This window comes from Dipodomys merriami, unplaced genomic scaffold (assembly GCF_024711535.1).
Source record: "Dipodomys merriami isolate MVZ:Mamm:240054 unplaced genomic scaffold, mDipMer1.0.p SCAF_68, whole genome shotgun sequence".
Lineage (NCBI taxonomy): Eukaryota > Metazoa > Chordata > Mammalia > Rodentia > Heteromyidae > Dipodomys > Dipodomys merriami.
The window spans coordinates 6,141,851-6,213,939 of record NW_027206268.1 but is presented as its reverse complement, the minus strand read 5'-3'; the positions used below and the strand labels follow the sequence as shown (position 1 = coordinate 6,213,939).

The 72,089-nt window shown below is 46.5% G+C and overlaps 1 protein-coding gene and 1 long non-coding RNA gene across 2 annotated transcripts; one reads left to right on the top strand and one right to left on the bottom strand.

The window, feature by feature from the left end:
• Positions 1 to 23,072: 23,072 nt before the first annotated feature.
• Positions 23,073 to 42,740, bottom strand: Dipk2a (divergent protein kinase domain 2A). The gene is made up of 3 exons (XM_070005582.1): positions 42,081 to 42,740; positions 27,362 to 27,665; positions 23,073 to 23,884 (listed from the first exon to the last, which is right to left on the bottom strand). Exons 1-3 carry the CDS (start codon positions 42,735 to 42,737, stop codon positions 23,553 to 23,555), a joined length of 1,293 nt encoding a protein of 430 aa, XP_069861683.1. The 5' UTR covers positions 42,738 to 42,740; the 3' UTR covers positions 23,073 to 23,552.
• Positions 42,741 to 44,962: 2,222 nt separating this feature from the next.
• On the top strand, positions 44,963 to 62,103 carry LOC138815905 (uncharacterized). Its single transcript, XR_011368524.1, has 4 exons — positions 44,963 to 45,049; positions 47,549 to 47,780; positions 53,415 to 53,532; positions 61,996 to 62,103. It is a non-coding gene; the product is annotated as an uncharacterized lncRNA (long non-coding RNA).
• Positions 62,104 to 72,089: the final 9,986 nt, after the last annotated feature.

Genomic DNA, 72,089 nt, shown 5'->3' with positions numbered 1-72,089 from the left:
CCGTGAGATGTGTTTCACACTGCGATTTTCTCCAGGCGGTCCCTGACCCTTCCCGTTTAAGAGACTTTTCTGCACAAATATGAAAAATGGCAACTTTTGTTATAATGAGATTTGAAATTCTTCACAGGACTCCCATGATTGATTTCCAATCACATAAACTATCTTCTGTAATAATATTTTACTTTACCAATGCCACCCTGACATCCAAGCTGAATCACTGAAGTTTTATTGGTTAAAAAAGAAGAAGAAAAAAAAATCGTAAAAATATTAAACACAGACCTGGATTTTCAGACATGCCAGCTGTCTGGCCTGCCAGCAGAACCTAATCCATGACCCCCAGGTCAGAGTCCATTAGGGGCCTAAACTTCACATTTACTGAGAGATCAAAACAGCTCAGTATTAATGCACTTCAAGAATAAACAGTGTGTTGCGTGCATGTGAATGAACTTTAATCTTTATCTCAAGAGTAGCTTAGTTAGTGATTTGAAAATTGCAATACAAAAATCAGAGGTGTCTAATAAACACTTCAAATGTACTTGAAATCAGCACCAGAATCTTTGTTAATGAATGTGGATGAGGTCTGGGAAATAGTTGGCATTGATGAAGGAAACGAGAGTTGGAGCTATGTGCCCAGGGCTCACATCTGTCATCTAACTCAGGAGGCTGAGATCAGAGGATAGAGGTTCAAAGCCAGCTCAGGCAACCAAATCCATGAGACTCTTTTTTTTTTTTTTTTTTTTTTGGGTCCGGTGGTGGGGCCTGAACTCTGGGCCTGGGTGCTGTCCCTCAGCTCTTCAGCTCAAGGCGCTTAGCACTCTACCATTTGAGCCACAGCGCCACTTCTGGCTTTTTTCTTATGTGGTGCTGAGGAATCAAACCCAGGGCCTCGAGCATGCAAGGCGAGTGCTCTACCACTGAGCCACCTTCCCAGCCCCATCCATGAGACTCTTATCACTGATTGAGCAGCAAAAAAAAAAAAAAAAGTCAGAACTGGAGATGTGGCACAAGTGGTTGAGCATCAGCTCTGAGTGAAAAAGCCAAGGGAGAGAATGAGGTTCTGAGTTCATGCTCCAGTTCTGGCTAAGCATGGAAATTTACCCAGACTACAATCAATTTTACTGTCTCTACCACCCACTGACTGATTTAGAAGTGAAAATCCAGCATGCAAGCTAGATGGCGGAACATCATTTCAAAAGTAACACTTCACAGTGAGTTGTGGTGGTGCACGCTTGTAATCCCAGCTCTTGGGAAACGAAGGCAGAAGAGGCTTTTGAGTTGAAGGCCAACCGTGGTTCACTAGACCTTATCCAAAACCACCACCACGAAAGAGTACACACGCTGTTACGATCTAACGCTTGGGGGTGATTACCACTTCCTTGGCTTGATATGTTTATCTCGCTTTTATTCTGCAAGCATGTTTTGCAAGCTGGGGGACGGGTTGTTCCACGTCATTTTTAGGTAAACGCCGTCAGCGCCACCGAACCACGCCTGGATGCTCTGCAGAGAGAATTTTGCTTCCTTCCCAGGAGCGTGACTGAGTCAAAATCCATCTACTTTTGGGGGATGACAAGCAAGCAACACTGCCTCTAGCTTTGAGGCTTTTCTTCCAGGAGAGCCCGAGAACCCCATTTTCCGCAGCTACCGCATTTCCTGTAGGCTGGGATGACAGGGGTGTGCCACCGTACCCAGCTACAGCGTGACAAGGGGGTCTCACACACGTTCCTGACCCCGCTGATCTCAACCTGTGATCCTCCCATGCTCAGTCTCCCGAGCGGCTTGGATTACAGCCATGAGCCACCTCACCCAGTTAAAACCATCATGTCTGGAATCCTTTTAACCCAGTTTTCTGTCTTCCTATGCCCCTCAGTAATGAGTTAAATAAACCCTCAACCCATTAAGGCTGGTTTGTCTTCCATTCTGATGACACCCTTCCGTTCCAAGTGATAAAAAAACATCCTCGAAACAAACAAAAAAAATGCATTTCGCTTTTAGTTGAGAAGTCCAAGAGATACAGTGTGATCTCATCATATCTAACCAGAACGCTCACCGTATCCCTCAAATGTTTGTTACTTATCATATCCCTGTAAGAAGAACACTCAGTATCCTTACTTCTAGTTGCTCTATGAGTTTACACCGTGTTCTACAATTACAAGTGTAATTGCTATGAGTTACGAAACCTGACCCCTAGTTGGCACAGTCTATTTATTTCCTTCCAGTCAGGAATTTGAATTTCCAAGCTAAAACCAGAGAGAGCGCGAACACTATGTAAATGTCACGTAAAACATGACATTTCCTCTCGCCCGGCAATGAATTGCAATTGAAACGCGTGATAATTGTTCAGTCTAGGTGTCTTTCACGAATACCATTCCCACACGGCCCAGATAATCTGAAAATGACGTGAATCCGTGTCACGGGGGCCCTCACCGGCAGGGGTCCAGGGGTGAGATCTTAATCGGCTTCACTCTTCAGTGGACCCGGCCTGTGAGCAGAGGGAGACTGAGGGAGGCGGGCACCAAGGATGAAAGGTGGACGGCTCCTTTCAAAGACACTTAGCTCGTGAGCTGGGGACAGGGGTCCGCAGCCAGACAGGTAACTGATTGGCTCACGTCAGGTTGATGTCGGTTCATTTTTGTCAGTGCTTAACTATTTGGTAGTTAACTGGAGATAAGAGTCTCACGGATTTTTCTATCCAGAACGACTTTGAACCACAATCCTCAAATCTCTTCCAGTGTCCTGAGTAACTAGGATCACACTGAACTCCCACTGAAGAGGCTGGGTGGGCACTGGTGGCTCAAGCCTATAAATCCCAACTGCTCAGGAGGCTGAGATCGGAGGATCACAGTTCAAAGCCAGCCCGGGTAGGAAACTCTGTGAGACTCTTAACTCCAATCAATCACCAGAAAACTGGAAATGGAGCTGTGGCTCAAAGTGGTAGAGCACTCGCCTTGAGCAAAAAAACCTCAGGGAGGATATCCAGGCCCTGAGTTCAAGTCCCACAGCTGACCAAAAAAAAAAACATGACTCTGAAGAAAATCTACATGATACTGATGGTGATTATCCAAGTATCAAGAGAGAATGGCTGTGATTTCTTTCCCCTTCTTTTGAATCACAGACCACTAGCTTTTCAGAAACAAAACCAAAGAGACCATTCTTAGCAAGGAACGGTGCCAGCAGGAGCTACCTGTGGGGTGTGTGGTGGAATTTAATAACAGCTCAGCTGCCGCTGGCAGCAAGGTAATCATTCCGGAACCGTGTGCCTCGGCCAGCACTAAGCTCTGCAGCCAGTGCACAGCCAGCGCACAGCTAACCCTCCACCCGGCGTGGCCGCGATGCTGAGCGGGTACCAGGCCCTGTGATCAACGCGGGCTGCATCCCAAACGGGGCGGAAGAGATCGCCCGGGGAGTAAATAAGGACAGCACAAGGACACAGGGACCCTGCGGGAACGTCGCAGGTGACCACCCGCCATCCCGAGAGCCACTAATGAGGTGACCTTTACCTCTGCCTTCCCAAAGGCAGCAGGATTGTAACGGGGGGAGGAAGGGATGAGCGGCAGCCGTCTGTGGGAGGGGTTGGGAGACTGGAAAAGAGAGGCCCAGGAGAAGAGGCTGGGAAGGGAAGGATGGAGACCCGCGTGGAGACCCCACTCAGGCACGGAGGACAGGTAGAGTTTAACCCCCCCAGGAGAAAAACCCAGCGTCCACCCAAACAGAAACAGGAGAATGGAGCACTGGGCTCCCTCCACACATCGATGTATGTGCATGGCGGAAAGCACTTCTAACCACAGCTGCTCAGAAGGGCCAGGTGGTGGAGGCCTGGAGCCCTGACTGGGGGCGGGGGGTGCAGGATGGCTTTGGATCAGAGGCGCGGGACAAGGACCTCATTTCTGGCAGCAGAGGAGGCCGGGCCTATAAACCGAGAAGGTTCAGGATGCACCGAGACCCTGTGGAGCAGGTATCTCAGAAGTCTGACGCGTAGCCAAGTGCCTGCGGAGATCTGAGCAGGTGAGATCAAAAGACTCCCTGCCCCCCTCCGGTGGGGCGCTCGGTGGGTGGCCTGGAGGGGCAGCGACCCTTCCCCGCATGCTGGTTTTATCCGTACACGCACGCGCGCGCACACTCACACACACACACACCTGATTGGGAAAATCCCATGATCACAAACCACGGCGGAGACAGCACGGGCCACACACAAAGATGCTGAGGAAGCGAGCCTGCCGGCCGACGCCCACCGCTCAGCCGCAGCCCCTGCCGGCCCGCCAGACACGCCCTTTTCCAAAAGCAGCCTTCCACAGAGGCACAGACAACAGCGTGCGAACACCACGGGCCAGCATCCCCTATAAAGCCTCAATGTCAGGCCGGAGAAAGGCATCCTTCTTACTTTTCTCCGGAAGAAGGCACCAGGGAGACATTCAGCAAATAAAAGCGGCGGAAAATATGAGTATTCCTGCAGGCCTGGCTCCAGAGGGACATTAAGCCCGGCTTCCTGTAATCCCTCTATTAATGAAGAGCGCGCGCTCGCGCCCCTGACACATTGACGCGCCAGCTCGTTCACCAGCAAGACGGGGGAAAGTGCAAGGATCTCGCCCTGAGCCTAAGAACTTCCCATGGAGGTGGGGGGGGTGGTGGACAGGGCACAGGATGTCACACCAGGACAAAACACCCAGGAACACAGCGTCAGATCTCTGGGAGGAGGTAATAGAGGCCTCTTGGCTCTCGAGAGCTGTGTGTGTGTGTGTGTGTAAGAGAAGGAAACAAAGCACAGCAAACGCGATCAGAGAAGATGCACAGTGTCGCCCATCACCGAGAGAGGCGCGAATGTGGAGGAAAAGGAGTGGAGGCCGGGAGGCCTGCCGGATGAGGCCACGCATCTCCTTAGGATGTGCAAATGATAAATGTAGGATCCAGGAGCCCCGGCTGCCCGCAGCGGCTTCTGGACAACCAGGAAGGTGGCAGGGGGAAGGGGGTTAGGTTGAGCTGACCTGGGAGGGAAACTGAGGCACGGGTCTCCTCCTTCCCAGCTTTCCCCAGCCCAGTGTCGGGGAAGAGGTCTCGGCACTGACAGCCCGCGGCTTGAATCCCTGCCGCTCACTTCCCGGGGCTCGGTGCGCTCTGACAGGGAGACCCCAATCTTTCCCTTCACCGCAAAGGAGCACAAGCCAAACCTCGCACACAGGTGGGCCCCGCAGGCTGGTACAGAGGTTAAACACACTCAGGAGTCTAGATCGTAATCAGGGGTCCCTCACCCCAGTACCTCGGGGACCAGCAGGTGATGCGGGGAGGGGCGAAGGGCGGGATCAAGCTTGGGAACTAAGCGGACAGCCTGAGTTGTCTGGCGACGGACAGACCGATGACTGCCCGGCCTCGGCGGAGGGGCGGACAAGATGGAGTGATCTTGATGTCTAGGGTAAATGCTTGTGTCTTCCGACTTCCGTCAATCAGGTGCCACACGGTAAGAGAGCACGGAGCTACGGAGAGACCAGCTGCAACCTCATCACCAAAACAGGAGGCTCGCTCCTCCTCCATCCCGGCAGAGTGGAGCGGGAAAGACCGCAAAGCTAACACGAAGGTGGGGAGGCACCATTACAAGTCCAAACGGTTTTGCTTGCCGCAGCCCTGTCTCCTTGTATCTAGACAAGACCGGGGGACGCCCCGGGGAGACACCCGCCCAGCCCGACCACCTACCAAGCCTTGCGGCTCGCGGCTTTCACACTGACCAGCTGAGGCTCGAAGACGCTTTCTCCGAGACGCCCGCCCATCCACGTCACACACCGCAGTGCACGCGCCGCTTCGTGAATCCCATGAAGTTCCAGCTAGAGCGATGATTCTTCCAAGATGTGGCAGACGGAGCGGGGTTTTTGGATGCCAAGGCCCCCAAACCTCAAGAACTTGAGAACACCGGTGTGTCTGAAGGAATGAAACTGTAATCTGCAGTGCAGCAGTAATTGACTGCAGGGCCTCGGGCAAAGAAGCCTGAAATGTTCCAGACACATCAGCTAGCAAGGGCACCAAAGACACTACCGAAGTCTCTTCTACTGTTCTGAGACAGTTATATATATATAATTTATATACATCAAATTATTTACACTATCTATGAAATATAATGTGAGATTATAGATTACATATACATTATATATTATGTAATTTCATATAGATAAACTCTTAACTGGTGCATAAAACCTTCTCTAAGCAAAACACACACACACAAAAAACCAGCTTCAACATTTGCTCTCAACCGACTCTAGTAAAAGCAGTAATGCATTGTTTGAGAGATAGCGAGAATCCTACGGCTTTAATTAGATGTCAGGAAACAGTCACCGTGTTATCGCAAAGGAAGCGCGTACCTATGAGTAAAGTGAACGCAGATCTGCTCATAGGAGCATGTGTGGAGAATCGTCAGTGCGTGCACGGGTGTGTGTGCACACATGGGTGGGTGTGTGCACAGGGGTGTGTATTCTGGTTGCACGCTGAATGTTGTCTCAAAGCTGGGAATGCTTGCTTACATGCTCTTTGCACTCTGTTGTAAATTTATTTTCCACATAAATAAATATTATCTCATTACCAGCCATCTCCATTAGAATCTAGCAGACCATGAAATGGGCTTTGGGAGATCAGGCAATGCAGTTAGGCTGGGGGCAGGGGAAGGGGGGAAAGAACCCCAAACATTGTTTGGGCTGCTAGCTTAAAGACTCATGGGAAAAAAAAATTAAATTTTACCTAACGGTGTGGAGAAATACAATATATAATGCTTTCCAGTTGAGGGAGATTCTAAAAAGGAAAGCAGATTACTAATCGTGGTGAAAAATAAAACCAGTTTCTATTTCTACCTACTTTAAAAAAAAAAAAAAAAGATCTACCTCCCTGGTATTTCTAACGCTTGCATTTATTTTTTTCTCCAACCATCCATCTTTAAGAACCTATTTTTCCTAATGCAAAAAGAGCCCCGGGACTTGCCCTGAGGTTGAAATCTACCAAGTTAAAAACCGAGTGATCCGTTCACTCCCCTCATTATTCTAACTACAACACCCCTTCAGTACAACGTGTGCCGCACAATCCTCCAGCCTTCGTTTACGAAGCTCCAACCTGCCGCAGGAGAAGGCAGCTAACAATGATCCTCATTGATTAGACTCATGATGCCCCTTAACAACGCGAGCACACACATGCAGGCAGGCAGGCAGGCCGGGCTGAAGCAACACCTTTCAATCTGGTTTTTTTCAGCTCGCATAACTTATGGCCACTTTCATGTCTCCAAAAGTCCACATACCCGCGTCCAAACTCTAAAGGAATATTTAAGCACATTGCCAGAGAAACATCAAAGAATAAAAGATTTGGGGGGGGATGCAGGAATTCAGCATGAGTGGGAAGTGTACACACACACACACACACACACACACACACACACACACACACACACACACACACACACACACACACACACACACACACACACACACACACACACACACACACACACACACACACACACACACACACACACACACACAGTCTTCTTGCCAGGTCTGGGCCCAGAGAGGGACGGAAGCTTCTGGCACGGCGGGAGCGGTCCGTTTTGATGGGCAGAGGGCACCAAGGCGTACAAAAGCCTACTTGTCTCTCACGTCCTGAAGAGGCTCAGAGAAGCGGGGGTGTGGGCCTCCCTCCCGCCCTCCCCACCCCTGCACCCCCGGGAACTTGCTCGGCCAAAGCCGTCTCAGTCCTGCAACATGAATGAAATGTATCAATATTTTTATTTGGCAGAACATGAAAGCTTAATTTAAAAAAAAAAAAAAGAAGAAGAAGAAGAAAAGCTTTCGCGTGTATCCGTAAAGGGAAAATCAGTCACCGCTTAAACTCCGTGGGTCTATGGCCCTTTTGTATGGCTCCCTGCGGGAAGCCGACTTGAAGTAGCCATATTCCCGGAGCCCAGGGCACGGTAGGTGCCATAGGGGATTTCTAACGCCACGTGCGTGTAACTGAACAGAGTTATCCTGCTCGCGGCCAGGGGGCCAAGGCTTCATGTTGGGAAAGGCCGGGCTGGGGACAGCGTCGGCGTGAAGGTGAACTGTGTGACAAAGCACCCAGAAAGCACCAGGGCCATGACCCTGAGCTCCTGACGGACAGAAAAACAAGATAGAATGACACACCCCCGGGGAGTGAACCCAAGTGATAGCCCGGTTTATTTCTAACACAATGGGCCCAGTTATGGGGTTAAGAGGGAAACAGGGCCAGAGGCTCAGGGGTAAAGTTCCCAGCTCACAGGGAGTAGAGAGAATGTTCTAGATTCATTATCCTCGAATGCTACCGTGGATGTGCATCTATCTGTGGTGATTCTGGACAGACATAACACCTCCTAGTACCGTTCACTGCCCTGAACACCATGTCCCTCTTGCCTTCGACCTGGACAACGGGTGATTCTTTCATTTTTCCTGACCTGGAATTAACCACAATCCTTCCTGGTGACGGGACTGCAGGACTGAGGTACCAGGCCTGTTGGCACATGCCCTTTCCAAGGAAATTTCCCTCCCTCAGTAAACATCTAAGGTTCCTCCATGTCTTTTCATGGCTTCATAGTCTGTTATTTTCAGGGCTGAATAGTATTCCACTGCCTGGATTACCACTGTTTATCTGTTCACCACTGAAGGAGATCTGTTACTCCTCACTTCGGGCAGTTACGAGTAAGCACCCTTGTGCCGGTTGGTTCTCCTATACCTAACTTTCCAGAGCTGCCGCGACTCTCAGTGACTTTCAGCGAATCCCGGAGAACACTAACGGGGGACAGAGATTTACAGTTGGCTTTTGCTCTGAATGGAGTTTCCCAGAGATGTATATAAAAAAAAATCCTAAATAAAGTTGCTTAAAAAAAATAAAAAATAGGGGCTGGGAAGGTGGCTCAGTGGTAGAGCGCTTGCCTTGCATGCATGAGGCCCTGGGTTTGATTCCTCAGCACCACATAAGCAAAAAGAAAAAAGCCGGAAGTGGCGCTGTGGCTCAAGTGGTAGAGCGCTAGCCTTGAGCTGAAGAGCTGAGGGACAGCGCCCAGGCCCAGGGTTCAGGCTCCACGACCAAACCAAAAATAAATAAAAATAAAAAATAGTACTACCACGTGATCTAACCTCAGTATCCTGGGTGGATAACAAGGATGTTTAATCTCATAGGTGGAATTTCAATTTTTTTTTTTTTTTAAAAAAAAAGGTCGTGAAAGCAAAACAAAATGGCTACTTGCAGTAGAACGAGAGAGCGATGGGGCGAAACACCGCCTCCTCGCTGTTCTGGCGGTCAGTCAGTCTCCTGGCCCTGCCCCCGCCCCCGTCCCCTGTTTTTGTCACGTGAACTGGGACATCAGACCACTCCTGTCAACAGATTGGTTTGGGGCAAGCCGTCCTCTCACATGCACCTTGATGTCGTGCAAAGTCTCGGTGGGGGCCACCGAGGCACGGTAGCTACGCTTTGTTCTCCACTCTCTACCAATGTGGGCGGATCCCGGCACGTTTCCCTCCAACTCCTTGCTGATGGGGTTCAGTTAGGCTACACCATGCATCCGCTTCAAAACTCCTGTACCCAAAAACTGCACAGCGAAAGGACAACCAGGAGCAGACATTAAAACTGTGTGAGCAAAGTAGTCCATCGTAGGCGTGCACAGAGGGTGAACGTTTGGCCGATGACCACAGGTGCCACCAAAGAAAAGGAGGGAAGGAACGTATTTGCGTGCAGCGAACCTTTGCCCCACACAAGCTCTATGCCCTTTATCAAGTGTGAATACTGTTTTATTTTACAATTTTTGGGTGTGTGTGTGTGTGACTGTCCCAGAACTTGAACCCAAGGCCTGGGTGGTTCCGTCCCTGAGTTTTTGTGCCAAAGGCCAGTGCTAACCCTGGAGATACAGCTCCACTTTGGGCTTTGTGGTGGCTCATTGGAGATGATAAAGAGTCTCGTGGACTTTCTTGCCCAGGCTTCCAACTGTGATCCTCAGCTCTCAGCCTCGCAAGTGGTTAAGATGACAAGTGTGAACCACCCCCCACCCCGGCACCCACCTTTGTTTTACAGATCTTTGAGGGGAATACGGTTGGAGCTCTTAGGAGGTTCAAGTCCAACCGAACATAGAGTTATTTCAAGCATTGCAAGAGTGTAAAGAGCCACATGCCGCGTTATGAATAGCCCCCGTGAACCCAGAACCTTAGCCGATTCTAGGGACTGGTGTTTGTTCTCTGCCAGGTTCACTCCTCCCAACGCCACACCCCACCCCAACAAGCCAAAGACACGCGCACGTGTACACACACGTCCAAGGAAGCAGTCTTTCGTTTAGATCATAAAATGAGAAAATCTGGAAGAGCAGGTCTGCAGAGAGCTTTATCCCTTCGGCTTACATTCCACACCCACATTTTTTTTTTTTAAACCAACCACCTTTGGCCGAGTACAATTTCCACACCACCACAGAACCGCTCACACGCTTCGAACGCAGCTCTGCGAGTTATAGTCTCTTATCACCCCAGCAGGCTGCCAGCTCCCGCAGAGCCAGATACTGAAAAAGACCTTTCTCAGACCCAAACACCATTTTCAGTGACGTGTGCGCTATCACATGCTTCCTCTTCGTTTGGTGGGCTTTTTGGAAGCACTGGGGTTGGAACTCACACAACCAACTCAGGCGATCTACTGCTGAGCCACACCGCCAGTCCCTAGGCTAGTTTGAAGTGTAAAAAAAGATCCGAACACCATGACGCTTAGTTCTATCTCCGAGACCACGATCAATGCAAAGCAGCTGGATGGAAAGGCGTCGCTTCTTCCCGAATGTCTTCAGCTGCGACCACAGCAGCAGCTGCAGACCCTCAGCCGCCCCCGAGTCCTCGCTTTGAAGAGGAGGAAGCGGAACACCGCACAAATGAAGTCATCCCCCCCGCCCCCCGCCCTGTTACAACGCTCGCTCGGCTCAGTAGAAGGTTCTGGTAGAAGACCCAGACGTTAAATTAAATTTAGCATCATGGTCTGGACTATGATTCAGTAGTTTGGGAGCAAAGCAACCTTCGAAGGCGTGTGTTTGCCCTGGGAAGGAAGGGCGTGAGATCCACTCCACAGCCCCTGCCAGCACCCAACGGCAGTCCTTAGTCCTCTGCCCAAGCAGGCCGAGGAGTCAGAGCGAGCGTTCGGCTCGGCCCCGGGTCGGGGGAGACACTGCGGATCCGTGCAGTAGCGCTCACCCCAGGAAAGCGAATTCCGCAAATCCGAAACCATGCTTGTCCAGGTCAGCCATGGCGGAGGGGCGGCGCCGGGGTGAGTCCAGTGAACTTGGCTCTCGAACGCGCATTAAAAGATTGAACAGCCAACAGCTCTTCCAAGGCCCACAGGAGGCCACGGCCTTGTCAGAGAGGAGTTCACTGCGTCTGGGGTGTCACGCGCCCAGGAATGACCTCAGGAAAAGTCCTAACACTCCCTTCCACACTCGCGTAGCTCAGAGAGCCAGGGGGACGGCCATCGCCGCCCCCAAACTTTCCACAGCGTGCCTAAAATACACGCCAAGCCGGAAATAACACACCAAGACCGACAGAGGCCAAGGCCGGGCCAGGCGAGCTGGCTCTGAGCAAGGTTTGGGGTGCAGGCACCCCAGTTCACTCATACTTGACACGTAAACGAGTCAGACTCACCGCTCCACGCGTGTCCTCGAACCCCGGGCCAGCAGCGCACACAGGCTCACGGCTACTCAGGAAGCCGTGACCCGGCCGACTGTGTGTGGCTCTCTCCAGACTGGGAGGAAGAGTTCTCACAGCTGCTTCTGATTAGCCAGCAAACGGCCGGGACGGAGGCGTGGCTCACGTGATAGAGCGCCAGCTGGAACTAAGAAAGCCAAGTAAAAAAACACCAGGTCTCTGAGTTTAAGCCCCAGACACATGCGCACAGACACCACACACACACACACACACACACACACACACACACACACACACACACACACACACACACACACACACACACACACACACACACACACACACACACACACGCACACACTACATTGTATTTAATTGCTCGACAATGCCAGAAAAAAAATATATACGTTATCGTAGTGCAAATATGGGTTTTATATCCGTGCTGTCCACCTGTATGGATACTAACCACTCGACTGCAGCTACCATAGCTTTAGCTGTTGTAAACATTCAGCCTTAAAACTCTAATTAAAACCGAACACAAAGAATACGTCAATTAAAAACTGATGGTGTAAGCCGGGCACAGTGGCTCACGCCTTCGTCCTAGCTACTCAGGAGGCTGAGATCTAAGGATCGTGGTTCAAAGCCAGCCCAGGCAGCAAAGTCTGGTGAGACTCTTATCTCCAATGAACTCAGGAAACCAGAAGTGGCCCTGTGGCTCAAACCGTAGAGCACTGGCCTTGAGCTGAAGAGCTGAGGGACAGCGCCCAGGCCCAGAGTTCAAGCCCCATGACCGACAAAACAAAACAAAAACTGATGGCTTCATCACAAAAAAGGCAGTAAGGTGATGTTTCTTAATTAAAACAGTGCTCGTTTAGTAAAAAAAATATATAATTCAGAGAAAAAATTATGGGGAATTTCAGGTGGGACCCTCATCGCTGAAGTATTTACGTAGAAGCAGAGGAAAAGAGTCCTTTGTTCAAAGGTAGGATGTGAATTACTTTTTCTTCAGGGAACAAATTACCCAGATATGTTTTTGACAGCCTGGACGGCTTGTGAGAAGAACGAAAGCATTTTGCTAAAGAGCTAGAAGGCTCAACGTGTTACCCACGATTGACAAGAGAAATTCAGCTAGATTTTAGAGATGGCAATGTGTACTTACAATTTAGAGCTTAATTCTGTGAATTAAGTCGAAAGGACCTGCCACTTTCTACAAATCAAGAATGAAATTATCAGTACTTGATGCAAGCAGCCCAAGAAAATCAGAATAATATATAATACATCTAAAGATGCATTTTGTAGACAGGGTGCCAGTGGTTCACTCTTGTAATCCTAGCTACTCAAGAGGCTGAGATCTGAGGATTCCAAGTCACCGAGGAAGCAGAGTCCATGAGACTCTTATCTCCGTGTTACTGCCAGAAAGCTGAAACTGGAGCTGTGGCTCAAGCTGGTAGAGCGCTAGCCTTAGAGTTAAAAACCAAAGCTCAGGGACAGGGCCTAGGCCCTGAGTTCAAGCCCCAGGAGTGGCAAAAGAGGTAATTCTGTAGACTTCTTTTTTAAAATTGTGGTTACCAGTAAAAATAAGATAATCCTTTCTTTGAAAACCAAGATGCATTTGATCGAGATGCATTCTACTCATAAATTGATGTGTTGAATTGGAACCCTTTAAATAACTAAAGATAATAAAAAATAATGAAGCAGTATTTCCTAGTTCATTTATTTTGCAAAATGGAACAATTTTACATGGTGTTCAGACACCTATTTTCCTCCTGAAGTGAATCTATGGAGCTTTTCCTTGGTCTCAAAGCTTTTCCTTGGTCTCTTTCCAGTCGGTACTTGCATCCACTTCTTTTTGTTTTTGTCCTAAAAGATAGTCCCCAAACAAAAGAAACTATGGGAGCCCCCCACACCTGGATTCATCTGCATTATTATTTTAAGTGTCAGAGACTACCATAATATTTCGCCACCCAGAGACTATACATTCTTGAAATCCTTAAGACAGATGTCTAGGTTTTCTTATTCTTTGGAATATCCCCCCCAGGATAATATCGGATGGGTATTGTGATCCGTGTGTGTTTTGTGGCCCCCAGCTTCATATCCCGGGAGCTGGGTCCACAATCTAACACAGCTAGATGATGACAGTATCCGGTCGGAGGGGATTAGGCGTGGAGAAGAGCTCCAGGAGTGGTCAATTCTCATCTCAAGAGAACGGGATGAGTCACCACAAGGTCTCTTTGAGCGAGAGGGGTCACCCCAAGAACAGCTTATTTTACAGGAACATTATGGATATGTGTTAGTTGCACAAAATAATAATGAGTTTCAATTAGGGTATTTTCACTCGTGGGTATAATGTACCTCGATTCCATCCACCACCCCACCCCCGGAGCCCCTCCCCGCAAGCGCAGGCTCATGAAGGAAGGCCGCCCCGTTGGAGGTCTTCAGGAGAGCATTCACCCTTCTCAGGGGCTGCTGCCATGTGATGTCATCTAGTATTGGTACAGTATGATGTCATTACATCTGGCTGGCGACCCAGTGGTGGAGATTTCAGCCTTCCAAACCATGAGCCAAAATAAACCTGTTTGGGTTTTTTTTTTCTCCTCCTACATTTTCTAGCCTCTGGTATGGATGGGGGAAAATGAATCAGATTAAGAAAGTATCTTTCCAAGATAGATTGGATGTGTGTGTGTGTGCATGTGTGTGTGTGTGTGTGTGTGTGTGTGTGTGTGTGTGTGTGTGTGTGTGTGTTAGGGGCTCGAACTCAGGGCCCCATACTAGTGAGGTCAATATCCTTCCACCGAATCCTGCATCTATCTTTTCTACGCACTTGATTCCAAAATGAAGTCCCACTCTTTGCCCAGGTGAGACCCCGGAGCATGATCTGCTGCTTTTTTGCTTCTCACAGTAGCCGAGGTGACAGGCGTTGAACCACAGTGTCCATCTCCTTCAGTTTACTAGAATCTTCTGTACTTCTCTGAATTTTTTTTGGAGGGGGATGGGGCTGAAGCCTCAATCCTCCCGATCTTAGCCTCCCATATACACCTGGGATTGTACAAGGCAGGTGTTACTGCACCCAGTGATCTGGCGGAGAGGAGATCTTGTGTATATGTGCAGGCCAGCCTTGAACCACAATCCTTCTGATCTCAGACTCCCCCAGTAGCTAGCATTGCAGGCGGCCCGGCTGCAAGCTGTTGAGGTCACTCCACTGAGGGCCTTCATGACCGCTCTGACCATGTCCGTACTCAGGTCCTCTTGATGGGAAACAGGGAGTGAATTTCTAAGAACTAAGGGCAGGCTCTTGAGGAATCCATGGGAAGAGGCTGGTATTCAAGAATGGCATGTTGAGCGGGGCGCCGGTGGCTCACGCCTGTAATCCTAGCTACTCAGAAGGCTGAGATCTGAGGATCTTGGGTCAAAGCCAGCCCAGGCAGGAACATCTGTGAGACTCTTATCTCCAATAAACCACTAGAAAACCAGAAGTGGTGCTGTGGCTCAAGGGGTAGAGCACTCGCCTTGAGCTGAAGAGCTGAGGGACAGGAGGCCCAGAGCTCAAGCCCCATGACCGACCAAAAAATAAATAAAAGAATGCTATGTTGGAATTCAGTGTCTCAAGGGTCAGTACAGGTGTGCACCTGTGCAAGTGAGCCTCTCAGAGCAAGAGAAAGATGTGCAGCCAGAGGTGCAACTCCAGGGGCAAGGAAAAAGATCCCCGGCTGCGGACCTCAGCAGACAGCACTACTCTGAAACGAAAAAAGAAGTATCCACATGCAAGAGGGACGGGACAGAGCCTGGGGGGGGGGGGGGGGGAGGCGGGCTGGCATGTTGCAGAAAGACATCCTTACATTCCTCATCCTCCCTGGGAGCCCAGGGCTCCTCACCACACAGACAGCTCCAGTCTCCCTGATGAGACACACACACACGGTGCTGAGCGCCGGAGACACAAGTCACAAGACACAGGTATGCAGAGAAGGCCGAGCAATCCGTGAGGCCAGGGCGTCAGAGCGCACCCTGAAGGGGCTGTGCACAACCACGGCTTGTTCTCTGCCATCATGGAAGGAAAGAGGGAGACGGTGTTCTCAGGTAACGGCGGACCATCCTCGCCGGAGACGACAGAGCCAGCCTGGCAAAGGGGAGGCGTCTCGGAGTCAAAGTCCACCTTGGCAGCCTTGGGCAACAGGCTCGGCAGTACACGGCCTTGAGCAAGGATAGGAAACAGCTGGATGCAGTGCCCGCCATCGGGTGTACGTTCACGAATGGCACTGGTAAAAAGGACACGAATCGAGTTCATTGCTCCTTCTTGCCCCAGCCTCGTCCCTTCCCATCGTCCCTGTGGTATCTCAATCTTCCTCCTCCGTCTCACACAGAACCACTTAGCTCTCCCTCTGTCTCCTTTCAGAAGATAGATTGTCTGGCCTATGTCTGGGCACAGGCTCACCCCTTAGATTTATTTACAACAGCTAACTGCGTTGTAACTAACAGCGCGATTAAAGAAGCACCAACTACAAAACAGAAACCTGCAGGAACATGGTTGTTAGACAGGCCACCCCTGGGGCTCAGGGTCCCTGCCGTCCCCTTACTGCTTTCTACTCTTCTTCACACACCACCCACCAGATGTAAGGAGCCCCATCTGACAGCTCCATGGCTCCTTGAAAAGTTACACCCAGCCAGGCCTCGGTGGCTCACACCCGTCAGCCTAGCTTCTCCCGAGGCTGAGATCTGAGGATCATGGTTCAAAGCCAGCCCCGGAAGGAAAGTCCCTGAGACTCTTATCTCCAATAAACCACTAGAAATCCAGAAGTGGTGCTGTGGCTCAAGTGATAGAGCACTTGCCTTGAGCTGAAGAGCTGAGGGACAGCGCCCAGGCCCAGAGTTCAAGCCCCATGACCGACAATAATAACAACAAAAGTTACACCCAGAAAGTGGAAGGAAAAGGAGGGAAGAAGTAACAATGGTCTACAAGAAACGTGCTCACTACCTTACTTATGTAACTATAACCCCTCTGTATATCACCTTGACAATTTTTTTTAAAGTTACACCCAGAATTACCAGGTGACCCAACCATTTTTACTCCTAGATACATAGGCCAAAGCATTTTTAAAAAGGGGGTGTCTCAAGCAAATGTCAGGACCCCAAAGTTCATTGTGGAGTTATTCAAAATAGGCAAAGATAACCAAGTGTGTATCACCAGATGAATGGATAAAGAACCCAAGATGCATGCCTCGGATGGGGTATTGCCCCGTTGTAGCTAGGGACTGGATTCTAAGGTGTAATACAGATCAATCCTGAAAATACTTACCCTACATGTCAGAAGCCACATACAAAGGGACCGATGTTTCACGACCCTGCTGAAATAAAGTGCCTGAACAAAATCCACGGATTAGAAACCAGCAGGGCTGAGGAGAGAGGAGAGGTGTTGCTCCCTGCGCTGAGGGGGGTGTGCCTGGGATGATGGAAGTTTAGCAATGGTGGTGATGGTTGCATGACACTAAATGCCATGAAGGCTACTCTTTTGGACTCGTTTGTTGGTGTGTGGTTGTTTGTTTTTTTGAGACAGGGTTTTACTGTGAAGCCCAGCCTGGCCTCCAACGCATCAAGCTCTGGCCTGACTCCCATGTACAGAGATTGCAGGTGAGTGCCACCACACCCAGCTTTACTGTATTTATAAATGCTTTCAATGACCAATTTTGTTTTAGCTATTCATCACAAGAAAAGAGGAAAAAGGACACGCAACCCCGGAGAACGTAGGACATCATCAATTATAAGCCATCTTTCAAGTTTTAACACGTCTGGAAGCAGCAACACTGAGCCCTTTCCATTCGGTTGCTCCTGTTACCACCGACAGGGTGAAAACCCTTGGATTTGAGTCCATGGAACACTCCAGAACCATTTAGGGAGAAAAATAGGGGCCCAAAGATTGTTTTTGTCTGAAGCCTTGTTACAGCTACTGCGAAGTCCAAGAAAACACTAGCATCAAAACAAAATTGGTGGCTACGGGTTGAAGAAAGTTCTGGAGATGGTACTTAAACGCTTTCTGAAATGGATGGCTCCATCAGTACTGTCGATGGCCAAGGGATAATAAGAGAGTGTGGAAAAACACACTACGAGACTCACAAGGAAAAGGAGTCGAGTGTGTGCGAACTCCGAATACAAACGGTCTTACCAATCTCTATTAATGCTTCCTCTTTTAACCAAGTACAAAGAAGTCATGTGCATGTGGTGTATCCTATAGTATGTATATTATAATTATATAATTATATACTATATCACATGGTATATATAATATATTCATATATGATCAATTATCAATAATTCAATTATAATTGTTTTATTTTGATGGATATATTATATACTCATGTAATTAGTATATACACTATAGGTCATATATAGTATAGACTGTATATATTATAGTTATGTACAAGGTTGTGATCAGGGCTTACTACATCTGTTTTTACGATGGGAAGACAAGGAGTTCACACACAATTACATGGCCATCGATCTCACAGGAAAGGTAATGGGCGTGAGCTGGAGCCAGGGTCTGGGGCTGTTTCTGGGTTAGACTTGTGCAGAAGCGCGTGAGCTGGAGCCAGGGTCTGGGGCTGTTTCTGGGGTGGACTTGTGCAGAAGCGCATGAGCTGGAGCCAGGGTCTGGGGCTGTTTCCGGGGTGGACTTGTGCAGAAGTGCAGCATTTCTGCTGCCCTGTCTTTCCCCTCCCAACACTGATTCATCTAACTGGTGAGCGTGGGAAAAGGAACAGGGGAACAGGGCGGTCTGTCCACTTTCCCTTTCCTTTTAGGAAATGACTGTCTCATGAATCAATTTTCCACTTTTCCGCGGCTATGTCACAGGGGAAAATGACCATGGCAAAAAGGCCAACTGTGTTACAGAGAGAGAGAGAATGAGAAAAAGCGTTACCATGGATAACACAGCTTTATCATGACGTTCTTGCACCTCCTTAATTACTAGTTAATTCAGCAAAAATAAAAATAAGTAAGAACCCCATGTGCAGGCGGCCTGTAATCCAAGCTACTCAGGAGGCTGAGATCTGAGGATCGCCATGTGAAGCCAGCCTGAAAAGGTAAGTCCATGATACTCCAAAACACACACACAGAGTCAGAAGTAGCTCAAATAGAAGAGCGCTAGCCTTGAGTTTAAAGCTCAGGGACCGCGCCCAGGCCCTGGGTTTAAGCCTAGAACAGGCATAATGAAAAGCTTAAATAAAAAAATCAGTAATAGGCTAGGGTTGGCAAGAAGGTAAGAGTCCAGTCTAACACACTACTTGGGAGTGTCAAAGTGGATGATCTACAGAGGACAATTGGACGCTAACTTACGTGAATGTGTGCGCCTTTACACTAGTAATTCCACTTCCTACACACGCACTCATCCACAATATAAAGGGTTATTGTATAAGAATATTCATACCGCGTTGCAAGGTTGGACATGACTAACCGGAGAAACGGTTAAAATATAACCTATTTTGATTACAGAAATACTAGACAATTGATTTGGAATGCAGTGCAAACTATGACCAATAAGTTAAAACCCAGTGTGCCGAGCGCTTTTGTTGTATTAGGCGGGATAAGGGCAGACCTGTCTGGATTCCTCCCACCCCTCCCCCAAGATTTCTCTTGGTGTCCTAACCGCCCCCCCCCCCCGACTGGTCCTTCTCTGAGACTCAGGTTCTGCCAAGACAAGGGGCAGATTCACCTACGGTCCCAGTCCCTCATCACCTGTTAGGGCTGCTTGCTTCCCACGGTGAGGGCAGAGTAGACTCGAACACCGCTGTACTCGAATGAGCCTGCGCCTTTACCCTGATGTCAGCCCGTCTGCAGTCGCCTGGGCTTCCTAGGTGCATTAATGCACACTCAGCTTCTGCTGACAGGGTCTAGCTAGGCAGCCTGGGCTGGCCTCAAACTCCCCATGGAGCCAGACTCCGGATGAGGCACACATGTTAGTTCTATTAAGTCACAGTCAGTCCTATTAAAGAGGTTCTCAAATGAAACCAAGGGCGGGAAACGGTCATACAGTACAAGGTGACTGCGATCTTCTTCCACTTACTTTTGATATTTCAACAAAAGATGAGAAAGTGAACTTCAAAAATGAATGAAGGGGGGCACTGGTGGCTCACGCCTGTCATCCTAGCTACTCAGGAGGCTGAGATCCGAGGATCACGGTTCAAAGCCAGCCCGGGCAAGAAAGTCCGTGAGACTCTTATCTCCAATATAACACCAGAAAACCGGAAGTGGTGCTGTGGCTCAAGTGGTAGAGAACTTGCCTTGAGCTGAAGAGCTGAGGGACAGTGGCCAGCCCCAGAGTTCAAGACCCACGACCACCAACAAAAAAAAAGAATGAATGATGATACTCACCAGCCTTTGAACAGAACCCTTCCCCTCCCCAAATTATTTTTCCTGATTATGAAGTTACTTTATGAAGTGCAAGGAACTGCAAACTTGAAATTCTAGTGAATAATATCTTGAGCCATTTCATGTAAGCCACAGATTTTCTAAAACTATCTGTTCAGTGCTTCTCCTCCCCCACCCCCAACTAAAACTGGCTTGTAATGGTGAGGTAAAAGCCGCTGGTGCTTGGGTCTGCCAGCTAGCAAGAAGCCAGTTATTTAATCCTGAATGCAATTCCTTCTTCCTCACTGGGCCAAACATCAATGTTTATTTGTCACTGCAACGTATGTATTAGCACTTCAGTTTTCCAAGAGCTTTCCCATACATCGCTCCATCAGTCCGGTGACCTCATGCTGGGAGTCAAAGAAGGTATTCTATGGCTTGTAAATGTGGGTACTGTCTGGTGGATGGCCGGTAAGGCCGCTCCACTCACAGCTGAGTGGGTCAAGAAGAAACGCAAACGTCCCCTCTATTCTCACAGTTCTATCTTTTTGAAACTTCCTGTTCTTCCCCCTGGGAGCAAATGGGCATCTTGTGCTTGAGATGTCTATATCGGTTTTCACAAGTGGTGACATTTTAATGGAAAATATTAGTGCTAGAGAAAGAGAAGACGTATTCTCAAAATGGCATTACACCTCACTCAAAGGACCCCAGAAACTATATCTTCTAAGGACCAAACTCTGCCTGTACCTTCTGAGCCTTGGTCATGTTGCTAACTTTTGAATATAAATATAAAAGCTATTAAACAGTATATATTAGCCTCTTATATACATTTGAACATTCTCGATGTCGATTGTTAATCCCATTTTAGTTTTTTTTTTTGTCACAACACAACAACACACCTACCTAAGGCCAGATCACAACCAACCAGACAGTTTCCAAAAGTGTAAAGAAAAAACAACCAGTTTTCACTCAAGAAAAAAAAATTAAATATTTGAAATGAAGAGACAGTCTGAAAAATATGGTTCTTAAAGTATTCTTTATTAAGATCATTAAAAGTTGTAGAAACAACTTTATATTATAAAGGCACAGGGAGACAGTTCTGATAAAATATTCAAATTAAACAGTAACTTACAGTACAAAAGACAACTTTAATGCACATACAAACCCCAAATGTCTGATTCAAAAATATTTTACTGCGTCTATTAATGGGCAATGATTAAAAATATAAATTGCTGCTGTATAATAAATATCTGATAGTGAACATCTTGATAGCAAAGTGAACAAAATATTTATTGCTTTTCACATACATATTTTTCCCTGTAATTTTATATTCCTAATTCTTTTACTTTCTTTTCTTCAATCTCATTCCAAAGATAAAAGAAACTCCACATAATCTCATGGGGAAAATGGTAGGTATAAAAATTACCTCAAGTAGTAATCACTGCTGACAGTGTCTCCTCACTTTCTATCCTTCAGTCACAACCACTCTCCTAAAAAGATAAAGGTTGCTAAGCCACAGACAACTCTGTGACCGGCATTGTAAGGTTAACTATGAATACTTGTCAAATATAAAAGATGTTCCCGTTTGAAATGGTGTATCACTTAGCGCTTTGAGGAAGAAAGCGGTGCATGTTGGACAAATTAAGATTTAGCCTCTTCCCCTCAGAAACCCTCCAAAGTTGTAAAAAGTTAGGCTTCACAAAAATCTTCCACGTGTACATGTTTCATTGAGAGCTATGCAGTCAATTTACAGAGACATAAAATTAACAAAATGCCATCTATTTGATAATGGAGATTTCTTAACCTTTGCCTTACAGTGTTTAGAAAGATTAACCTGATTGATTTCACTCACCTCTTTTTGTAGTGAACTCATTTTTGACGGGGCAGGTAAAAATTCCCATCTCAACAGTCGAACAGCATGAAAGCATCATTCTAATAATGCTACTGCAACTTAAGAAATACTTGCGTTCAAGTACCTGACACAGTTACTTTACACATGCCATGTTCAGGTGATGTAGAGCAGCTACTACACGCCTGGTACAGAGCAGAGGCTCAATAAATAGTATCTGAATGAGTGAAAAAGAACAACTTAGCTTTGGTTGTGCGCATTTTAATCACTTCTGATTTAGGTACTGTTAGTCTAGAACTAACTACCCCAAACATGGTTGTAAACAAAAGTAGTCATTTCGATTAGAAAAATATCACCTAGATTAGCAACAATCCACTTAAATACTATCGCATTTTTAGATAGCCTCCAAGTTTTACACATGTGTTGATTTCTACCCACATATTTAAATTGGATGTTCTGATGTTTGGCAAATGAATTTTTAAAAAGCCTGGTTTTCTTTAATTTCTTTAAAATAACTGTCAGATTGGCTAATTTTCAGCTTAATAGGAAAAGATTCTATCAGTAAGTAAAAGGCTTGACGCCCGATTATAAACTCCAATGACTACCATGTTAACTTTTCCAAACTACCAATGAACAAAAGGGGAAAAGATCTTTTAAGTTACATATTTTTAAGTAACAGTAGCTTAATTGTTAACGTTAAAGAACAACCAGGGTAACTTCCATTTGATCATTACAAAGCTACAATATTTCAAGCAGGGTAAGAAGAAGGTGATCAATTCTATTTTAAGTTCTAAAACAGAATTAATAAAATTGCTAGATCTAAAATAGAATGACTAGATCTAATATTTCTTTGGCATATGCATTACTATCTTCAACTAGTTAGCATTTTTAAAATACTGGATTATATTTTTTTCTCAACCAAAATTACCATTAAGGTGTAGATTGCTAATGTTCTCTTCTTAAAGCCTTTTTAGTAAGGAACAAAATGACCTTTTGTTACATGCTGAACTTGATGTTCAGTGTACACTGGATTAGTGGCATGGAGGAACATACCTCTCAAATAACCTCAAATGGTATCATGCAGCGGTGAAACCAAAGAAGACTGGAAGAAATTATTTACACAACATATTCAGCTTTCTGAAAAAAAACAAAACAAAACAAAACAACAGTAAACCTGGGAATCCTGCCCTAATGGTGAATATGTACCGCATAGCACTGAATGAAAACTAGTTTATTCAAACAAACACCTCTAGTAACCTGAATGTGTAAAGTTTAATAATAATAAAAAAATCCCCTATACATCAGAAGGAAAACTTGGCCTATAAAACAGGCCAATCTAACATGACATTCAAAGTAAATACAAGAGATTCACAAAATCATGATAGCAATGCAAACTAAGTACCAAGTACCCTTTGATACACAAGCCCGTAGAACTATCAGACTTCTTTCCAATAGCGTCACGGTACTCATCCACACACTGGGGCCGGGGCAGGGGAGCAAGGGCAGTCAGCCACGGCGCCCGTCTCCAGAGTGTGTGCGGAAGCACTGTGGGGGTGGTTCTGAAGCGCAGTGATGTCTTATTTTGATGGACGTTCACCTAAGAGCCATCGGTGCAAGTTCACCGTCTCCTCCGAGTGTAAGTACCTCCCGGTGCCACTGTTCTGGTTTGGGTGGGTTCGCTCTGCCAGGGCTAGGTAGGTGGAGGAAAGAGCACGGAGCTGGTCCGGCTCAGACTACCTCACGTTGTTACTCAACTGCGCCAGGTACTCGCGCAGCTCCTTGGCGGCCTGGAACCGGCCGTAGCGCTTCTTCGGGTTGGCACATTCGTCCAGCAGGGCCTCCAGGCGGCCATCTTTGGCAATCTCACTGGGCGGATCGTGGAGGAGCCCCCCAGACGTGCCACGCCAGGTGGCGTGTCTGGATAAGAGATTCTGACAGACAGCATAGTAATTGTGGTCCACGGTGACACGGGCACAGAGAATTTCCTTTGAGAATGACAAGCAAGCCTCCTTATCACACTCATCAAATTTGCTTTCATACCACACATCCCAATTTTCAGGTTTATCTGTGGAAGGGGGGGAAATGGAAGGAGAAAACAGTGCAGTTTTAAGTCCTTATTGCTCCAAAGACAGAACACGTCTCAAACACATAGTATCTGTTCTAGACCCCGTACATAAAAGTGTATGACAAATGTCAACGTCAGAATACACCAACTCTCATGATTTACTGAGGGTCCACCGACGTCAAAGCACAAAGGTTCAGCCCTCAAAGCCCAGTGTGATGATTCTCTGTCATCACAGACTGAGCGATGCTACAGGACTAGGGAAGATAAAGCTCTTCTGCCGGTAGTGTACAAGCCTACAGAGAGAACATTTGGTTTTATGTCAGAAAAGACAGGGTAGAAAAGTGCATTCTAGCCAAGGGCACAGTCTATGCAAAGGCGTACACCTATGAGATTAGTCCAGTGGAGAGAGGAAACAATGACAAAGTGACTATGGCTACTGGTGACATAGGTACCTAGACAGGATGCGCAGGCTGGGTGGAGGAAATGCTGCAGCGTCTGTGATCACAGAACTAACATGATGAGCGCAACAAGCGGGGGGAAAGGGGGCAGACTGCATCTCAGACAACAGTGAACAGAAAAGCAAACCAGCAAGCTTTAGGATTCTAACTGGATGACTAGGTAGGTGCTAGTGACATAATGGGACCAAAACTTTATCATATAAAGCAGCTCTGTGCTATTTGGGTGGGTCTGACACAGAACTAGAACCAGACTTGAAACCATCAGCCAAGGCTGGAAGTATAGAGGTACCCACATTTAAAATGCTTCAGCTCGCGGCTGTGTACGATGGAGCCAAAGCCTGAAGAACAGGACGTTCCCTGCACACGGAGGAGGTGGCACCTGATAAGCAAAGCAGCTGGCTGCAACAGGAGCAGCAGGGGGCGTGCCGGGGGAAGGCCCGGACACAGACAGACTCGGAAAAACAAAAGGCCACCACCCTCCAGTACCCAGGGTAACGGACAGAGCGGGTACTACAAATGAAGCAGAATAGGCCGAGTCTTGCAGACTGTGTCCTGTGAAGGAATGTGGATTTTATTTGAAGAATGGGCTGCTGTGATAAGCCACGTAAGCAAGGGAGATTAAATGTAGGTACTGAGCCAACGAGGAGGTTTTACTAATCAGAGTTTGCTTTCTTGCTTGCCACGGCCTGCGAACAGCAAAGCAGCCATCTGAGTCCTAAAGAACTACGGAACGAGGGGAACCCACGTGACTCACGCAAGGGTGGATCAGGAACCTTTTTTAAAAAAAAAGAATGTACTTGACAGATGTGCTTTCCGAGATGTGAGCGGAACTGCCCACTCCACTGGCGCACCTCCTGCTCACGGTGAGCACGCTCTAACCTTGATGCTCCTTCCATTACGATGCCTGCAGACCAGGCACTGTGGTCGCTAGCACACCATTTCCTCTACTTTTCCCTCACAACTGTGGCTGGGAGTTCCATTGCTTGATCTTCCGTGGGTGCGCACAAAACCTGGAGTCATGTGCACGCCCCTCACCCTCCTACCAACAGCCCCGCTTTGACATTTGTGCCTCTTTCTTTAAGGTCTAGATGCTGGATGCGAGAGAATACGTGTGACCTTTATCTTTCTGAATCAGCAATACTGTTAGTCCCAGTTGAAGAGCCAGGCAAGGCAGAAAGGACTCTTCAGGCCTGCGTGTCTAGGAGCGGGAAGTTAAAGATAAATGGTAGAGCGAGTGCTCAAGGAAGGGCCTGCTGCCTGAGAGGAGGGGCCGGCCGCACGCGTGCTGGTGTACGTGTGTGTTATTAAGATGAAAGGAGAAGAGCCGGACGGATGGGGCCACGGCAAAACCTTCATTCCCCTCTGAAGACAAGACGCCGTGAGTTACAGTGTGAGGAAAAGGAGGTGAGTGAAAGCTCAGAGCCTTTTCCACCCTACCGTGAGACGTGAGCGGGGCTGGCCGGAGGCGCGTGGCCCCGGGGCACGCTCACTGGATAAAATGCAAGACTAGCTGTAGAAGTGACATACGTGGACCACTCCCAAGCCAGGAACTAGCTGGCATAAAACAATCAGCCCTGGTCTGTCTGCACGAAATGGAATCAGATCCAGTGTTTAGAAACACTGGAACACCTGCACAACTCAGTGCCTACAGGAAAACCCCAAATTGTACCATTTTATGAAAAAAAGATGAAGTCCTGGTATCTGCTGCTACACCATTCACCACATAGCAAGAGGTAAGGAGGAGTAGGAACCCTCGGCAGAGCATTCGCTCTCCGTGGGAAGATCTCCACAGCCAAGTCAAGAAACAATCCAAAAGTAGCATGCTGAGAACAGAATCAGACCAAGGCAGTGGGAGGAAGAAGCTCTTAACAGACCCATGCTAGGAACATGCCCAAAAGCGAGTGTCAACCCAATACACGCTGCCAATTCCCTGCCCCCACCCCACCCCAGTAGCTTCTGATCCAAAGTGCCTGGTGTTCCTTAGGCCAAGGGAAGAGATAGGATTAAAACATAAGGCTCCAACGGGGTCCAACAACCCTTCCAGAACTCTATACAGTCCGCGCAGCCTAAAATCTGACAGACCCAGCCTCAGTATCCCACAGAACTGGAACTGTAAGCATGCATCACAACAATGGATCTTTCCCAAACTGAACTGGTTCTAGAACATAGGCTTTATCCTGGACATTTTTAAATTCCGGGGACATGGGCTGTAGGCATGGCTCAGGCAGTAAAGCACCAGCCTTTGCATCAGGCCCTGAGCTCAAGTCCTCATTCCCAAAGAAAAAATTCCTGTATTGTCTAATTTTCAATACCCTTCCACTATTCTTCCCGGAGAAGAGCGCACAAATAAATGGAGAGTAAAACTGTGGGGTGAATTGTGGCAACCCAAATGCAGTGTTAGTTAGGAATTATCCAAGTGATTAAACAAAAACATAGGGACCTCAGGAAACAACAGACGCAGAACATAATTTAAGGGATCCTACAGAAAAACAAGGCCTCGATGTAAGTAGTAGAGGTTCTCTACTGCCTATCCCAAGGTGAACTTACTCCTGCAGCAAACAGAACACGGCACACTGTTAGAAGAGGGGTACACACAGAGACACCTCAAAAGGTATTTACTAGGGCTGGGAATGTAGCTTGGTGGTAGAGTGCTCGCCTAGCATGCATGCATGAAGCCCTGGGATTCAATTCCTCAGTACCACAAACACAGAAAAAGCCAGAAGTGGCACTGTGGCTTAAGGGGTGGAATGCTAGCCTAGAGCACAGAGAAGCCCAGGGACAGCGCCTAGGCCCTGAGTTCAAGTTCCAGGACTGGCAAAAGAAAAAAGAAAAAAAAAAAGAGGGGGTATTGTTTACTGAACATGAAGAAACTATGACTAAGAATCCAAGTACAGCAAATTGGCGAGCTTGTAAGAAACAAGGGAACATGCAAAATTACCATCTCTGGAGAAAACTTAAGCCAAGCATCGTTTTTGACATAAAGTACACAAGAAAACAAACCTAAGCGTTAGATACTTACTTTGTCTAATTAATCTTTTGTCAGCAACCAAAACGTTCTCAGCATCCACAATGATGACCCTCCCGTCCCGAGGACCGACCGCGAAATTGTCAAAGCTGACGTCCAGGAGGTACAGGGCAAACTCAAAGTCATTGTTCGTTAGCTGCTCGGCAATTTCCATCAACTGCCAGGCGAGGTCAACGCGCTTTTCCCAGGGTGCATGGAAGTAGCTCCACAGCTCTTCTCCCACGTAACTGACAGCCACCATTCTTCCACAAGCTCCCAGATACTTCGCAAATGGCCAGCCTTCATCAGATGGAAAACTCTAATTTTAAAAGAAATCACCTTATTAGAATAGATTCTGAGAATGGACTGTATCCTAGGTCAGACTCAAGACTTCTTTAATTTTTTTTCTGAGCTCAGAGGTAGCATACAAGGGTAACATGTAACATGCCCATCATTCCCTTCTAGATACTTGTAACAGAGACAGTTATTTGGCGTGAATTTGGATTTTCTTGTTATATCCAACAGTTCAGTAGAGATGGCCTATTTTTCCTAATTCAAACATGACTATGGACCTGAAAAGTGAAAGTAACTTTTGTGTTTTAAAGCCAAAAAAACAGACCAATCTTGCTTAAAACTCTCAGAGCCAAAATTACAAATAAAAAATAAGAGACACTGTCTTTACTACCAAATCTACAACATATTTACATTTTCCAGTATCTCCTTTGTATAAAAGTGCAGGCAACCAATTCTTTCTTTATGATGAACACTACTGTACCATGCTGGAAATACATGTAAACAAATAATCTGCCAGCCATTGGCTTTTTGTTTTCTTTCAGTTCCAGTCCCAGATCTTGTTCAGGGCCTGGGTACTATCCCAAAGCTTTTTTGCTCAAGGCTAGCACTCTACCACTTGAGCAAAACCTCCACTTACGGCTTTTTTTTTTTTTTTGGTGTTTTATTGGAGATAAGCGTCTATGGACTTTCCTGCCCAGGCTGGCTTCAAACTGCGATCCACAGATTACAACCTCCTGAGTAACTAGGATGACAGGCTTAACCCACTGGCGCTTTCTTTTCTTTTCTTCTTTATTTTTTTTGGTTGGTCGTGGGGCCTGAACGCTGGTCTGGGCACTGTCCCTGTGCTCTTCAGCTCAAGGCAAGAGCTCTACCACTTGAGCCACAGTGCCGCTTCCGGTTTTCTGGTGGTTTATTGGAGATCAGATTCTCACGGACTTTCCTGCCTGGGCTGGCTTTGAACCGTGATCCTCAGATCTCAGCCTCCTGAGTAGCTAGGATGACAGGCGTGAGCCACTGGCGCCCGGCAAAAGAGGACTTTTCTAATGGGCTTTCTAGCCACCTCAAATCAAAACGTAAGTCTTCCACAACCATAAATAGTCGTTTTCATCTTAAAATGATATGTTTTTATCTAAGATCCTTTCTCCTCCTAAAAATCTGTAACTACAAAGTAAGTGTTGGAGAAAAAAGGAAGGTAAGTGATATTTTAAACAACTTCATACAGAAGAGCACAGGCCACAGGTGTTTTAAGTGCCATTCCTCACCGCCTGGTACTTTTAAGTTAGGAGGGAAAAAATTTTTTTGAGAGGATAATGTTTATACTAAGAGGGAGCGAAGGGGAAACTCAGAAGGATAAACTTGTAACAAATCACTGCAGAATATCAACACAGCGTACTCATTCCTAAACACTGAATGATGTATTTAACAGCCAGAGAGAAGGAGCTGCTTGTATCACGTGAAAAAACAGGCGAATTTTAGCCTGTGCTCTGTCAGAGTACAATATCCGTAGAGTAAAACTGTTGTCCACCATAAAACAAAAAATACCTGGAGAGCTGAACTGCATCTGTATTTCCCAGGTGTCCATTTGTGCTTCCAATCACACTTTTTTTGTGTGTGTGCATGTATTTTTTTTTCTTTTCAATTTCAGTATCTGTGTTTGGTGAAGCATATTTTTAATCTTGTGACTGAGAAATTATTTCCTTTGGGGAACTAAAAGATGACAGCTGGTTCATGTCCAACATGCAGCCAAGAACTCTTCACTAACCACACATTTTTAACATTTCCCTTCATTTACCGACACCTCATGACCTTGACATTTTAGTTAGGCTAACCATTACAAAACACTTAACTATTTCCTAGATGTCTCCTTTATACCAAAAAAAAAAAAAAGCAAGCACTCACGATAAGCAAACATGAAGGTAGGTTATTTTGTCAGTCAGGAACAAAACAAGGAACTCCACACACCACCACCGCCGTGTGATTCACAGAGACACAAGCACATCTTTGTGAACATGAAATGGTCTCTGACAACAGGAGAAAAGGAACGCTGCCAGCAGCTGCCCATGTACGTCTGTACTATGTACAAACACGTGGACAAGCTGCCTTGCTTCTGGGGCCTTTCCAACTGGCCAGCAACCAACAGACAGACAGACAAACAGACAGACCCACACTTCTTTCTCCCAGCCCCTCACCAAGGGGGCCAAGCCCCGGGACCAACGTCCCAGTGAGCAATTTAACATTCACATAGTGACACTGGGCGACTTCGGCTGCAATCTCAGCATGCCTCATTTAAAAACAGCACTACACTTCTCTCCTGTATCTTTTGGAAGAATTTTAATAAACTAATTCACAGCTTTTGCTCATATAACAAGAACTCTTCGTCGTATAATCAAAACAGTCAGATATCATTAATGAGAATAATATGCTACTGAGCACAGGGCAGTCTAAAAAATGCTCAAGAGGGGCTGAAATAGTTATGGTTTGCATTTAAAGCGATTCTGGCTTAGAATGGAAATACCATGTGCAGAATCTGAAAGAGAAAAATTTTGAGACCTTCGAGTTTATTTGTTAAATATATCAAGCAATATAAGAATATAAGTTCTTCCCGGTCATCAAACTCCTACAGGACAGACAGAAAGCACAGTAATCTAATGCAACAGGTTTACTGTGGTGGTCCACACTTTGATTTAAAATAAAAAATCTAAACAACAGATTTTCCAAATGGGGGGAAAGCGAAGGAAGGAATTGTACTCATTACCTGATTTGTGACATGGAAACACCTCTGTGTACAACACCGTAATAAAACAATAAAATTATATTTAAAGTAATAAAATTAAACTTAAAAAGATTTTTCCAACTGCGTAGACCAAGCACAGAGCTTCATACAATCTAAAACAGGATTGTTTTTAATCAACTATTTAAAGCTGATAAAAAAATATATATATATAATCTTCACAGTTAAAGAAACTTTAAACTTCAAATAGTATCAACTAGTTACATGAGAGTTACAAAAACTCAATTTCCCAAGGTTTTAATCAACCCTGAATATGTCATAAAGTGTAATATGTATATTTTAAAAAAACAAAATTGTACAAAGGCAGACACCAGTTACACAACCAAGTATTGGCTTGTCTATAGTGTATTTCAAAAAACACTGTAAAAACCCTCCCTGCATTACCTACAAAACAAAGACAACTAATCACGTATTACCACACATGGGACCTGGCACAGAGCTCAGTGACGCATTATTTGCCTACAATGTACAGGGCTTTAGCTTCAATCCCTAGCACTAGAAAGATAGGAGACAGAGGAAAGACACAAAAAGAAAAAAAAGAAATCTGAAGAGTTAACCCAAACATGGTTAACCTGCTAAGCTTTAAACCCATTCGATAACACCTTCGCTATTATTCTGGAAAGTACTTGGACATGAACCCTCACAGAAATGACAGTGCTTAGGTACTGGGGGGAGGAGAGGAGACAAAGCCACTGGCTACCTGCACATCCTAACACTCGGGCGCACGCCTCGCTAAACCATATCCACTGACCACGTCTCAAGCCACACTTCCAGGAACCAGTAAATAGAACCGCCAAGGTCATCATCCTTGTAAGAAAACACATTGTGGGAGGATGCCTACCAGCTCTGTATGGCCACTACTATAGTGAAGACGTTACATTTTCACTATATACTTTTACAGGACGCACCCAACAAAGCGTCTGTATTTAAAGGACGAACACAAGTAGAGTAATGGACGCGAACACACGAAGCTGGGTTTTCTACACTGGACCAGCTGAAGCCATGGAAAATGGCAACTTCCCTGACAGCTTTGGTTTCTTCCTTTGAAAAACGGAACTATTTGTGCCACGGTATTATCAGGCAATCCAAAGGGCCAAAGGAAAAAAACAAACAAACATGATGTTGTACTTTGAAACCTGACAGCACTTTCTAAAGAACTGTTTATCCAAAATACAGTCATTTGTCGAGCAGTGCTTATTTTCCTAACATCTGCTAAATAGCATCTACGTAGAATACCTTACAAATATAACCAAGAGCCACAAAATTTAGAAACATCTTTGCTGCTGTGGAAGAGTAATTTGTAACAGAATATGTAAATTAGATACCAAACTTTCAAAAGATTTATAAGCACAGAATGGAAAATCAGTAAGCACAGCAAAAACCAGAAATTAAAAATGTGGTAACATGCATACATATAAACAATATGTTGACTTGCTTTTCACTTGCAAAAAAACAGTATATACCGCAAAGCAAATTCCAAATGCTGCAATAATCTATTACTCCCTAAATCAAGAGCAAATTTTGATGATCAGCAACTGAGGATGTAAACCCCAAGCAATGTGGGCGTGGAAAGCACCTGAATGGCAAGCCTAGTTCAATCTCACCAGCACAGCATTCATTTGCCTGTGTTCACACAGGCAATAAAAGACAAAGCCAGGCCAACAGTAATTCTTTCTGCAAGAGCACAACAGAGTCAAAGATAGACTTTCCAACTGAATTGCCTCCTGTTTGAGAATTTTTGTATTATAGAAGGGGAAAAGTGCACAGCTATCTAAATAGCAGCCCCTTTGCAAAAAGACGCTGCAAGAGTCGTGTAAGATTATTCACCCTAAGTGATCTCTACTTAGAACGCCTAAGCAGTGAGCAGGTTAGAAAGACTGAGGACAGAGCAGAAAGAACATTCCAGACGTTTGTTAGAGCCAGAGAGTCTCTTGCTTTTAACAAGGTAAGTACGGCTCCCCGGGTCTACAGGGAACTGGGTGGGGGACAACAGAGTCTGGAAAGCAACATGAGGGGGTCGCTCCCCACCCGTGCAGAGCACATGCTTCCCAACATCTTCATGCTATGAAAAAGCCATACGTGGCAAAACCAGAGTCCTGTGGTATGTAACAGTATTCCAAAGCACGCACACACACACACACACACACACACACACACACACACACACACACACACACACACACACACACACACACACACACACACACACACACTGTAACTTCTCAACAGCTATCATCTGTTAGGTAAATAAACTATCACGGTATTCTAACCTGCCATAACACAGTCATGCAAAGGGCAGACCAGGATGTATGAGTAAAAGCACAGAAAGTGTCTCTGTATCTCTGTTTGCTTTCAGAAGATGAATGCCATGAGAGTAACAGTTTAGAGAAAGGGTTTCAGAGTGCATGTGTTCCACTGTCTTTTTTGTTCCTGAGTGACCAGAAGAGGTGTTCATATGCTAAATTTAAAACACCGAAATTCCTTTCATATAAGAAAATACACAACACCTTACAATCATTACCTCGCAACATTCCACCGAAAGGAATTAAAGTTCACGTCTAAGGCTTTGTAAGTTCATACAAAAGGGCAAGATGAATGAATACAGAAGAGGATGTTACCACTAAGTACTGATTTTTTTTTTAAAGGAAGGAAATACTAGTAGGAACAGACTTTGAAAGAAATCTATTATAATAACACACGCAGACAAATCTAAACTCTGGCTCTCGTATTTTCTACATAGCTAGCATTTCTCTATGAAACGACACACAATTTAAGCCGGAGAACACTCTTACAAAGTAAATGCTATAAAACACATACAAACACGTTTCAAAGGTTCCATTTAAGTTCTGACATTATTTTTCAAGGCCCCGATCTGAATGAAATCCCACTGTGGTAATACATGTTGTAACAGCTGTTCATACAGATTAGTCAACTGTGCTGCGCTGGTGACAGACTAATGTGTTCACAGCTTCGTGAACTGTCTGGAGGGGAAAATGGTAAAATTACTGGGATGATTTAATGGTTACCTAATTTGTGCTAGAACTTCTCTAAGACCCTGGCTTCTTAATTACAACTGCCAAGTAGTGGCCACAATCCACTCCAAATACTGCCAAAGCTTAACCAGCTCGGGATTTTTAAGGTCTAAGATCTATCCCAGTTATCGTGAAATATAATTTTCTGAATGCCATTTTCCACCCACCTCGAATGCCAACAGTATTAAGCAAGGCCTTAAAAATAGCAAGGTTGTGCTAGTCACTGAAAATTATGTCAAACAGCTGTAGGTAAAGTTGGAAACCAATGTCTAAACACATTAGCAAAAAGAAGAAAAAAACACTACCCCAGTTTAATAGAAATAAATAATCTTTGGGAATAAATAGTTCAAGAAATGCCTCCCTCCCCCTCCCCCCTCCCCCACTTAGCTGCAAGCTCTAAACACATACACACACTGCTCTCGGCTGGCTCTTTCTTGTATAGTCACAAGCGGCAACTGCTGCCCATACTTCTAACTCAAATTTGTCCAAACACATGCTCAACATTTGCTCCTACGAAGAACACAAATGTAAAGTAAACCTATGTTCCTCGTAGACCCTGTAACCTAAGAATGCTGCTTTGCTTCCCTCAAAAAGGCTCTCATTTCTACAGCCTGACAAGTAGAACACACTGTTCCAATGTGTCTTGTGCCTTTAAACACAGAGTGACTTAGCAGAGGACGCAGAAGCCCGGCACAGCAGGCAGGGTCTCCCGCCCTTACGTATTTGGAGCCTGGTGTGTGTAGATTAGTATTCCTGTTAACACAGACAAAACTGAGCTTCTCAAACTTTGTCCTCAGGGTCTTCCCACCGTAATAAACAACATCCACACAGTTTGTTTAGACAAGAAATCCTTTATTCTTCATGCTCCCTCATTGCCTTCACCCAAGAGGAGGAACTGCAAGTTATTTCTCTGAAATAAAAGTCTTTTCACAACCTCTACTTTCCGCCATCTTTCCATGAACTAGGACACAAGCCCAGGTCCCCAGCCTCTCTCCTCCTGGTAATGCATTCTCCACACAGGCCTGGCTAAAACCACTTCCATTACAGCACTGCCGCTGTAAAACCCTAGCTCAGGAAGCATGGATATACCGGTTCTGCTAGATCGGCTGCTGATCTACCTCCGCCTCCTGTACCACCACACTCCAGCCCGGGCCTGGGCGAGGCCAGGGCCTCTGGATTGGCATGCCTCTGGTCCCCAACTCTTTAGCCCTTGGCACTTGGCATCCCTCTCACCTTAAGTGCCACCCAGGTATTCCATCCCTGGTTCAATTCTTTTGTCTCCAGAAGTCTGCCTTTCTCTCTTCCTAAGTGTGCAAATCCTGAAGCTACCTTGCTCTTGTTCTGTGCAGATGTACTGCCCCACAAAGCAAAAGCTGTGCAAGCCAGGCCCTGGCCAGCCCAGGGTGCTGTGTTCCCAGAGTACAGATCCACAGCAAAAGCCACACGATTCCCGTCCCAGCTCCTCACAGCTGAGGCCCAGAAGGACACTGGAGAAAGAAAATGTAAAGAAGATTGTGAAGCCTCCCGTGTACATCAGCTAATAATTTCTGCAGGTTCTGGGCCTAACACTGTCCAGAAACAACCTCGATCTTTCAGACACATCCTTCACCGCCGTACTAAACACAATTGTTAAACTACAACCATAATTTACAGAGAAAAATAAACTTTATACTTTCTATTTCTGCATCATTCCCTCAACCTGCTCTCCTATGAAATTTACGCTATTTTACTTTTTATGGTACAAACCTCAAGCCCTCCCTTTGATTTACTATTCCCAACAACCCATAATCTAAAGTAATAGCTAGGAATCTACGCGTGGTGTCTACATAAGAGAGGTGACATTTGAGCCTCAGCCATGCTAGTCAATTTTTATTATATTCCTCACACAGAAGTCAAAAAGCAAATGTGCTGAAGAACTTTTCAGCTACTACTGCTGTTTAAAAATTGATCAGCTAACTTGCAAAGGACTTACTGTAAAAAGCTTTATGACATTTTACATACATTGTTTGAATAATGCTATCTCCCTTCACGTTTAAAACAATCCTGTTAGGTAAGTATTAACATCCCTCACCTTGCAGATAAAAAATCTCAGGCTGTGGAATGGAAAGTGATTTGCTCAATGTCATTCAATAGCTTTGTGGTAACGCAGACCAGGAGCTAGATGCTATTTCGGTACTGTCCCCAGCCACGGCTCACGCCCTTCTACAATTTGTCCTGCAGAGCTCAGCGCCCCTGACTTCGAATGGCCTCTCCTCCTATTGAGACACACCCAGATGCCCTTGCTAAACATCTGACAGGAGGCACATACTTGTATTTCAAGACTGTGTGTGTGTGTGTGTGTGTGTGTGCGCGCGCGCGGGTGTGTGTGCATGCACGTGTGTGTGCGTGCACGTGTGCGCACATGTGTATGCATGTGTGCGTGCATGTCCTACACATTACTGCCACGACAGTATTTCCATCCTTTCAGTCCAGGTGCCTGGTCACAATGCTACCAGACAGCTGACAGACAACACTCCACTGAAGTGGCTCCACACCCATGCAGTGAGTCCCCGGTGTGCCCCCCAACATCTTTCAGTCTGTAAGTGGAAGGTTCCAAAAGACAACTTAAAGCTGGGATGAATAACTGTCCTCATCTCACACTTGTCATGTTCCATCTCAGGACAATCTTACAACGGTTTACTGAGTCTCACTGTGTGCGCAAGACAAACTCAGGCTTTCCATCCCCGGGCCATCACTGGTCGCAAGCATGTAAGAATCCGAATTCTGTGAAGGGTTGGCGCTGACAGCAACTCCGGAAGCAGTCCCGAACCAAAGCCAGAAAAACGGAGTTAGAAACCAGTCTGACCATCTCTTGGGCAGCGGGCCACCCGTGTCCGGAGAGTAGGAAACCCACAAGGCTCCTGCCGCCGGGATCCGCGTGAGCAACGCGTGCTAGCTCCCGCCTCAGAGATGTCACATGCAGCTCCAAGCTGACCTCAGAGCGCAGGACGAAACTAAGGTCAAAAGGTGGGTGACCCAGGAATGGACCAGGGGCCCAATGGCCGCCCCACTGACCTGTGCCTGACACTGTTTCAAGGGATAAACGCCTCTCTAATTTGGGGGGCCTGAAGTACAATTATTTTAATATTCAAATGTCAAAAGTGTCCATGAAACCTTAAATAAAAACACAGGAAAAGCTCAAAAAGCTTATACACTTACTAGGTTTAAAAAGTGTTCTCAGCCAGGTGCTGGTGGTTCATACCTGTGATCCTAACTACTCGGGAGGCTGAGACCTGAGGACTGCCCTTAGAAGTCTGTGCAACTGTCATCTTCAATAAACCACAAAAAAAAAAAAAAAAAAAAAAAGCCAGAAATGGAGCTGTGGCTCAGTGAGAGAACACTAGCCTTGAGCAAAAGCAGCTCAGGGACAGCACCTGGGCCCTGAGTTCAAGCTCCGGGACGCACACACCTCAGGGACAGCACCTGGGCCCTGAGTTCAAGCTCCAGGACGCACACACCTCAGGGACAGCGCCTGGGCCCTGAGTTCAAGCTCCGGGACACACACACCTCAGGGACAGCGCCTGGGCCCTGAGTTCAAGCTCCGGGACACACACACCTCAGGGACAGTGCCTGGGCCCTGAGTTCAAGCTCCGGGATGCACACACCTATGTCCCGAGAACTCAGGACGCTGAGACAGGCAGGTCTCTCAAAACTGAGATCACATCCAAAAAGGGTAACTTAACTGACTCCCTAAACTGTTGTTTGAAAAACACCTGAGACAAAGGTTAACAAAATCTCTACTATCTCCCTAAAGAATGCAGTATCTGGCTTTTGCTTGGTTTTAATCTGATTTTACATGGGTGAGTCTCGGGGGCAGAAGAAAGGCTTGCAAGGATGATATTTGTCCTGGCCTCCAAGTCACACCCCAGAAGAAACCTTATACTCAAATCTCAGTTATTGGGTCTAAGACGGGTCCTGACCCGACAGTCCTAATTCGTGAGGAAGAAAGGGAGTAAGATAAAAAAAAAAAAAAAAAAAGTTTACCAATGAGAAGACAAGGGAAGGAGTGGCATTGGCCAAAAAGAAATATGCGCTAACTAAACTTACATAACTGTCACCCCTCCGTACGTCATCTTAATAATGACAAGAAAACTTTGTAAGTTTACCAACTCGTCCAAAGTAACATAATTAGCTATGTAGCCATAGTCTTTTTTGCCTACTTCCAAAACTATGTTTCAGTAGTGCACTTCCAATGTATTCTTCTCCGTATAACTTATGATTGACACAAAACCACCATTCACTCCAAGTCCTCCATGAAGTCCCCTCCCCCATCCATAGGCATGGAAGAAACCACTAGACCTAAGACACGCTTTAGATTCAGGATTACCTTCGTTTTTAAGACAGAATACTCCAGAGTGGCAAAAGAGTCAGCCGCACACACTGATGATTAAAGTTACTATTTTTACCAAATTCACCCACATTTATTCCGTTTACTATGCACCCGGCCCTATTCTATTCATGCTGTGCATCTATTGCGCCACGTACAAGGAACTGAAACCCTGAACGCCTTACTTTAAGATGATAAAAATCAAGTCTTCTTAGTTAAAGCCATGACTCAGAAAATGTTAAGGCAAATAAAAGTCCTACAAATATAATGGTTAAAAAAAAAACCTTAGTTCTTCCCTCTAAGCAACCAAAAGAATCCCCCCCGCCCCCGCCACCCACTTTTTGGTTCACCATGTAGAACTCCTAACTTGTTGTGCAGCTGGGACTGTCCACAAACTCGCGACCCTCCTACCTTCCCCTGCTGCCGGGCGGGCCTGCGCCATCGCCACGCTACTTGTACCTTTCTTCATATTCTACAACCAAGACCATCAGCAGCAAAGTCAGAGACAGGAAATCCAGAGCCAAACCCCACCTCTGCAGATCGAGGATGGGTGTGCACACGGATGGGAAGTGCAAATACTACGAGCAGACTGGGCAGTCCAGGCACCGGCCAGCTTCCCGAGCACCACGATTCTGAGGCTGGGGTCATCACACCAGAGAAAACATAAACATAAAAATCAACAAAGCTCTTCTCTTCCCTGTTTGTGTTCCCTTGGCACCATAACGTTCTTGGCATTTAATGAAATGAGGAGGAGAACAGATAAAGATCCTACTCTAATTAGCTGTTGCTTGATGTGTGGGGTTTTTTTTTCCAGAAGATAATTCTATGGCAGAACAACTTTCCCGAAAGCCAGAAATGCTGCTATAAACTGGAACAGCTACACTTTTGTGCAGCTTCTGGCTGAGACGTTTATATTACGAATCGATGTAGCCTTACAGAGGGGAGGCGTGTGTGTGTGTCCCACAGGTCCCTGTCACGTCTCATTTCAAAGCAGAACAGAAACAAGCTTTTTTACTGTCTCTTAAAAATCAAAAGAGGCCAATGGAGCATATTCATATATGTATATATATATATATGAATAATATCTATATATAAAGTACTTTAGGATCCTACCAGAAGGGATTTTTAAATGCACATCTTCGATGCATGTTTATGAAATGTAATTTTTGTTATAATTTGACAAAGTTCACAACACTCCCCTCCCCCACCCACCCTCATTTTTCAACAAGAGGTAAGAAAAATCTAGATTGTCTTCCACCATCTAAAAATTCAATAAGTAGCTCCCTCTCCTGGAAAAAAAAAAAAAAAAAGTTGAGTTCCTCTTTAAGCTACAAAACACACAGTACTCTTAAGACAATTTTTAAAATGACATGAAACAAAAAAATATGTACCCATATAGAGCCAAAAAAATTTTTTTGTCTGTATCAATATCGTAAGACAACAGATACAGTTTCACAGAAAGCTGTACTTACCAAAATGAAGTCTGCCTGGTTCACAAAAAGTAGTGAATGTCATGATTTTACTTAAAAACCTGTGAGGCTGAGCACAAAATGAGATTCTTTTCTTTCTAGTGGTCTTGTACCATCATCAACCCTCAATTGTGTTGCTCTTGCTTCTACTTTTGAGTTCACTTTTATCCAAAATTGAGTGGTTCTATAAGGTTCTATAAGCAGCTCCATGAAGACATAAAGTAACATATGCCATTATGACTGACTGGCAGAAAACTACCCCAAATTTATGTTTCACAGTGTCTAGTTGTCACAGCATGAACTATTTCTGGGAACTGGGATGTCTAATAAGAAATGCAATTTATATAAAGGTTAATCGAGAGGCAGATTGCTGTTTTTCTCATGTGTTAAAAACAAACTCTTCTCCCACACTCCATTCATCCATCTGCCCACAGCAATTATGTCATAAGCTTAAAATGAAGTCACTGCCATTTTTTTTGAAAATGTTATCGCTGAAGATGAGAGAAATGAAGCCTGAGTATGAAGGGAGAGTTAGTCAGAAGAGAAGCCACAAAAGCACACTGTCTCAAACTATCAGGCTCCTGGGGATGCCAGGAGAACTTCAAAGCCTGGACGCTTCCCAGAAAGCAGGTTTGCCTGGGTGTGAGTCACACACCACACCTGCAGCCCTCACCTCAGATGCCATGACTACGGCTCTTAAAGAAACACAAAACTACACACGTGCTATTTGAAAAATCTGTATTAGTCCTAGCAATTGTTTTTTCAATGTATCAATACTCAGAAGTGCCTGGAAAAAAAAAATATGTCAGCATGTTAACTGCAGGAAGTAAGTATTACGGAGCTTTCTCAGAAAATGTTGGGTTCCAGAGATTCTGCCTACTTCCCCAGACCACAAGGCAGTAACCTCCCGCAAGCACAGCATGACACACACGGTGAGGCTTCTGCTTCTCCCCTGAAAAGACAGCTGAGGGAAAACTGCTCCCCTTCGAGCGAGTGCCTGTGTGGTCCCGTGGACTCCACAGTGTGTGTCTGTCTGTCCTCCCATGGACTTCATGGTGCATGAGTGTTTGTCCTCCCGTGGACTCCACACTGTGTGTGCCTGTCATCCCGTGGACCCCAGTGTGTCTGTCTGTCCTCCTGAGGACTCCAGTGTGTTTGTCTGTCCTCCCGTGGACTCCACAGTGTGTGTGCCTGTCATCCCATGGACTCCAGTGTGTCTGTCTGTCCTCCTGTGGACTCTACAGTGTGTGTCTATCTGTCATCCCAAGGACTCCAGTGTGTCTGTCTGTCCTCCCATGGACTCCACAGTGTGTCATCTGTTGTCCCGTGGACCCCAGTGAGTGCTGTCTGTCCTGTGGATTCCACAGTGTGCATGTGTCTGTCTGTCTGTCTGTCATCCTGTGAACTCCAGTGTGTGCGTGTCTGTCTAACCTCTTGTGGACTACACCTGCCTGCCTGTCTGTCTGTCATCCCTGTGGACTCCACAGTATCTCTGTGTCTGTCTGTCAGCCTGTGGCCTGCACTGATGTGAACTCCTGCACTAGTTCTGGGCATTCCCGGCTGCGTGGTGATGGCCGCAGGGTCTGCAGGGGACACGGACTGGACAGCCAGGCAGTGGCCCCCTGTGGGCGTGGCATGGCCTGCCCAGGCCGGCACCTGGGCCCGGGCTGCTGCTGGCCTCCTGTGGCCCAGCACTGGGCCAGGTTGGAGGAAGCTGCACCAAGCCAGGCTGGAGGATTTCCTCAGGGGAGAGACACACCCTGCCCTGCGCCCCCTCCCCCCCTCATGCTTGGAGGAGGAGGGAGAGGAGGAAATGGAGGAGGAAGGTGAGGGGGATGAGGAGGAAAAAGAGAGGGAAGAAGAGGGGGAGAAGGGGAAGGGGATGGAGAAGGAGGAGGAAGAGGAAGGAAGAGAAGGAGGAAGAGGAAGAAGAGGAAGGGGCAGGGGAGAAGGGGGAGGAGGAGGAGGGAAGAGAAGGAGGAAGAGGAAGAGGAGGAATTGAGAGGAGAAGGAGGGGTAAGAGTGAAAGAAGGGAAAGGGAAAGGAGGAGGAAGAAGAGGGGGAGGAGGGGAAGGAGGAGGAAGGAAGAGGAGGAGGGAGGGAAGGAAGAGAAAGAGGAAGAGGAAGGAGGAGGATGGAGGAGGAGGAAGAAGAGGGGGAGGAGGGAAGAGGAGGAAGAAGAGGAGGAGGAAGGGAAGGAAGAGGAGGAGAGGGAGGAGAGGGAGGAGGAAGGAAGAGGAGAAGGAGGAAGTGGAGGGAGGGGAGGAGGAGGAAGAGGGGGAGGTAAGGAAGAAGGAGGAAGGAAGAGGAGGAAGAAGGGAAAGAAGAGAAGGAGGGGAGGAAGGAGGAGAGTGGAGAAAGGAGGAGGGAGGAGGGGGAAGAAGAGGGGAAGGAGGAAGGAGGGGGAGGAGGAGGAGGTGAAGGAGGAGGAGGGTGGGGGAGAGGAGGGAAGAGGAGGAGGTGAAGGGGGAGGAGGAGGGGAAGGAGGGGAGGGGGAGGAAGAGGGAGGACGGAGAGGGGGAGGATGAGGGAGGAGGAAGGAGGAGGAGAGGGGAGAAAGGAGGAGGAGGGAGGAGAGGAAGGAGGGGGAGGAGGAGGAGGGGAAGGAGGGGGAGGAGGAGGGGCAGGAGGGGGAGGGGGAGGAGCAGGGCGGCCCTGGCGCGGAGGGCGTGCCGGGGTGCCGGGGTGGGTGGTGTGGGGGGGTAGTGGGGGGGGGTGGCGTGCGTCCTCCGCGTCCCGCGTCCCGCGTCCCCCCGCCGCCGGCGCGCGCGCGCGCACCCACCTGTAGCACCAGCGGCTCGGGGTTGAAGGCCAGCGTGAGCAGCAGCTGCATGCGCTCGGCGTCCTTGAGGTTGCGCAGCAGGAAGCTGCCCGAGTCGCGCGTCTCGGCGTAGCGGCGCACCAGGCGGTCGAGCAGGCGCTGCGAGGGGCAGTGCACCAGGTCGGACCAGCCCTCCACGGCGGCGGGCGTCAGCAGGCGCACGGCGCCGTTGAGGCGCGCGAACTCGGTGCGCGGCAGGGCCTGCGGCAGGTCGCAGCGCGGCCGGCCCGTGGCGCGCTTGCAGATGCCCTGGTCCAGCTGCGCCAGCTCGCGCGCCGAGCCCAGCCGCTTCAGCACCACGCGCCGCCGCCCGCCCTCGCGCGGCTCGCCCGCCTGCGCGAAGTACACGTTCTTGACGTTGAGCGCGTCCAGCAGCCGCAGCCGGCCCCACGCCTCCAGCCACACCTGGCCGCCCAGGAAGCGCCGGCACCAGCTCGTGCCGAAGCACGCCGGGCACTTGTGCAGCTGCAGGAACCGCCGGTCCGCCAGCTCGTTCCGCTGCCACGACGCCAGCAGCGACGGCGACTGCAGCGCCAGCAGCACCAGCAGGCTGCCCAGCGCCGCCAGCTTCAGCGAGCGCGACAGGCGGCCCAGCTTCGGGGGCACCAGGCGCCACATGCCCGGCTCCCGCCCTCCGACGACGCCGGCGCCGCCTCCCCGCCGGCCGGCTTATAAAGGGGAGCGCGGGCGGGGGGCGGGGCGGCGGAGGGGGGCGGAGCCGCCGGCGCGGACGCGCGCACGCACGGGAGCGCCGGCCCCGCGCTCCCACCCCGAGCGCGCGCGCGCACTCACACACACACAGACACACACGCGCGCGCGCGCGCCCCCGCCCGCCCGGAGAGACAGCCGCGGCGGGGACTCGCCGGTTCCCGCCCGCCGCGCCGACGAGGAGCGGAGGAAAGGAGGGACTCACGGACCGGGAACGAGGGAGCCGCGAGGGCTCGCGGAAAAGAAGGAGGAGGAGGAGGAGGAGGAGGAGGAGGGCGCCCGCGCGCCCCCGACGCCGCTGCTCCGAACGCGGGCTCTCCTGAGAGACGCGGGGGGCGGAGCCTCCCGGGCGGGAGGGCGGGGCGAGCGGGGCGCTCGCTGCCAATAACAACGCGGGCTCCCCGACGAAGCGGCGCGGGGGCGGGGCGAGCGGGGCGCCCGCGGCCAGTAACAACGCGGGCTCCCCGGAGAGGGGCGGGGCCTTGGCGCGGGGGCGGGGCCCCCGAGGGCGGGGCGAGTGGGTCGCGCGCGGCCAGTAACAACGCGGGCTCTCGGACCTGACGCGGGAGGGGCGGGGCCGCCCAGGGCGGGGCGAGCGGGTCGCGCGCCGCTCCTAACGTGCGCTCTCCCGGGGGCGGGGCCGGTGGGCGGGGCCGGGCACAGGAGGTGGGTCCGAGCCCGGGCTCTCCCGGGGGCGGGGCCTGCGGGGCGGGGCCGAGGGTGTCGCGCGCTGGCGCCGCGTAGGCGCGGGTTCGTGGGCGTGGCGCAGGGGCGGAACCCTGGGACGTGGCCCGGGAAGGGCGGGGGCTGAGGGTTGTGAGGAGCTTGTAGTAGCAATCCTCGTGCTTTGATGAACGTCGCGGCCTGGCCGTTAGCGTTCCGGAAGGACCCCCCCTTCTCCCCCACCCCTCAAAGGAGAGGAGACAAATAAACGCACCGTGGAAACCCGCGGCGCGGCCGCTTCTCTGCCGCCCCACGGAGGGCCCCAGCCCGGGGGGCGGGGCGGGGCCACGGTGGGCGGGGCCTCCGCGCTCTCCCCCGCCGCCTCATAGGGTGGAGCCAGAGTGGGCGGAGCTTCCGCGCTCTTTCCCCCCCACCGCCCCATAGGGCGGGGCTCGAGGCGGGGCCTGGGTGGGCGGGGCCTCCGCGCTCTACCTCGCCGCCTCATAGGGCGGGGCCTGGGTGGGCGGAGCCTCCCGCGGCAGGGCCGTGGCGGGCGGGGCGCGCGCCAGGCCGGGTCGCGGTGCGGGAGTTGGTTCCGTGGCGGGGCCCGGCGCCCCGGTGAGAGACGGGCGCTGCGGGGAGGCCTGAGCCGAGGGGGCTGAGGTGTGGCAGGGTGGCCGCGAGCTGTCTTTCTCGTCTCACCCGTGGAGACATCTTGCATTTCTCTCCGAGGCAGCCGCGCGCCGCGGGAGGCTCGGCCCTCAGCAGGTCCGGGACCCCGCAGCTCCGCGGGCCTCCCCGGCCCGGCCCCTCACCGCGCTCCCTTTCTCCTCAAAGAAGGAAAGTCCGCGCGCGGGCGCCGCCCCTCCCGGGGGACGCGGAGGCCACGCCCCACCCAGCTAGGCCCCGCCCACCCGAGCGGTGGCCACGCCCGAGCCCAGCCCCGCCCACCAGAGCGGTGGCCACGCCCGACCCCAGCCCCGTCCACCAGAGCGGTGGCCACGCCCGGCGCCGCCCCTCCCGGGTGAGGTGAGGAGGCCACGCCCCCTCCCCGCGGAGCGGGTGGCCACGCCCCCCTCCCCACGTCCCACAGGCCTGGCGTTGGGGACCGGTTGCTGTGGCGGTAACCATGGAGACGCTGGCGGCCGCGCGCTACGCCCGCGCTGATTGGCTGGCTGGCTGCCAGCCCTTGGCAGGCGGCGCCGCGCCGCAGCGCTTTGTTTGGCCGCCGGGTGTTGGGGGGACGCAGGCCCCGCGGGGCCCGGCGCTCATTAGTATGACGAGGATGAGGATGAGGATGGAGGCGATCATGACGACGAGGATGACGGCGACGACGATGACGGGCCTTTCCCCGTGGGCGCGCGCGGTGGCCGCCCCCACTCCCTCCGTCCCCACGTCCCTCGTCCTCAGCGGCCTCCGTCCCCACTGGTGGCCGCGTTTTAGGGTGGGCTGCTCACGGCATTTCAGTTGAGCTGTGAGCACCTCCGTGTCGTACCGGGCTCGCGCCCGCCGTCCCCGCGTCCTGTGGGCTGTCCGTCTGTCTGTCTGCCTGCCAACAGGTGGGCCTGTCCTTGGGCCCACTGTCCTGAAATCCTGTGGGGTCTTTCTGTCTGTTTGTCTGCCTGTCAACAGGTGGGCCTGTCCTCGGGCCCACTGTGGTGAATGTCCTGTGGGTCTGTCTGTCTGTCCACCTGTGAACAGGTGGGCTTCTCCTGGGCCCACTGTCCTGAACGTCCTGTGGGGTCTGTCTGTCTGTCTGTCCACCTGTGAACAGGTGGGCCTGTCCTCGGGCCCACTGTGGTGACCGTCTTGTGCGGTCTGTCTGTCTGTCCGCCTGTGAACAGGTGGGCCTGTCCTGGGCCCACTGTCCTGAACGTCCTATGGGTCTGTCTGTCTGTCCACCTGTCAACAGGTGGGCCTGTCCTTGAGCCCACTGTGGTGAACGTCTTGTGGATCTGTCTGTCTGTCTGTCCGCCTGTGAACAGGTGGGCCTGACCTCAGGGACAGAGCTGGTGAGCCTGATGATCATCCTTGGGGTTGTAAGAACTCAAACCTGGAAGTTGGGAGGGCATCCGTTGTATTCAAGGCGGAGAAGTGGGGTTTGGGGTTGTTTTTTACACGCTGTTGTGCTGACTACAGATCCGTTTTATGGTTGGATCTTCAGAGCCTCGGCTGCAAGAACCCGGCACCCTCCACAGCCTCCACCAGGAGTTTGATTTCACGGGTCCTCCCACCCTTCCCCTCCCACACACACACAAGTGACATGGAGTCACCAGCAGAAGCCCCCGGCTGGGGGGGGGGTCTGGCAGTGAGGGGACCTGAGCTGCTGCCAGCTAAACCAGAGACTAGGCAAGCGTTAGTAAACTACACACATTATCTGCAAGGCTCGCTAAATAGATCATGCTATACAATCTGGGTAAAAACAACAAAAGGAAGACATAACATGCACTATGTTTCACTAGAACCAGTGACTGGCATTCTTGCCTATAAACTGATGAAGCTATGAGAATTAGAGTACCTAGAACAGAAAAAAAAAAAAAAAAGACACTGCTTCTATGGATTGGAAAGGGTAGGAAGGTCTTGGAAAAGGCCTAGTAGAGTCATAGTCCGAAGTGAAAGTAAAAAGCCACCAGTCTGCACAAGTCCAATTTCAAAGAACATTGGTTTGCATGTACTTTGCATTTGTTTAAAGTGTGGTTACATTTTCCAGTCATTTAATCTAGTCATCAAGAATTTAACACAGTCTTCAAAAAGTAAAGTAAAATTTTAGCAGTGTTTGAGATAAAGTCAGAGATGTGAAAGAAAAAAAAGATGAGTGTTAATTTACATTCCTAACCTTTTAGCTTTTTAGCATTTAGCTAATGGATCATCAACTATTATCAAAGTTCTTGACCATTGTTTTAAATAATGGCAAATCATGTTTCTAGTATAATGATTACTACTTAAACACCACAATATTTGGACATAAATCATCTATTTTTATAGTTGAATTTTTATATTGTACCATTTGGAGACACCTTTGGTGTCATAACCGAGAGGTGGGAAGTGGAAAAATAGGAAAAGACATAGGATGTTTATTAAAAAAACAAAAACTACCAAAAAACTTCCCCCAAAAGAGTTAACTCACCCAAATGCCAATAATGAGATACCAAAAACTCTTGTGTATAGAAATTAGCATGGGTTGTAGTACACAAAAATATATGTGTATATTTAAACATTGACTATTTATAGCCATATGTTCTAAGTAAGTTACTTTGGTAAGAAAAAAATGACCATTACTACTATTACTAATATGCCACCAAGCAGATATCCTAATTTTGAACAATAAAAGTACTAATATTTCATTGCCTTGTATTTTACTGAAATGTGCTAAAAAATACATTTAAGCTCATGAACATTTGGAACATGTTTTATTACCGAGTCATTAGAATTATTTTCTCATATTGATTCTACTTCGTGTCTTGGCAGTGATGTCTTGGCCGTGGGTAAGAGAAGGCCATATAAGGCAACTCCTGTGTGCTAACGCTCCAGGAACGGTGGAGAAGCAGGGTTCCATTAGAACATATTAGAGAGGTAGACAGTTGAAGGAATAAACATTTTAGGATTAAATCTGCAATAATGCTAAAACCAAGATGATGACGCGTGATCATCACGATTCGTGTTAGCAGTGAAGAAATGAGTGTCAGCAGCAAAACTGCACTGGCGCATTCTGGAATTTTCTGAAGACAGAACTGAGTAAACGTATCCAAGGTTTGGAGGAAAAGGGAAACATTAGGTGTCACTCTGTGTGTGTGTGTGTGTGTGTGTGTGTGTGTGTGTGTGTGTTCCCTAACTTACCCATAAGTGTTACCCTTTGTGTGAGTACCAGTTTGGAGACTACTTTTACAAAAGCATCATGATGGAGTTGCCTATAAACACTCAGAAATGCATTGATCACTTCTCTGCAGGCAGGAAGTCCGTGATCACCAGGGCGGATTTGATGTCTACTGAGAGCACGCTTCTCTCTCAGAGATGTGCACTTTTATTTATTTATTTTTGCTCTTCTCTCCTAACAAAAGGATCAAGAGGCTCTGAGATCTCCGATCACCCCTGGAAAATCCCAGCTCTAGACACCATCATGGTGGGAATTAGGCTTCAGCACAGGAGTTGCGGTGGCGTGCAAACATTCCAACCATGGGATCGTGTGCTCAGGTGGGAGAGACCGAGGAAGATAGAAGCATGATTCTTTGTCCTGTTCATCTTCTTCAGGGCCCTATTAGTCTGGTGAAACCGAATTTACCTGTTAAAATGGTACGTGTCTATCAAAATATCACTAATGCATACACTACACATCCTCTCATTAAAAGACCTACGCAGTCACTTCCTGCAAAATGATTGTGGAGGGGTTGTTCCCCTGTTCCTACCACCAGTGACTAAAATTCAAACACTGGACTACATTAGCTGTAACTCTTCCACTAAGTCCTGGTCCTTATGGTTTACGTATGTTAGGAGATGTACTTCAGAGATAGGATCTGTTGTCAAAGAATCTTTTAAACTATTTGATACTTTGGTAGATTTTAACTCATATTTAAACCAATGGGTCTCTATGTAAGGTATTTTCTGACATCAAGTATGGTTATAAAAAATAGAATGGACAAGCTCATACATACCACATCCATGGGTTTGCTTGGAGTAATCGAATCATGTCATTGACCGATCTGAATGGTTAGAATGCTGGACATTAGTTGAGATAAAACCATAAAATTATCAGACATTAGTTATATTGATTTAAATTAACACACAATGTTATATGGAATTTTTATATTGGCAAAGTTAATTCTAAGAAGTACGCATCTTTTTTGCTCGTTAACAATTTTAAACTTGCCAGGTTTTTTTTTTCCTTCACCTTTTTTCAGCAGGGAAAAATAATACTGCAAAAATTACCATTTTAATGAAAGGTAGTTTGTCAATTTAATTAAACGTCTTAATGTCTGACATTTTTACTTTGTTTCAACTCAAGAATATACTAAGGCTCAAATAAGCATGGTTTACCAGTCATTATTTCAACTGACACCGTGCTACCAAATAAAGTAGATATTTGAAATAATAACTCAAAAGCAATTACCAAGTGCTGTTCCGAAGACTGTACTTTGGTACAGGGCAGAAATGATCCCTGCATATCTTCCATTGATGATATGCAGGAAAACCATTGAATGAAGGAGCCAAAGGAATGACTCACGTAGCAGAGGGCAAACAGAAAGCCGTGAGTTCAAACCCCAGCACCAAAACAGAAGTTAAATAAATCTGTAAAGATTTTCTTAGAAGTGACACTCTTGCCTGAGACTAGCTCCATTTTAATGGCGCGGATGTGCCAGGGAAGAGGACTTGCGTCATGCTGAAAGTGTTACTATTGCTTCTGAGTCATCAATACAGATGTTCACACAGGACTTCCAAGATAAACTGTTATGCTGAAGTTGTTGGGTTTTTTGGTTTTTTGGTTTTTTTTGTTTTTTTTTTTTTTACAATTTCAGCATAGTTTGTGCATAATACAACACATTCAAATAAAAAAATCTTTGGTTACTTGGTGCAGATACTAGACAGATACAAGGAAAACAAAATCCAGCAAAATCAATCCATCTGCTGACAATAAAACCACAGAAAGCCATAGGCAACATATATATAAACTATTCAAAAAAAACATAAATTGGAATTATAAAAAACTCAGATATAAGCTGTATAACCCAAAAAATAAGACATTTCAGAAACAAGTAAAGCAGAGGGAATATTAGATAAAAACAAGTCCTGTATGTTGACACATATTTATGTACACACACCACAAATACTACAAATAAATGCCTTATAAGACAGGAAGGAATTAAAAGGCAATAGCAACAAAAAGTGGAGAGGTAAAAATGTATTTGAGAGAAAATGGCAAATATTAAAGATAAGACTCATCATACAAATATACCACTCCCTGAAGAAAAAAGAAATGTAGGCAATGGAATAGTTAGAACTTGCGAAAATATCACAAAACATGCATTTAAAAGAGCAAGCTATAACCTGAGAATATTAACTCAGAACAACTAAAACCAAGACAGATCCTAATAAAAACGACCAGACTTTTTACCTAGGGAAAATATGCACGTGTTTTAAGGCTGAATTTCCTTAAGATCCTCAAGGAACAAAATGTGAACCAATGACTCTTATATTCCTCCAAGTTAATTTCAAGTTTATACAAGACAGAGTCAAACTATTAGCATAATGGTGATAGTGTTAACATTGCTATTCTAAGACATGGGATCACGTGAATGAGTTATTATGATCGATTCTAAATCTCATTTTCCAGACTTGAGAACCAAGAGCTACAGTGTAGAAATACAGTATAAAAGAAATTTAAAAGAGTTTGAATTTAAACCATCTCAAACAGGTACCCCAAACCCCAAACTTTACGGTAAGAATATGACCTCGTTAACCCCAGAAATGGGGTGGGACCTACCAAAATGTCTCCTGCAATTTTTCCACTTTCTCTCTTGACAAGCTAAAAGCAAAGGATCAAAAAACACTATGCAGAGACTATAGAGGTTGGCTTGAACTAACTTGTTCCTTCAGTATATCTTGTTGATGGCTTATATTTATTTCTCAGAGTACGGCCTTTTTTTAAGCATAGATAGCATCTTGAGGATTTTTTTTCCTGCCCTCTGGGACCTGCATCTTCTCAGATCCCACCTGTCAGATATCTTTAATCTGTTGAAATAGTCCTGGGTAGAGCACGGTGAGCCATTTTCAATCAGCTACATTCTACTGTGTAGTTCTGAATCAATGCCTTTCTAATGTAATATTTTCAGACCAGACCAGCCATTTGATGAGAGTAATATCATCTAATCATGTACCTTTGTCTGGATTTTTTTCTTGTTTTGTGTATTATCTCTTGACAAAGGGTTTCTGCTTCTTAATAATAATAATAATAAACAGCTAATCTCAGAATCCTCGTGATCTTTTAACTATAAACTTGCTGCTAACTCCTGCTTACTGGGTTTTGTGACTAAAAGTATCTCACATGTTACAATCTCCTGAAACCTCTTTTCAAATGGTTTATTTAACCCAGATGATTGTCACGATTTTTTTTCCTCTTTAAGATCTAAAGTAGCTGTGATAATGACATTTATAGATTTTTTTTCACTGACTAGTGGTAATAACTAGTGATACAATCTGGAGTTATATGAATACATTAAACTAGGCTTGAGCAGTAAAATAACACCATATCTTATATATCAAAGTTTCTGTGAACTGCTCTAAAATCACAACCTTAGCCAAATCACTGTTGACAAAATGATGGATGTTACACTCCCTTAAAAAGTTTCCTTATGGAATTACTTAAAATTCTCCCTTTTCCCTTCCCCCACCTGTCAAGTATCTGTCTGTCTTGGCACAAATCAAGATACCGCTTTAGGAGTCTGGGCACACACGCACGAGCGCACACGCACACACACACACACACACACACACACACACACACTACACACACACACTACACACACACACACACACACACACACACACACACACACAACACGCCTTCATCTTTTAGGCCTTGGGCACTGGTAAAGTTTGAAAGAACATCATTGGATGTCAATTTGTCAGTCATTCTTAAAACATAGACTCACGTTCCCCAGATCTAAGGATTTAATTTTATATATATATATAGATATATATATATATATATATATATAAAGAGAGAGAGAGAGAGAGAATGCTTTTTTTAACTTATGAAATACTGTCACATAAAGTCCTTTGAAGCTGATTTTTCACATTTTTACAAATAAGGAATCAAATTCAGGGTACTTAAATGATTTGTCTTTAGTCACGTAATTTAACGACCAACTTTCAATCCAGTTCTGGGTTTTGTTTTTTTCTATTACTACAGCATCATGATAACCTTACAAACTATAGGTCCTCTTGTGACTCGTTTGACAGAATGTGTTTGATTCATATTTTCTCTCGAAGCATTCACAATGTGTGAACCTCATTCTGAGAATCACCACCTTAGTTTGAAAGACTTTTTACTCATTTACTCATTCAGATACTTCCATTGTTTGAAACTAAGATATATGTTGATTCGGTATGGAGCGGGGAAGTAGTTATAGTTTAAAACTATTTTTTATTCTCAGGAATATATTATCAAATAAAAGTTCACAGTTGCTCCATTCACACATCCAAGGGTGTGAAAGAGAAGACGTGCCCATTACACGCTTTCTCTCTAGTGAAGGGCTGTGATTCACAGGGGCCTACATCACCTAGAAGCCCACAGTCCTGTTATGAAACTTGGGGAAAAGTGAACCTCCATTTACAGCTCATGATCCGCATGCATCTGCAGCCCCGATTGCTGCTTAGAGTTCCAAGTACACACATCCTCCACACATCTACGTACGAGCAGAGCATGAGGTACCTCAAACTTGCTACAGCCCCCCCACACAGAATGTTTACGTGAGCTCCTTATGCTCATCTTAGTAGAAGGATACATTCTTTCTAAACAAAAATCCTGGTGTATGTATTTGGAGAGTCTGTTTTGAGTCCAGTTACATCTTGGAGCCTGGACGGCTACAACTCTGGTCCAAGTCACCATCCTGTCTCACCTCATGTGTTCACATCCACCTGCTTCCCCCGCAGCCAGCATTCTGCCATCTCCTCCACACCGAAGCCAGAGGAGAACTTTCAAATGATGGATTGTATTCATGCCAGGCCTGAGCCCCAGTACCGGACCGTGTCCTAAGGCCTACTGATAAGGCCCAGCCCCTTCCACGAGCCGCAGCCGCACCCTTCCTTCTGGCTTTCGCGAGGAACACGGGCAGCTTACCCGGCTGCAGCCTCAAGCCTGCCTTTTAGCCTTTCTTGGGAACACTTTGCCTGATTTCCTTTTCCCGTCACCTCTCCGAGGGATCTGCTTTGCTGCCACCTGCTGCACCTCCTTTGATTGCTCTCCCTGAGATGCATGGTGTCTTACTACTCCATTCATGTTCACCCTTGGGCTTATTTTCTTGGTAGTAAGGGAGCATTCCTTTCTTTGTTCCCCTGTGTACCGTTCCTTCTAGGGGAACAGAGCCTTTGTCTTGGTGTAGCTTCACACACACACACACACACACACACACACACACACACACACACACACACACACACACACACACACACACACACACACACACACACACACACACACACACACCAGGGCTTGGCATCCTTCCCAGCCTGGAGACAGAAATGAACATTTTTTTTTTCTGGAGTGGATGGAAGAATGCGCTTGTTTAAATATGCATTCTAAAATGGAGGCAACAAGTTTTAATTTTAATATGGGTAATACTAGCTTAATGAATAGCTATTCTGCTCTGGAAAAATTTCAGTCAGCTACCATTGAAGCCAATTTTTTTTTTTTTTTTAATCTGCTGAAATAGGCAACAATGAACTACCACCCTGGTGGCAGGCACCTGTACTGCAAAGATGTAGGGCCGAGGGAAGAAGAAATCGGCTATATCTGTAGCGTTGTTTTTCAGATTTGACCCCTTGTGAAAATCATGCGACTCCAATATTTTAATTTCCCAGCTAATTATAATCATCAACCAAGACTGGATATCACTTAGCCATGAAATAGGCTTCTTGTTTGTTTGTTTACAAAACTATTCCCAATGCCAACAATGTTGTAGAAGGTATTCAAATACCTATTAAATAAGTAAATGAGCTAACGAATGAATGAAAAAAGAGTACCGATAGCTAATTGAACTCATGAATACTACTTGAAAAAAACATTCAAAGAGTTTAGACCACTGCTAAGATGGCTGGATTTAGCAAAACACCCACTTCAGTTTAAAATGTAGGTAAACAGGTTTTAGAAACACATGTCTCAGATATTGCACAGGACATAAATATACTGAAAATATATTTATTATTATTAAGGGCCCGTGTGACTTCCAGATCCTCCCTTCGCAAGTGTCGGCAGTTACCTGTGAACCACCAGGCGGTGGGATCGTGTGTTCGGTCATTCTTCCATGAGTGTGTGACTCAAGAATCAAAGGTAGCCCATTATGAGTGCAGAAAGAAAGACAGGATAAACACGAAAAATGGAAAAGGCTGGATGTCCGCTTCACGTGTCCCCAGCCAGATTGCTAAGTCTAGAATGGCTTCTCGGCCTCCTGCATAAGTTGCAAGGAGGCTTGTTCAGATAATAATGCGTTTCTGCATACCCAGGGCATCCCTGACCCTAAACCGCAGGGCTGCTAGAATCTGGCCTTCAGTCATGCTTGAGAGGAAGTACCGGCGTCTAGCATCCCACGTGGGAGCATTTCCAATCCACCACCCAGGACTTGGCTTCCTTCGTCATGTTTTTTTACAGTCAGGTATTGACTTCACCGGTTCCAATATCACAATCCTTGCTTCACTCATAGTCTCAGTGTATTTGATTTACTGATGCTCCCTGTCTCAGGTAACCTTCAGTAAACTAATGTTAAATATCAGGGGGAAGAACATTTGCGGGGTCATAAACATGACCTCTAGGGATGAGCTTCGTTGCTCTCTGCCGTGCAGCGGCTTCTTAACGCAATGCTTGACGGAGCGGACATGCTCCATAACTATGTTTGAATGAATAATTAATACGAATGGGAAGGGAAGGACTCTATGCATTATTTAAACCTTGGAATGCCATGGAAACAGATCCAACTCACAAATAAGCAGAGGAGATCTTGCCCAGACCTGTTTGGGGGTGTTTTAATTTTTTTTCTATTTGCAGGGAGGAGACAATAGACTTGGTGATTAGGAGTGCCTCACGCTAATTTTTTTTCACTGCAAAACAAAGAAAAATTGTTATATATAAACTGGGGTTGGTAGTGGATGTCTGTAATGTAATCACGTGAGAGGTGAAGTAGAGCAAATGTGAGTTTAAGACTAGCCTGGGCTGCTGGTTTCAAAAGTAATTCAGCACCGGGGATGAAGCTCAGTATTAAAGAGTACTCACCTTGGTTACCTAGCTTGCCTAGTGTGAACAAGGTCTTCAGTTGGATTCCCTGTGGCCTCCCCTCCCTCCCCCAATAGTTAAGGGATCTCCCCCGATTCCAGGTGGATTTAGCAATGAAGAAACGAGGGGAAATCTTACTTTGGGACCCAAAGAAAACACACGAGGAACTCCTTGGTAGGAACACTGCAGAAAGCCATCTTTTATTAATCCGCCAATGTTCAAAGCCTCAACCTTCAAGACTGAATGCAATTTAACAATGCGATTTTACACACATAAAAACACCTCGAGGTGCGGGAAGCTAAGAAGATCAGTGTGCTTATTTGGCATATAAACCTGAAGATCAGAACCCAGGGTCAAAACCACGTAGATAAGCAAAGACAGTGGCAAGTCAGTAACCCTCCAACGGACTGAATCCACAGGTCTAAACAAACACTAAGCTAAAACTATGGAGGTTGCTCCATCAAGGGCCGTCTACTTAGCCGCTCTTATAACGGACGTCTAAAGTTTAGTGGGCTCATGCATGCATGCGTGCTTTTGAAATCAAGACCCTTTGTATCCTGCAGGTAGGTAGGCAGGCATTCTTCATGACGCATGTCAACAAGGAACTTTTTAATGTTGTCCAACTCGGGCTCCTCTACTTTGCTGATTTCAATGAGTTTGGATCCTTCTTGCTTCCTGTGACAGAGGTGTGTTAAGGTGAGCTAAGTCAATGACTTCTGAAAGAGTTGAGGCCAAGACGAGCTAGACTTGCTATGGTGACGATGATGATGGTGATGATGATGATATAATAGAGCAAAGGAGTCAGAATCCCACCTGTCAGGTTATGGGAACAATGTTTCTGTGCCGCGCCTTCCATTGTTCTTGGTATGCGTGAGCAAGTTGGCATTCAGTGCCTTCCTCCAGCTCAGAATCATTTTAGGAAAAAAATAAAAATAAAAGAACCTAGCTCAGTCTTATTATTCACAAATAAGGGCAAAGCCAAGTCTGAGACATTTTCCAAGGGTAAAAGCTTGTCCCGAATCCAGAATGTAACAGATCCACGACCCTCCAGCCATCCTCCATTAAGGAGCTGAGTTTGGTTATCTCTTCTCTAGTCTGTCTTCCCTGAAAAGGGAAATTTTTTTAAAAAAACACAAAGCACAAAGTCAATCTTAAAGAACAGCGTGGACATTCATTCCACAGCACAATTCACGTGGCAGAGTTCCCGACAGCTCTATGAACGATTTCCCTCCAATTTCTTCTTACCAGTGCAGCTGTTACAAAATGACTCTCGCCCACCCTCCCACCGAGTTCCAGTTCTCAGTCGGAGCCCTGTCCCTTTCTGAATCTGCCTTCTGATCTACTCTCCCTTGTGGAGAGCCCCCGAGGTTCTAGAGAATAAATCCTTTTGCCTTAGAACAGTCGTAGAAACTAAAACTGCCTTACAAAGACCGCCTTGGAAATGATGCATCCTTTTCTAATTTGAAAACAAGCCAATCTCCAGGGGGCTGTTTCTTATTTTAGCACAATCAGAAATCCTTTAAAATGCAGAAATAACAGGCTTCCACCCCAATAAGTAGATCACGGGTTCGGTAAGAAACTCTGCTATCCCAGGAAGAGAGAGAAGGATTTTGAACTGGTGACTGAACATGTATCTTGACTTTGATCTCCAGGGCTCAAGAAATGTCATTTATTTTTTAAAAATTTAAATATTGAGAGGCTTGGCTTTGCACCAGTGGCTCATGCTGCTAATCCTGTCTAGTTAGGAGTCTGAAATCTGAGGATCTTGGTTCAAAGCCAGCCCAGGCAGGAAAGCCCATGAGACTCTTCATCTCCAATTAACTACCAAAAAAAAAATCCAGACGTGGATCTGTGGCTCAGTTGGTAGAGCACACTAGGCTTGAGCAAAAATAAATAAATAAAAGCTCAAAACCAGCACCCAGGCCCTGAGTTCAAGCCCCAGAACCGACACACAAAAAAACGCTAATAAAAAGGGAAAGACTTCGACAAAAATTTCCAGGGATCTTAAAAAATATTTCTTAATGAAGGATGACTTTCAAGTGCTATTTACTTTTGATGTGATCCATCTAAAGCTGGGGGGAAATTTCTCCTTAAATCTCAGCCTTTCACTAGGTTAGCATATTTTGCTTTTATCCTAAGGAAAATCACTTGGCCAGACTTGACCCAATTTCTTATTTTCCTGGTGATATGATGCTAAAGCAAATTATTTTGGTTCTTTGAGCTTCCATTTTATTATGCATAACACGGGGTTAATATTTGTCCTGTGATAAAATATAAATAATTAGCCATCTGACATTTTCCATCGACCCTCCTATTCCCTCATGTAAAATGGCTCCCTGTTTGCATGCAACCTGCATGTATCTTCCAAGGTTACTGATCTCTAGATTATTGATAATACCACATACAATGGAATGCTGTCTGGACAGTTACCATACTCCATTAGTTAGCAGATAATGACACACAAAAAGGTCCACATATTTCTAGAACAGACTTTTTAGATACTATATTTCTCTCCTTGCTAGGAGGACTCTCTGGCTACACTAGCACCAACTATAAAACACATGTGTGAAATAAGAAAAAAAAGCTGAACCACAGTTCTCTCTAGGGAGAAATAAGAAGAATTACCTTTAAACGGGAATGCAAAATAAAAGTCTGAGGGGTCTTTTTCCTCAAAATTATCTTATTTGGAGGAATAAAACATGCCTCAAGATTATGTCCTCACGGGGAGACAGGGCAAAAAAAAGAAAGAGCAACCTTAAACCCAAACCTCATGTTTTAAGACATTTTTTTTCCAGTAGTTTCATGTTGGAAAACAAAACCCTCTCCTTGAGAGAGATTTGGAGAAGATTCCCAAAACATCTTCCCCTGATGTTAATTTTAGCTGTCTGTGAAGGCCACCAAGAGACTGGTTACAAAACAGGAGACAAAGAAATTTGAACCAGCTGTCAGGACTGTCCACAGGACAACCTCTCAGCAGTAAACAGAGATCACCATTGTAAATGAGGCTTAAAGATCACCTTAAAAGTCAATCAATTGTGTGTGTGTGTGTGCGTGCACGCGCGTGCGTGATGAAGGCTATATATAACAAAGGTTTGTTATGTCATGAGACAACATTGCTATTTTAAAAAGCCTGGTTGGATTAAAAATGTGGTACTTCAGACTTGTAAGAAAGAAATGCACTCAGTGTGCTTTGGAAAAACTCTGCTGGGAGACTCAACAATGGCTCTATTGATGGCAAAAACACCCGTGTCAAATGCGAAGAATTTTCGTCAACTGTGAAAATAGGAAAAGTATATGTATGATTCCTATCTGATCTATGCCTCCAACCCTAATTGTGTGATTAAATTAGCCAACTGAATCCTGTTATAACCCGCTTGTTTATTTCATCCATCATAACCCTATACGTACTTAAGCTGACCAGAAAACCAACTTAAAGGAGATCTTCTTCTTTTGGAAAAATACATTTTGGGATCCTTCATGTGCAAGTGAATATATGACATCTTCATGAAAAGCCTCTTGATCGTACGACTCTGGAGATGAAAGAGAAGCTCGTTTCTCAGAGATAGATAGAAGAAAGAAGAGAGAGGGAGAGAAGGAGGCTAGAATCCGGGGATTCTGCCCGTGTGCCTCTTCCCGATCACGTACCCCGTGAACTGTTCTGTGCCTTCCCGTGCTTTATGTGAGCCACGTTTCTAGAAGAGGGGTCGTGTTTCCCATCTGTGTGGACGCGAAAGCGAAGGCCGGACTCTGGACACCAAAATGATCTTCATGTGTAGGATACCCTCATCCTCCCTCGTTGTACTTGTGAGAAACCAAATCGCACAGAGCTCGGGTCAGCCTCTCCCAGGCCTGAATGACTCCTGGGGAGCCGAAACATGGGGTCACCTGGTAAACCAACAGCCCTGTCCTTCTGTCCAATAATTACCTAGGCTGGATGCAAGTACAGCGGAGTCGTTTGTGTCTAATTCTACCATTAAAAAAATACATCCAAGGTCTTCCTGTGTGTTTCTATCTCAGGTTCATTTTCTCTGTCTCCTTTGCACTGTATTCTCAAAACGAGGACTGTTTGAGGTACCAGCCGTTAATTTGGAAATGAGTACTTTATGAAATTAGGATAGAGTGTTACATTTTTATTGGAGACAGACTTGTCACTGAGCTAACAATGGGTTCAGATCTTCCTTTGCCAGAGACACACACTCATTTTATAATGATCGCCCTTATTTGACAAAGGGCCATGTCAGACATCTTTAGAATTAGATGTTTTACCAGAGAGGTTTCTCAGACATAAAAATAAAATATAGAACATATCTGACTCATAGAGCCTCGGTAGGTGAAGGCTCCAAGGCTGTTAGGAAAAATTACTCTGTGACCTCAATGGGAAAAGCATTAGAGCTAAATACCACAATGTCTTAAAAATCAATGTGAGAAATTAGAACATTTTCTGATTTTCTTCTAAAATAACCTCTATATACCTTTCTGGTTTTCATAACAATGAAAAGCCTTCATCATTTTCAGTAAATGACAGTGAGGGTTTTTTTTTGATGAGTTTTAGGTAAGAAAGTGAATTATATGAATTATGATGGAATTGTCAGATTCATCTTCGCTAATCCATTTAACATCAAGGTGAATCTGTTTCACAAACAGATTCTGACTAGAGTCAGCTGACAGCCGACTATTCGGTAGAGTGGGGATTGATTTTTCAGGAGGTTTCAGATTGGGGAATAAGGAGGAGAAATACCACTTCCTTAGTCACTGAGGTTCTTACTGGGAGCCTTCCGTCTCTCCTTCTCTTGGTTCTATTCTCGTAAAACTCACAGTGGTTATTTTCTAAAAAAAGAATCTGAGGCCTAAGTGCTGACATGTAATTACAGTGGTATTATCATGCTTCTTGGTATAATCCACTATAATCAAAGTTGTGTACGCTCTGATTACATGTCCAATTGTTCTTCTAGCTTTGAATCCGTGGTTAGGGCTATTTCTTTCTTTTTTTTTTTTTTTTTGTCGGTCGTGGGGCTTGAACTCTGGGCCTGGGCGCTGTCCCTCAGCTCTTCAGCTCAAGGCGAGCGCTCTACCACTTGAGCTACAGTGCCACTTCCGGTTTTCTGGTGGTTATTGGAGATAGGAGTCTCACAGTCTTTCCTGCCCGGGCTGGCTTTGAACTGTGATCCTCAGATCTCAGCCTCCTGAGTAGCTAGGATTACAGGCGTGAGCCACCAGTGCCCGGCGTTAGGGCTATTTCTTGAGAGCCAGTATTCCTTCATGGAATCTGCTCTAGCGTGGAACACAAAATCTTGAAAACTTTCTCCTCCAAACACACGCCATCTTCTAGACAGAGATATTTCACACGGAGTATTTTCTTTTAGAATTCCATCTCCAGCACCCAGATTTCCACAAGAGAGAAAAAATTAAAAAAAAAAAAAAAGAAATCGGAAAAAATCAGTGAGAGATGTACCATACAATGAATGTTAAGAAGATAAACAAACACCCACCACTTGCCTCCAGCCAGCCCAGGTCTGGTGTCAGTCTGCTCAAGTCAGGGTGGCACCAAAGGCCCTGGAAGAACTATGCCACCCACTGAACTTCCGGATTTCAGTGGTAGCTCTGCAGATCCTGTTGATACTACCTCTCTGTTGTTGCCTTCCATGCGTATTCTTGAATAATGCGGTCAGCCTGGGCTAACTCTCACTCTTCCTTTGATGCTGGCTAGTAAGTAAAATTATGTCTCCCTTCAAAATATTTCTTCTCCTACTTTCTTCCCTGTTGGAAAAAAAAGAAAAAAAATCATGACTTCAAAACCCCCACAGACGATGTGTCATTGTTAGCTGGGCTCCCTGTGGCTAGTTTTCCAGAAAGTCCCTTAATGAAGTTCCACAGCGTGGTGGCCTACACTACGTAAATGTATTCCCTCCAATCCTAGAGGCTGTGATCAAGATTCTGTGTCTTCTCCGGCCCGATTCCCTCCAACTGGATGGACACCGCGCACTAGCACCGCAACACAGGTAGATGGAAAGATGATTTTCTGAAAACAATACACGTTCCTTTACACAGCTTTCTACAAGCACTTATAGTTTACGTGAGAGCAAAGTCCTCTATAACTTCCAAAATGAAAGTTATAATCAAATTCAACTGTTAAGAAAATGAAAGAAGAATGCAAATAAAGGAAGACTGGTTTGCTTTGGGGGAGAGTTGGGTTTTTTTTTTCCTATTCGTTTAACACACTAATTTTAGAACGAAGCAATTCAAATCGTGTTCTCTGATCGCCTTTGGTGTGCATTTTAAGAGTTGAAGAAAGAACAAAGCAGAAAAGGCAAACCTGTTGCTGTAACGGGTTTCATTTTTTCCTTCTTCTTTCTTTTATAATCGAATCTATCTGGAGTGGATCCTCATAGGAGTAGAACCTTCCTCGTGAAGGAATTATCCACAGCGATCCCACCCTGCTTTCTATTTAACTCCATGATGAGACCAGTGTCCCAGCTCACGGGAATTTGAGCATTATCGTGTGGGTTACCTACATGATAATTTGGAGAATTTGGTGATCTTTGGTGTCCCTTCAAAGTAAGTATTTTACCAGAGCAATTTCTGATCGCCCTATCCCGTGGACCACTGGACTGAAAAGCTGAGAAATACAGCTTATTACCTGTAATATTAGGTTGACACTATCAGGTTGTATCTGGCATGCTCCCAGACGCTGAGAACCAGTCAATGCCTGGAAATAGTCACCATCTATCCCCCAAATTATCCTGAGAACGAGAAAGCTGAAGGCAGGCCTCTCGATTCTCCACCCAGTCCTGCTCTTTCCACGCCACTGCTCCGTTTGCTTGTTTCTAGAGATACTTCACGAGTCTCGTTGCCTCTTCTACCAAGTAGGTCGGCATCTGAACCCGACCAAGGGAGCTCTGGGCTTTGGATCACCCCAGACTGGATTCCCTAGAAAACTCTCACACTCTAGACCACTTCCTGGTGTTAGCTCATGAACATGGCTGAGAGCAGAGAGGCTGCACAAGGTCCAGGGGTGAAGTGACCCCAGCAGTCCACCCATTGCGTTCACGTGGGTGCAAGGGACGAGTTTGGTGGGCACCCGGGAGGTCTTCAGCGCACACCGCTGGGTGCGTCTCTGTAAAGACATTCTGGTGTGGACAGGACCGGGAGGACTCTGGCCTAAGGAAGGGACAGATCCTTTGATGAAGTAGTCACAGGAAAGCCCTATGGTGAACGCAGGAGGCAGGCCCCATAGCTTACTGGGGTGTGTCCTAGGAGCCCTCCCTTGCCCTGCTACCGTCTTGCTTGTCCCCCTACCCTGCTATCCAGGGGCCAGGTTGTGGTCTGCTCTTCTCCCACCTCCCCTCCCTAGCAAGCAGGGCTGGAACCTCTAAAAACCACCAGCCATAATAAACCTCTCCTCTTCTAACCTGCTTCCCTCCATGTGCATTGGACACCGCCACGCAAAAGCTGAACGCAGGGGCTCGCTCTCCCCGCGCCCCTAAAATCCCCATTCCCCGAGATATTCGGGGATCCTCCTGTTTCCAGGGAGAAGTTCAGTATGACGGATGCAAGGATTTTCAAAGAGAAGGCAGTCCTTTGAAGAACATTTTATTGATGTGATTTTTTCCCCCCTCATCCTGAAGGAACATGAAAGGCTGGGTCTGAGAAGCTCAGGTATGAGACAGAATCATTTATACTTTGAGATTCCCAGGCACCAAAGTCAAACATCACAACCCTCGGCGGCAGCGCATTCATATTTGGTGTCTATTAGTAATGCGTGCATGTACAAGTCCTCCCATTAGTGTTGGCTCTCGATTGCCACAATGTCTAATCTGTTACTCATCAAGCGAGTCAAATATTATAAAACACAGCAACACATCGGACTCCTCTGAGTCATGGCTTTCCTCCTGGCTCGCTTGTTCATTTTTTTTTCTTTCTCTAAGCACATGTAGGAACACACACAGACACACACACACACACACACACACACACACACACACACACACACACCTCCTCAACAATAATGCTGCAGAGCAGTTTGCAAGGCAAAATTTTGGATTTTCCAGGTTTAAAGTTTTCTTAAATCATTAAGTCCGGTCTGAAATGACTTTTAAAAAAAAAAAAATCTTATTTTTTTTTTTTAGTAGTTTCAGGCTGTGGTATCCGTTTGAAGTTTTCCATCATCAGAGAAATATTGGAAAGTGACCTAGGTATGCAAATTACAACTCAAAATCTCAGTGTTTTTCCCCATTTATTCGTTTGTAGTGTCATGTTTGTAGTCATCATTGAAGAGAACAGATGTGACTTCCTTAATTCAGTGCCTGACATCTGATAGAAAGCCATGACTTAGTATTAATACTAATGACGACATAGAGGCTCATGTTCTATGACAGTAAGGAAAGAAAACAGACTGATTTTTAGAGTACAATTGGGATCATTATAGTACCTGGCAAGTGTTTTTTCATATCAATCTATAAGCAACATCTTTTATTTTTTTTAACTCTCTAAGAATCTTCAAACAATTCTTGGATGTTTACATCACACTGCACATGATTTTCTGGAAAATCATGCCCCAATTATGTAGCAAACCGACAGGATTTGGGTTTTTTTGGCACCGTAACAGTGCCTCACATTTGCTCGAATACATTGTTCTCTTGATTGACACGTTTGGTGGAAGCAAGTCTGGAAGCCAGCGTGGGTGAGCCGATGCATGAACTCTTCATTAGCAAAATCCTGTGTTTTTACGTCTTTTACAGATTTTCTTCTTCCCTTCTGACGGTGCACGGCTAGTGATTGACCTCATCTTGCATTCTGTGTACACGGAACACGCACCACTAGGAAAGTCTCGTCACGTTAGTCCTGAGCACGCTTTGATGCCCTGGCTGCTTCTACCGTGTGAGTTCTGACAATGGAGAGGCGGCTCGAAGGGCCGTGAGCTGCCTGTCTTTACAGTCGAGGGGAGGTGCTTGCAACAAAACAAAAGAAAAACTGTACCCAGCTTTTCCATGACTGAGCCGTACTATCTGCAAAGGCAAAGATCCTTTAGTTGATATTGTCTTGAGCCCAAGAGCGATCGTGTCGAATAAGGAAGCTGAGTGCCATCACCTTTTCTTTCCGGCTCATCCAGCATTCAAAGATAAAACGCTGGGCCGCGGACATTAACGATAACCCGCGATTCTCTTCTTTGGATATATTTTCTAGAGACTAACGTCTTTAACATCAAAAGCACTTAACAAGTGCTAGAAATGCTACCTAGTGTTAGGATTTATATGTCAGCTTGTGCTACAGTTACAGCCTGAAGAATGTCCGAACGAAGGGAAATTACATTTTTATATGGTTGTAGAGACTGAGAAGTCCAAGATTAGGTCTGATTTGGTCTGTAGAGACATTTCCCCCCTGTCTTCTGTCCGCTGACTCTCTTCTTATAAAGCCAGCAGCCCTATGGGAGTGGGACCTGACTCTGAACTCATCTCATTTTCACATTTGGGGGGGGGGGTACCGAGCCTTGAACTCAGGGCCTTGGGCTCTGACTCCGTTTACTTGCTCATTGCTGATGCTCTACCCCTTGGGCCATACCACCGGTCTGGCATCGTGCTAGTGCATTGTAGATGGAGCCTTGAGGATTTTGCTGCCCCGGCTGGCTTCGAACCGCGATTCTCCAGGTCTCAGGCTCTTGAGTAGCTAGGCCTAGGGAAGTGAGACCCCAGGGCCTGGCTCACACTTTTAAAAGCCCTGTCTCCAAGAAAGAAAACTCAGCAGAACTGTGGGTTAGAGCTTCACCACGTGAGTTTGGGCAAGACACCCTTCAGCCCGCAGCAGCTCAGCTGTATTTTTAGTATCGAAAATTAAACAGCGAGAAAAGAAAAAAGCACAGGGAAAGGTATAATAAAGATGGGGTGTGAGGAATAAGCGTTAAGATCTTAGTTTCTTTCACCCCAGAAGAATGGGGGTCGTCCTTAGGTTTGCGGACTCCGTGTTTAGCGTTGTGCACAACTATGCAATGAGAAGCATCTCCCGGCAGGCCGTCTGACGGGAAGGTGTGAAGTCCCACCCTGTTCACAAGTGTGCGCGGAACCATCCGCTAACTGGCATTGTTATAGCAACAGGAGTGCCAACGGGAGCTGTCATGGTCATGGTAATCATGAAGTGTCACTATGGCAACAGAAACCTCCAGAAAGTCAACGGGGGGGGGGGGCCTGGGAGGGGGAGGATCTCAGACTGTCAACTGCAATCAAAGAGGTTTACAAGAGGAAAACAAGGCGGCGGCTGAGATGAACATGAGGTTGGAGCAGGGGCCAGAGCAAAGAGAAATGAATAGACAAAACCTTACCAAATCAGAGAGAGAGGAAACAATACACAGAGCAAGGACAGAGATGTGTCTCGCATGGGAAAGAGGCACACCAGCAGGAACGCATCGCTACATGGTGCACACACACACACACACACACACACACACACACACACACACACACACACACACACACCCCAGATGAAGCTGATTGCCATAGTCCACAGTTAAGAGGACGTGTAGCTCAGATGTTGGATACGTGTGAGGTATCAGAACTATCTACTGGCCGGCATGTTAATATTAGTATTGAAGAAATACTGAGAATGAGGCCACAAGTGGGAACAACAGAGCAAACCAATTTGCAGAGTGTTTGGCATCACATCCCACTGACAAGGAATTTTTGTCATATGGAGTGTTTGACTGTGTATCTCCCTTTATTGGACGCTGTGATTACTTCAGACATAGGCATGGTGCCATTTGGTCCATTACAAATATCTATTTCCTTCATTAAAGAATCTTAATGGATTTCTTTTTCCATGAGAGAATTAAGGTAATTGCAGCAGTACTATTACCGAGTAAGTGGCACAGGCATTTGGAATAAAACATTTTCACTTAGTATTTTTTTTTGTTTTTATGATTGGTCAGGATTGTAGTTTTATGGCCCAATATTAATTTGGTGTGAAGGGAAATATATACTTTATTTAAAAGTGTGACTAAAATGTTGATACTTTATTTTTTTATAGAATTAAGGAATGATTCTCAGACATGAGTGACTAGCGAATGAAAATAGAGCCAGAAAAGACAGAATAGGTTCAATAGATTCAGTTAAAGAAATGAAGCAAAAGCAAAGGAGAGAGAGAGAGAGAGAGAGAGAGAGAGAGAGAGAGAGAGAGAGAGAGAGAGAGAGAGAGAGAAGCTCAAAAATCAAACCAGAAGCCTGGATGTGTTAAAGAAATATGGTTCCAGGCATTTGAATAGGACTTAAAAAACAACACTTAACAGATATTTCTGTCGTGTTTTAGGAGCCATTTGCTAACATGGTAAGAGTAGTTTGCTGGCTAGGCTGGTGCTTTACCCCGTAAGCCACCTCCCCCGCCCTCATGGGAAGCAATTACTAGGTAATCTTCATTATGACACAAAACTAGATTTTCTGTTGTGCATCGCAAGTACGTTTTGTTTTCCTGTCTTCCTACCAACACACACACACACACACACACACACACACACACACACACACACACACACACACACACACACATCCCAAACCTTATTATTTGTGAAATATATTAAAAGTCAATGGAAATGGCTGGCACTGGAGCACATGCCTATAATCAAAGCACTCAGAAGGCTGAGTGAACTGAGAGTATAGCAAGTCAGAGGCCAGCTAAACTAAATAGCAAAACCCTGTCTTAAAATAAAGAGAGAGAACATCAATAAAATGCATTAAGTAAAACAGCCCAAACGTCCAATTCCCTAGGTACATGACAAATAAAAGAAAATGAGAAAAAATTAGAATAAAATAAGTCAAATTAGTGACTATATACATATATATATATATCGTTTTGGCCAGTCCTGGGGCTTGAACTCTGGACCTGGGTGCTGTCCCTGACCTTCTTTTACTCAAGGTTAATGCTCTCTACCTCTTGAGCCACAGAGTCACATCCTGCTTTTTCTTAATTAAAGTCTCACAGACTTTCCTGCCTGGGCTGGCTTTGAACCTGGATCCTCAGATCTCAGCCTCCTGAGTAGCTAGGATTGCAGGTGTAAGCCACTGGCGCCCAGCAGTGATCATATTTTTGTAATAAGCTTTTTTGAAGTATGATGTATAGCAAATTTGAAAATGCATCAATTATAAATACGCCACATGGTAAGTTATGACATTAAGAGTATGTTTAAAGATTTCTTAGACTGTGATACATTATCTACTTTTTACAAGTTTCTTGTTGTTGTTTTCCTTTTAATGGTTTTTTGAGACTGGTCTCCATCTGAGACCATCCAGGATGGCTTTGAACTCTTAACTTTCTGCTTCAGCCTCCTGAGTACCAGGATGAAAGCTATGTACCACTATAGTTGGATGGTAGAAGAAACGAGTTTCTAGTTATTTTGAAGTCGTGTCTTTTTACACGGTCTGATGGGTGAATGCAATGAACGCACTGAAGAGCAACCGCTGGGAATTCTTTGTATCATGTGCACAGAGAGACCCCTGGTGGAAGAAACGGTCTTATATTCAGCAGATGATCTCAACCCCAGGTACTCGGGAAGCTAAGAGCTGAGGATTGTCTCATCTCTAATAAACTGCTCAAGCTGGAAGTGGCGCTGTGGCTCACGTGGTAGAGCACTAGCCTTGAGCACAGAAAGACTCAGGGACAGCACCCAGGCAAAATAATAATGAAAATAATAATAATGATGATGATGATGATGATAATAATAATAATAATAATGATAATAATAATAGTAGTAATGGTAATTAGCAATCCCACTACTGGAAACATTTATGATTCAAAAATTCTACATCCTCTAGCTATTTCAAAACAGATGCACAACAACATTCACATACACAACAACCCCATCATAGCCAGTGACACGGCACCCTGGTGTCTCCTTTGTATGTTGGTATCCACGGTCTGCTACGCCCCGTTTCTGCTTCTCAGAGACTTCTCCGTGTGTTCTGTGTCTATTCGCTCTGTTTCGGAAATGCTCGGGGACACCTGCGTCAGAACTTCTCGCTTGGATACCACGACATCTAAGAACAGGCCCACCCCCAATGACAGGGATAAAAATCACTCCCCCCCCCCCATTAAAACAGTCCATCTCGGCCCTCGGTGCTCAGAACTCCTCACACTCGTCAGCAAAACCAGAAAGACACTTCATCAGCAAGACTCCGCTCTGTGTGTGTGTGTGTGTGTGTGTGTGTGTGTGTGTGTGTGTGTGTGTGTGTGTGTGTGTGTGTGTGTATTATATTAGGCCAAACACCATTGGCTGGCCAGAGACAAGTGTCAACACAAGTAGATATGCCCCAGGCAGCCAACCAGAAGCAAAGGTACCTGTCCTGTCCCGTACCAAATGATTTCCAAGGCCTTCACTGGGCCCACGGCTCCGATCCCATCCAGCCCTGCTAGGACAGTCTGTGTGATGGACAAGAGCCCGAGACACCACTAAGTACTCCCGGGCAGCCGCAGCTTTAGGCACCATCACTGGCCGTTTCTTAGCAATCTACAGGTGTTTTATTTTGTTCTCTATTTGCCACATCCTCTCCCTCCTGTATCTGATTTATGCATTTTATGTTTGGCATCTTTGCAGTCTTCGCTGTCTTTAATGCAGTATCTCTTACCCACAGAGTAGGAAATGATGTTTTCAGAAAGGCTCGGTATTCACCCTGCCAATCGTGGCGAGGGGGGGTGGGCTCTCGTGTTTTATGGATCATGTACAGCATAGCAATCTCCACCATCCTCCTTGTTAAAGGAAGAATCTGCCTGTCTGTGTATGCCTGCACACGCACAAGCCTTTTGTTTTGGAAAATGACAGCGAGGGTGATTAGCATCAACAAATCACGTTAGTGACAGCTCTATAATTAACAATCACGTCTGCATTGTACCCACAAAGATTCCCATTTGATTTTAACTGGTGACGGTGTGTCTGGTGTGTGCTCTTCTTATCATCACTGTAACACACTTAGAGGAATTTGTACAGGCAGGATACTTTTTGAAAGGGTGGGGCATCTCTTGTCTCCACAGCTCCTCGATCATTCATTTCAATCACTATTTGTGGAGTGCTTTCCCAGGGCCGGGCAGTATGGGGGCTGACGTACTAATTAGAGTTCAGTGGATTGTAAATACTGTCTTGATTGCGCCTTTGAGCCCTGGTTTTTTTATTCGTTCTGTGAAAAAAATCTAAGTTGCGGTAACAAAGCACCCAACAAGTCAATGGAAGATGCAGGTGAACACAGCCACCAGAATCTCACACCCTGGTTCAAGGAGGAACAGCTACTCGAACTTCAAGGGTCTGAGTGGGTTTTGCTAATGCTGTGTCCACTTACTGAACTTTTAACAGGAGACCAGACATGAACAACGTGTAAGCAAATGAACGTGGCTATGTTGTAATAAAGATGTATTTATCGACACTGAAATTTGAACCTTATATACATATACACATATATACATATATATACATATATGCATATAGATAGACAGACAGACAGACAGATAGATAGACAGACAGACAGACAGACAGACAGACAGACAGACAGACAGATAGATAGATAGATAGATAGATAGATAGATAGATAGATAGATAGATAGATAGATAGATAGATAGATAGATAGATAGATATTGTATTTTACAGGTCCTAGAGCTTGAACTCAGGACTTGGGCTTTGCCTCTGTGATTTTTTTTTTTGCTCAAGGCTAGCTAGTACTTTACCACTTGAACCACAGCTCCATTTCCAGCTTTTTTTCTGGCTCATTGAAGATAAGAGTCCCACGGACTTACCTGCCCAGGCTGGCTTCAAAGTACGCTCTTCAGATCTCAGCTTCCTGAGTAGCTAGGGTTATAGGTGCCTGACTTTTAATTTTATATAACTTTCTTACATCCTAAAATGTTACTCATTTGATGTTGCTTAAGGATTTTAAAATGTGCCAAGATTTGGTGTGTAGCTTATAAGAAATGGTGGCAATAATTGGACCCAACTTTCCAACTAACAGAAAACCATTTGCTTCTCTCTATTTTAGAGGACAAGAAGCATTCTCATGCAGCAAAACTATTTATTCATTCTTTGTTGTTGGTTTTTTTTTCACTTACAGCCTTTCAAAGTATGATTTGTGTTATGTGTTAAATACCAGTGATTCAGCTAAGAGCTGTGGATAAAGAATAGCCCTTTTATGTAAGCTATGATGTTATGTTCTGGTTATTAAGAACTGAATTTTAATAGTCTCATGGACTAAGGAGAATTATTCTTTTTCTTAAGTGTTTATGATTTGCTTATTTAATCTCTTTTTGCAGCTTTCTTTGCTTCTGTTGGATCCCTGCGAGGTTCTCAGAGCAAAGTCAGGCCCAATTGTTTTTTTTGGTTGGGGCTGAAATTTCATCGGGGGCAAGCTCATTCATATGCCGGGTCACTTACATTTCAAGCCTGCAATTTGATCTGATTATCACAGACGGGGGGAGAAACACTAAGAGCTTCATTATGTACACTGCTACCCTCTCTCATGGGCCTGGGCCAACATGGGAGTTCAGAAAACGGTTGTTTTCGTTCTCTTCCTCAGAAGTAGAAGATGGTTGATGAGTTTTACGAACACCGTCTCCCAAAGGATGGCTGAGAAGAGCTCAGATTTTTCTGATGAACCAAGAAAGTGACAGGCACGTCCTGATAGAACTATCTGGGTGGAAAGGAAGGGATTCCCAGACAGACCATAAGGGATTGGTAGGGGAAAGGAAGCAGAGAGCGAAAGTCACTGGGAATCCGGGATCCCTTCCCCGGACTGCCCCCCAGGACGCCCGGACCCACGGAACCTCGCTCCTTAAAGGTGGACGGCGCTCATGGGGAGATCTTGCTTCTCTGTGTGGGCCTGCGCAGAAGGTAGCGCCTGGCTTTTCCATATCGTCAGTCATTTTAGGAAATTTTCTCTTTTTTTCCCCCCTGTGGGTTGTCTCAGGGCTGAGCAAGACTGAAGTCACTCTGCAGCTTGACTATGTGAAAAAAATAAAAGGACAAGAAACTCGTGTCGGTAAAGAAAGTTGAGGCTGAGAGTCAGGCCCTGTCCACCGCTCTGGGCGTCCGCGGACCCTGACCCTGCTTCTGCTTCTGCTCCCTCCGACGCACTGCACTTCGCCCTTGACCGGCTCTGTCACTGTCGGGGTCACTGACATTGACCCAGATGCCTCCTGGGGCTGGTCACCGTGAACCCCATCTTCCCAACGCCTTCCCGTGGTGGGCTGGATGCGTGCCTCCCCACTCCCCCACGCGTAGGTTCTAGGCTTAGATCCCAGCTGTCTGTAACCCCAACTCCTCAGCAGACTGTAGCGCCAGCGGCGATCACATGCAAGTCCCAGCCCAGGCTGGCTAATACAGGGCTAATACAGAGCGTACCCCAACCTCGCGAATATGCGGTGCCCCAGTCTCACAAGAAAGAATGGAAGCGCCTTGTTGGGAACTCAAGGAAGCGTCTGAACAAGCAGGCGTGACCAGTGAGTCTGCTACAAACCAGCTTTGTGACACCCAAAGGAGCCTGGATGGTTTTGCACACCGTTGCTCCGCTTCTTGTACGCCTTCAACCCGACCGCGCGCTGCTACCACAGCGGCTGGGCCGCGCAGAGACGTCCTGGCCTTTGCTCCTCAGGTCCTCTCCGCTCCCATCCACAGACCCACTCAAGAGCGATCAGTATCGACCTTCTGACGTTCAGAAGTTGGCCTTTGGAAGGCCCTTGTGTTTGCAAGGACCCTTGTGTGAGCTCCACACTGGTGAAGGAGAGCGTGGAGGACCCAGAGCTGGCATTTCCACCTCTGTGTCATGAGGGAGGGAGGGAGGGAGGGAGGGAGGGAGGGAGGAAGGGAACTGAGAGGGGCCCACAGAGGACAGTGATGCTGCCAGCCCTTTGCCCGGGATCGGCCCCCTCCCGTCTACGCTGAGCAAAGGCCGTGCACAAAGGCCGTGTCACGCACATGGCAGTGTGCAGACAAGCACGTGCGGTTTTGAGTCTGTGCGGGAGTCTCAGGTGAAGGTCATGGATGGCTTCTTTCATTTTACCCACGCGTCCCGCGTGCCAGAACATGGCTCTCTCCAGCAAATGATCCACACTCTCCATTTAGAGAAAGGCCTTCAGACGCATAGTAGCTCTGTGCAACTTGTAAAGACTCTCTGCCACGGTTCTTATTTATAACTTGACACTCATCATCCCCCCCCCCCACAAGACAGTTGGAGCAGCGAGATTATAAAATGCAGACACACATGGAAACACGCCGTCGGCCCAATGCGGGGCTTATCTGGTCAAGTTCTACCTTGTAAGCATTTCCTCAGAGAGGAAGTGGGCGGGAGGTCGGGCAGTCACTCAGGCTATTTTATAAAGTCTCCCGGAAAGGCTTGAGATAGGGAGAGAGGGAAAAAAATGTCTTTCCCCCACCTCCCTTTGAACCTTCCATGAGTCCACCACTTCCTCTCATCCTCAGACCTCCTGTGCCCGGAGAGAAGGGAAATCTCAGGTCTGGAAGCACCCAGAATTGTCCCACGCACGCCTTTCCCCAGCTCCCACGCTCAGGTATACAACACCCCCCCCCCAAGCTGTGTGTGAATGTCCACCTACATTTACTCGTGATCCCAGACACCAGCAGACGCCCACGGTCTTCCAGCTCAGGAAG

Bases quoted from the DNA above. Each gene is read 5' to 3' on its own strand.
- Dipk2a (XM_070005582.1), bottom strand. From the start codon at position 42,737: ATGTGGCGCCTGGTGCCCCCGAAGCTGGGCCGCCTGTCGCGCTCGCTG. The intron at 27,666-42,080 runs GTGGGTGCGCGC...TTTTAAAATTAG, and splicing joins CCGAGCCGCTGGTGCTACAG to AGTTTTCCATCTGATGAAGG. The intron at 23,885-27,361 runs GTAAGTATCTAA...CCCCTTCCACAG, and splicing joins CAAAAGATTAATTAGACAAA to ATAAACCTGAAAATTGGGAT.